A 64,693-nucleotide genomic window follows, 5' to 3' on the forward strand; every position below is an offset into this window, starting at 1 on the left:
AGTCAATGGAATATTAACTTGTATTTTCAAATTTTACATGAAATACAGGTTGAAGTTTTGCTTTAAGTCTTCAAGTATTGAAATATTTTATTTTAATGGCTGCAAATGAGATATATTAGTACTAATTCAACTTATATGTGATTGATACAATATGTAAATGATCCAGTATACAAATAGAGATTTATTATTTTCCCTGTCCAACTAGGCGAGTCCTTTAGTTCTTCTGTTGACAGATAGACACTGACACAGCATTCTTAATCAGCTACTTGGTTTATTCTGTGCAGTTTTACACTGGCTAACCGTTTATTCACACTAACATTGTGTGCTAATTTTAAATTAATCTTAAATTTCACTGACTTGCATCATACTGTTTCCTAATTACTGCATTTTTTGACAACACAAAAAATAATGGTTAAACCATATTATTATTTATTTATTTGCATAAAATGTATAAAATATACAATTCAGCTATGATTAATTGCTACAACTCTAGGACTGATTTTCTGGATACTGGCCTAGGCTTATATATATCAGATCCAGCTACTGGTGTAGCTCTCTGGAACTTGGAGGACAATTACCTATGTAAGTGCCTATATCATCAGTGGATGGTCCCGCTGATGTCACAGGGAGTACTACTGAGGTGCCTGCAGGGCTATTTCTTATAATTGAAAATATATTATAATTTCCAGTGTGAAAGAATTAGTTCAAAAATACATTTTTGCATAGCACTGTTTAGCTGATTGCTTAATAATAATGAAAGATTAAAAATAAATTGATATTTTTCCAAAATGTATGAGTGCCTTAAAGTGACCATATTTAATGTCTACCCATACAGTTTTTGGGCTTTGTTTTGTATTGTAAAGTTATACAGTAGCTTCTATTTGATCCAGTTTATCTTACCTTCCTATAATACACACTATATATATATATACACACACGCCGATTAGACATAACATTATGACCACTGACAGATGAAGTGCATAACACTGATGGCTAGACGACTGGATCAGAGCATTTCCTGTTCCTGGTCTGCAGTCATCAGGACTTAAAGGATCGGCTGCTAACGTCTTCTGGCCAGACACCACATCAATCCTTCTGAGGTCTAGTGAAGTTCATGCCTCGACGGGTCAGGACGGTTTTGGCGACAAAAGGGGACCTACACAATATTTGGCAGGTGGTCATAATGTTATGGCTGATATATAGTTATATGTATATATATATATATCATGTCAGTTACCCGCATATGCCATAATAGTCTTATTATTATTACCCAAATACATATTATGCCAGAGGACTATATAGAGTTGCTCCAACTAGGGACATACACAGTGGCGTAACTACAGGGGTCGCAGCTGTGACAGAGCTCGTCCCTCTATAAGTGTGTATGAGCATGGTTGTGGATATCTAAGTGAGTGTGAGCAGGTATGTGTAAGTGGTGTGAGAGGGAGTGTGTGTTAGAATGAGTGTGTACGTGTGTGTTATTGAGTATGAGGAAGTGTGATAGCATGTTTAAATTGTGCAAGTGTGTTTACATATGTGTGCCATAGCATATGTTGGGGGATCTCCATCTGCCTAGCTTCTTGATGATATGGGCCAGAACTTTATTCTTCAAAGCCGCCAAAGGAAGTGACTTGACGATAATGGCTCCCTGGGAAAGGGCAAAAGAGGACTGTCTATCGGTTTAGTGGCCAGCTTACCAGTCCGCATAAATCCATAGAATGCTAAAAACATAGCGGCTTTGATTACTATACGTGTATCAGGACTAAAAGGATGTATATTTACCAGTTAACCAAAGCCCTGAAAATCCCACCATCAATCGGCAAACTTCGCTGGCTTGGTCTTTTGTAGACCTCTTAGGAAGGATTTGACCGGGGGAGAAGAAATCAGAGCGTGCTCATTCGGAAAATACAATGAAATGTGATGTTGGATTCCTGTTAGGTAAAACTTTATTGTACCATATGAAAGGCCTAGGACAGAATGGCAATATGCCGCGAAAACTAGGAGAGTGCTAATCAAATACACATTGGGTGGGGAGAGGAAGAACGTACAAAATTACCAAACAGGGACCAGGCTCTATTTTATGATTTTGTGGTGTTGCTAGATAACGCCCTAGTTATAATATGTTGGGCGGTTTTCACATATTGTTCTAGGCTAAAATGACCTAGTTGTAAACCGGGGCAGCAGTTGGCATTGCTGCCACTGTTGGGTGGACTTTGAAAAACCTCTGAAAATTAAAGCGAGATAGAGCATCAGCCGCTATATTCGCACATGACAACATACCCCCTGGTCAACAAGATGACCTGCCTTTATTGACAATCCCGGCACTGGCCATGTTATCTGTAAATAAAGTGATCGTATTACCTGTCCATGTGCTTCCCCAAACAGCCACTGCCGCAACAAAAGGATACATATCATCTAGGTAATTAATAATAATGAGGCAGAGGCAGGAATTCAGCAGGAGCCAACACAAAGTCTCAGCTAAGGTGTCAAAGAGTTTCGGACTACTCCTAGAACCAAAAGTTAAATGGGTCGCAAAGTAGTATTTCTCCCTCCATTTGATCCCATGCAGATGCCACAAATCCGGATGAATAGGTAACAATTTAAAAGCATTCGTAATAACTGCCTTCGATAACCATGAGCCTCTGCCTGCATGGACTATGGCCTGAATAGCGTTATCCACGGAGGTATATTTAAGTGAAAACGCATCAGCCGGTATGAGGGATTTGATGCTGGGGCATTTAGGAGAATAAGGGACAAATCAGTCTCTTTTTAATAGAGAACTTGCTTACAGCAATCCCAATCGGGTTAACCCTCCAGACTGGAAAAGGAAGAGATTCAAAGGGGCCAATAATAAACCCTTTCGCCAGCTCTTGAGAAAAGAGAAATCTACCGCATCTGGGTCTGATAAAGCTGACATGAGGTTAGGACATTCAAAAGACTCCTGGGGCATTGCTACAATCTCTGTATGGAAACCATATGATAAACCCTAAATCAGGAACTTCATTAAATCAGGGGAGGGATGAAACTGTAATTTCTCCAAAAGGCATTCCACATCAATAGGAGAGAGTCCTTATTGCTTAGGGAATAAGGCCCCAGGACACACAGTATCAGGGTGGGCCCTATGGCATTTAGTACAAATGTGCAGTAGCCTACACTGACACCAGAGGTGTTGAAGTTGTTACAAATCTGAGACCTGCCTAGAAAAGGTCTACCCAACTTATCATGCTTTTTAAGGGGCGCAGGCCCCAGGAGGGAGGGAGCGGACGTTCCTGCAGAGCTAGTGGAGGGAGGGCTGTCGGTTGAGGGAGAAAAATTGACATGGACTGGCAAATATGGCAAGAAGGAGTTTTGAGTCCTGCAAAACATCTACAAAATAACTCTGTATCTACTTGACTCCAGTCTGTAATATAATTAAACTGAGCCGCAGCTGCCTTAGCGGAAAATGATCTGTGGTAATCATAAAAGGCATGACCCCCATATTTGCAACCCAGTTCCACAATTTTAAATAAATAATGGTCTAATTCCTCCCTTCTATTAAGGAATGCTGAGTAGATAACGTCCCTGTAAAGGCTGAAGGCCAGGACAAACTCGGGGACAGAATTTTTTTTGGCAAGTCTGGGGTCTTTAGATTTGAGGACCACTCAGACTTCATTGCAGGAGAAGGCTTTATTATCCACCAAGTCATGAGAACTGATAAGGAGGGAGACCAAATTAACAACTTTCCCCTCCAGGATATCTTTCCTAAGATTACCCTGAATAAAATGGGCTGGAGAAATCAAAGGAGATCTACTAGTGAATGTACCTGACCCCAGGGCCCCTGAAGCGGTAGGTCCAGAATTAGGTAGGGCCTGCCCGAGCAGACTGGGCTTCCAAATTGGCCAACCTCTCATAAATGGAGGAGGCCGATGCCACTAGTGAGGTGAGCATGTCCGTCATTTGAGCCAAGTCCACAGAACTAGATTTTCAAGGGCTGGACCTAGGAGGAGGAGACAGGGGCTAGAAAACAGTAGGCAAAAAAAGTTGCGTTTTCCTAGCCAAGGCCAAAAATGAAATGCCTCTCCTCGTTAATTCTGCCGTCCATTAAGGAATCGTCCAAGCATGTAGGGAAGGTGAGGCGGCAACGTCTGACCCTGGCACGGGTGAGCGGGGAATGGAGGACCTATCCTCTTGTTCGGGTTGGTATGACATGCAATGAATATATCAAAGGAGCCTAGTCAGATACCACAGGCCCTAGGACCTAAAATTAAAAATCTAAAACTAACTCTATAGCTTAACGAGCTCTGCGATAGTGCGGGAGGAAAAACATAGGGGGAGGCCTAACTAACTAATAGCGAGGCGTGAATAAGTAGCTCGAGTGGTGTAACCTCCAAGCGAGGAGGGGAGCTTGCCTAGGGGTGGGGGGTTGGGTGAGTGGTCAACTAGTTCAAGGAGGCAGACTACCTATGTGGTGACGTAATGAGATCTCAGAATTGCCTCCTATCTAACTCACTAAACCTGAGATTCTAAGATTAAAAACCTTACAGAATTACCTGTTCCTAAGTATAAGAAGAGGGCCCAGGCTTTAATGACAGGAACCGAGCCGTCAACAATCAAAACTTTTGGGGTAAAGCAGAGAGTGAGATTAAACCAGTATACCTCAATTAGCAACAAAAGGAAAACCAGTACCTTAGGTGACTGTTTGAGAGGTGCCTAGGTAAAGGAGACCTATCGTAGAATAGGACTGGGAGACCTAAAGCAACAAATTCACAAGCACATTGAAAGGGTTAAACAGGCTTGGGAAGGTTTATGTTTGATTAACTGTAGTGCCATGCATACACATAGCAGTCTGTACCAACAATAGAAGCCTGCATAGACCCCGCAAATGAGTCAATAAACAAACAAGCAACAAGAAAACAAAGTGTAACAGGAAGGGGGGCACCCCCTCTCGAATAACCCGAACCCAAGGGGATATTCTGTAGTTAGCAAGAGCCATAGGCACAGCCATGGGCCATAGTGTAAATTTTTTAAGTTACAGGACTCATAGAAGACACTGATTTTTTTACTACTAAATAGCTTCCCTAGGTTAAAATGTGTTAGTATGAGTCAAAAACAAAAATAGTAATGGATAGACTGTCAAGAGACAGGGACACAGAAACGGACAGCGAAGAAGGCAGGGAGACGTTCAGAGTGAGTTTGAGAGAGAGTGGATGAGTGTGTGAAAGTACATGAGTGAGAGTGAAAGAACCAACAGAATTCTGAGCTCTTTGCTTTGATTCATTTGTTTCATTGTGGGTCCATCTTCATTTCCAGAGATACAAAATTTTAATTTGTATGAATCCCAATTCACAAGTCTAATATATGGTCCTCAGTTTATTTAAAGTTTAGTAAAGGTTTGTCTTTTTACATCAGTACTTTAGCTTTAGTCATGTCTCAGATTAGTAGTTTGAGGGTAGTGTATATGTATTGGTAATTAACAGAGTTGCTCAACTTCCTTTGACAACCATTACCTGAAACTTTCTTCTCAATGCCCCTAGATCTACCCTGGAAAAAAAGAAATCCGTTGCTGTTAGACTTGAGTCACTGTGTGGTAAGCTGGTGTTGCCCCTGGCTGACAGACCATAGCTATACTGTCTATATACCATAGCTATACTATTACGAGTCTATTGTTTTGTGATGTTTTATCATTATTGAAAATATAACTAATAAAAAACAAACCTAGTTCTAAAAGACACCTCACAGAAACAATATAACTTATCAGCAATATAATATAAAATTGAGTGATATAAACAGTGTATCAATTAACAAAAAATAAATGTATACAACAACCATAAAATGAGTAGCAATAAGAATTATCATAATGTGTAATCCGATTAGTAAACATAAAAATAGCTATATAAAAAAAAATAACATATTATGAAGGGTTAACTCCACAGCCTTGAGGTGTTTAGAAACACTACAGTATTAGCATTTTTTATTCTATTTAAATTTTTAGCACCTTTATAATATTTTAATATCTTATCATTGATCACCACATATTAATATTATGTGGATTTAGAATTTTCTGTTTGCTGATTAACTTACACTTTATTTTTATTGTCACTCTTATTTCAGTGATATATTCGGTGTTATATAAGATGTTTTTTTTGTGAAATTGATACACTGTTTATACCACTTATATTATATTGCTAATAATTAAGTCACCTAAGCTCACCTATTTCTTGTGTGCTATTATGGGGAAGAAAGTGTTTCACTTTTTTCTACCTTTTAATGTGTTATCATTGACAACCTCTGGACAACCACTCATTTCCTTTTGTTTACCCGTAACTAGCAAGGTCACAAAAGAAGACCCACATCCAAAAACCACAGCTGACTTAGCTTGAACCCTCTTTTAAGTGGTAAAAGGACATGTGGTGTTCTGTCTAGTTCATTACCTAACTGTGCTAACCAGTAGTAGATTAGCAGTCTTAGTGGTAGACAAGTTGAGTGGAGTACAAAACGCCTTAGCATTAAGTACCAAAAAGGCTACACATGTTTTTACTTATAGAATATAAACATTTGAGATCTAGAAAAGGCAAGAAACATCGGGCTTATGCAGTGACATGAACCTAAGCTCCCCAAATGGCACACAATTTGCTAGGTACCCTAAGAACCCAGGGACTCGACCACACGTCGACACAAAAACTGCACGATCCTTCCTACATAGCAAGGCTCAGCCAACATGACGGTTCCTCATCAGAGGGAGAAAGCTCTCCTCTCCTACACTATAGTGTACAAGTTCTGAAGATTTGAAGTCCATGTTTCAGACCCTGCCGACAAAATTGGATCTCTCAGGCACTACATGAGGAAGTGGCCTTGCTTTGCACAGACATCACCAAGATTGAACCACACATGACTGCCATGGAGGGAACCATGATCCAGGTATAGTTTGTTTCATAGAAGTCTTAGATAATAGGTCAGAGGAACAACATTCAAGTATGCGGCCTTACGGAGGGTGATGTAATGGCCCATAAAACCACTCTACGTTTATTCAAAAAGATAGGGTAGGCCATTGGATACCTTGGTTGTGCTTCATTGCGTGCACTGACCCCTGTAACCAAGGGGCACACTTACTAAACCACCTACAGATATATTTTGATGTCTGCAAAAATTTCCAATGAAGAAAAAAATTATGCATAAGGCAAGGACGGCGACAGCCTGAGAGTTTGAGGTGCAGACCATAGCCCTTTCTCAAGATCTCTCTTGATTACCCTACAAAACAGAAGAGTCTTTCCTCATATCACAGCTGCACTCACCAAACAGAGATAACTATTCCATCAGTGTGATGGTGGGCCATGGTAGCACCACCAGTGCTCGGGCTCCCTAGGATTTATCTGGAGTATTCATCGTCTCTTAATCACATCATAGGAGTGCTGCCGTAATGCAGAGGGTTCGCTATTCCACAGAGACCATGAAGCGGGTATACTCAAAGATCTTTAAGTAATCGTCTTAACAGAGAGCAATAGAGGCATCTAGGCTCATCATAAAATCCATGCTGCTCCCATCCTTTCCTCCATTTCAACAGAACCTAGGTTCAGAAATATATAAATGAATGTGAATTTTCTTTTCTCCCTCACGTCACTTAACTATCCTGGGACCTGGCGTTCATCTGTCCCCCTAGTCTATGCCTTTCACAAGAACCAACTGGGAATGGCCCCTAACATGTCTTCTTCTGATGATTACTTTAGGTTCACAGTCCTTATTACAGTGTACTGGGATGCAGTCAGTGCTTCTCTTGCACTTCAGCTGGAAGAGGCTAAGTGCTGGCTTCTAAGGAGCCACCACCTGCATCTCGCTACAAAGTAGATCCTTCAAGACCGTGGAGCTCATGCTGATGAGTGGCTTAGATACACATGCCATTAGAGGGCGTCCAAAGTCAAATCTGTTGTTTGCCAGATGGAGGTCCCCTAGTGAAGTCTCTGAAGGGACTACAGTAGAAATGCCTGATCCATGAACTGTATAATTCACCCCCCCCCCTATTTTTTTCTCTTCCTTACTCACACTCTTTTTTTGGGGGTGCTGGTGGGGCTTCCCCACCTTGATTTTCCTTAAAAAATAAAAGGGGCAGTTCCCCACATTGGACACACATGCAAGAGGCTCTCTAGGATCATTCTCCCCAGGCTTGTTGGAAGTAAGCTATACCCAAGATAATCTCTTTTTCCCTCAACCTGGTGCTGAAGTTTTCACTTGGAGGATTTCTGTATTGATGATTTTTCTAAATCACAAGTATTTAACTCTGAATGATAAACAGTTAAACAGGTAAACGTATAAATTTTCAATAGAGTAGTTTATTTTAGCTTTTATACTTTCTCAAAATTGTATAATTATAGGTATTCCTTTGGTTTTTTTGTAAATGTTTCCTAACTTCTTTTCCATAGTTGCAAGCTGTTCAGAATTATCTTTAAGCCTTTGAGTGTTGAGGGGTCAGGACACATTCCTACCACCCTCATGAATATAGTTACATTTAGGTTTTAGTTAATATAGTTAACTTTAAAAACACTTTAACTATGAAAATATTATTTATAGACCTTAAAAATATATAACATACAAAATATTTTTTTTTGCATTATTGCTGCAAAATTCAATCATAGTGTTAAAGAAACAAATTATAGATTAAAAAAAACACATGTCCATCCTTTGCTCTACCATCATCCTGGCAATCATTCTAGTTGAAGGTGATGAGTGTTGTAATAACAAAAAAGCAAAAGAAGATCTCGCACACAAGGGTCCAACACGGGTAGGTATATTTATTTATATGATACAAAAATCATACAATACAAAATAAATGAATTTACAAAATTTACATACAAATCATTACAAATATAATTATACAATATATATTTATACAAATTTACGTGATATATGTAAATCATATTAATAAAATGTTTAATCATTTGCAGCAATTGCGGGTGGAAGCACAGCTGTAAAATCAACAGTTGGTGTACAGCTCACTGTACTTAATTGCTGATGAGTCTTGTACTCCCCAAAAAGGTTTAGTTTAGCAGGGATCAGACTTTTTCCAGCATGGAAAACCATATGGGATGTGCCTAAAGATAGCAATCTGAATGTTTTACTACTTTGCTACATATCTCCTACATAGATGGAACTAAGGAAGTTAAACCAAAAATAACTGCCAATACTTTATTATTTTTTTGTAAATTGAAGAAATAATCGGAAACAGGATTTTCACATGTATTTTTATGTACTCGTATTACTTTTATACCCCTACATTTTGACATTATACAAATATGATGGTCAAACTAAAATCTCAAGCTTTTGTCTCAGCAAGCTCAAATGTAGTTTATTGGCTATATAATCAGCATTGTGATTCATTGACATCTCCAAAGACATCACAGAAAAAATAAAAAGTATCAAGTAATGTACAGTATGGTTAGTTATAACTATCATCACAATACGCCGAAAGATTAAAAAAGCATAATAAAAAATATTTAAACTGATGTTTTGACTCTTAAAAATAATAGTTATATTTCCACCTTTACCAGTCAATGACTGTGCATTTCTGTTGATACATAATTACTTGCCAAAATACATCAGCCTACTGTCCCAGTAGCATACTAGGTAATAGGTATTGTACTGTTCCTCAATTAATATGAACAACCGTTCTTAGAGGGTAACTTGGTGAACATGTTCTTATGCAGCATTCTCTTACGTACAACATAATTTACCTGGTGGAAGGTATGTTGCTTTAGGCATAACTTCTTGCGACAGGTTCCGGATAAGTTAGTCATATTTTACATTACACTATAGGTACAAGCATGTATGTTACGCTCATGGAATTAACCTCTTCTACAGGGATTTTCCAATAAGTAGTTGTTCAGTGATTATTTTCCCATAAATGGTATATTGCGTCTGGAATTATTTTCTTGCCTGGACTTTTCAGAGTATGGTTGCAGTTTTCAAAAAAGTGTTGCATTTTTAGATGGGTGTAGACAAAAATTGTACGTAAGAAACATGAAACTCTAGGAGCTATAACTTACTGGAAGCATAATAAATAGCATACAGTATCATTTCCGATTTATAGTGACTAAATATTTGCCTTTATTCACTAGACTGAGAGTTGGCAAAAATGTGAACATTCTTGATGATGGTTGTTTTTTGTCTAGTTATGCTCAGCTTTAGACAGGGCAGGGCTGGCAAGTCCCACTATGTGGCCCGGTATAGTTCAAAGACAATATATCCACTAGACTATATGGACCTATACAATCAACCCCCCCCCCTAAAAACCACAGAAAGCCCAATCCGAGTGTAAATTCTGTCGAAAAATACTAAAAACTTCAGTAGTTATATGTGGAACATGGCACACAAAGATAATTTTGCCAATATTATCCATCACTGCAAGCCCTATAAGTCAGCCCGTCAGCCCTGTATAAAGTTTCTATGATAAGGAAATTGATCCACAAAATGTTAAATAGGATGTTGATTATTTTAGCAATTTTATTAACCCCTTAATGACAAGACTGTTTCTTCCTCGTAGTACATTTTGGGACAAAGGCTCTTAAAATGTTTTTTTTTCAGGACAAACAGGGCATTCTTTAGACACCGTTATTTTTATCTAATTTACTATAAATAAAAGATAAAATATAGGGTTTTTTTGTTAAAAAAAATATTTTACTCATCTGCAAAAACTAATAAAAAAAACCTGCTAAACAGATTCTACTATTTGTCCTGAGTTTACAAATACCCAATGTTTTTTTGCTTTTTCTATGCGGTAATACGTACCAGTAGCGTTTTGCTATTTCAAAACCATTTTTCTCCAAATTTCATCATTCTGCCCCATGTGCTATTTCGGGTATCTTTGAAGCCGACCAATGCAATTTACCCCATCAAACCATATATTTTTTAAACTAGACAATCCAAGGTATTTCAAATGCTGGTATTTTAACCCTTTCAATGCACTAATTTTACCACCAGTCAAACTTTATGATAGCAAATCTTTTGTGTATTTTTTCACACAAGTTGTACTTCTGGTATAAACTCACTGCTCCTGGTATATGTCACTGCCAAACAACACCCCAATGTGTTCAGCAACATCTCCTGAGCACATCTCCTGATACCCCACATGCATGGGTTTGTTGGGTTATTTGTCATTTAGACATCTGGTCAGTCTGTGCCCACGTCCCATATTTGGGACATCTTTGAAGCCGGCCAATTCAATTTATCCCATCACATCATACATTTTTTAAAACTAGCCACCCTATGGGCATTATTTTAACTCATTCCATGCGGGAATTTTTGTGAAGATATAGCGCGAATTGTAGGACTTGCTCATGGAGAAAAAAATACAATAGAATATATATATATATATATATATATAAATCCAAAAGGGAAGCACTCACCTGAACAAGCATTAATTATAAGGGGGTGCTGCTGACATTGGAGTACTTTGGCATAGTTTGTAGTAAGCTCTACATAAACTGTTGGCGCTATATAATAAAAGATAATAATAATAATAGTGGTGGGCTTAGCATAATATATATATAATAATAATATAATAATATAATAATAATATGAAGAGGTAACCTGGAATGCCCCTGATCAGATTTGCATCTGAGTTGGGGGCATGATCTTTGCATCACCGGTCTGTTGTTTAATCCGCTGAACGCCTTGAATCACCACGATCGGAAGGTCAGAAAAGCTTTTATTTTTGTTTGCCTGGATAGCCTCACTTGTACATGTACAGGCATTGGCACTAACACATTGCATCGTGACCCCGTACATGTACGTGGATTGTTGTTAAGGGGTTAAGAAACACCTGCATTGCTGTCCGCATTTACCCAGACATTTACCACAATCACAAAATTTCCAGTTATGATAATGCCTGATTTTGCTTCGGGGAAAGTATTTAGCTCTGTCTGTTATGTGTGTCATTATTACATGTCAGAACAGTTTTGGAATGCAAGCAAAAATACAAAAGATCTTAGTTGCGTCTTACCAGTATATCCTGGATGCATCCAAATAGCTAGTAATATACATCTAAATACCTGCACTTAACTATTTCAGTACCAGGAACAGGGAACATTCTTCTGTGGCAGGGCATGCCAGTTTTCATAGTTTTGCTTTAGTTGCAAGTGGGTGACAACATGAGTGTCTGTGGGATGTTTTCCAGGGGGTCACCTATCTCCTCTCCCACCTCAATATATCCTTACTTTATCCCCATTGCCTCCCTTTATTGGTTTCCTACAACAATAAGTTATGCTGCTGGTATAATGGCAAAATTTAAATAAGAACAAAATGTTATTTTGCCCCATTAGTTTCACGTTAATGTCAAACCAAATAGTTAAATTAACAGAAACTAAATACATTACTTAAAAGTCCCTTTCCCCTATGCTTGAGTTAAATTCCATAATTGTACTAAATAAACAAAAGATGGGTTAAAAAAAATTAAAACTTAAATAAAAAAAAAAAAATAACTTGCTGCACTTGTAGGGGACGGGCTGTTGAGAGCAACAACTACCGTCATCCTCATTATTATATTGGATGATAATGAGGATACATATATGTAACGGTTTCACCAAGAGAGCTGTAATAACTCCCAGAGATCACCCAGATGTATCCTCCTGTTGTCCCCGAAATCACTTCCAGCACCAGTCAGCATGCGCACCTTGGAACCCTGCTATGTGTACCCAATAAATAGACACAACTACCTTCAGCTGAGTACAGCAAGAATTAACATTTTATTGTTGTTAAACATAGCCTCATATATACACTGAATTGCATTAACATAGATAAACAGATACATGTATACAACCCTCAGGGTCCCAACATCGTCGCTTTTTTGGATCATAACATCTTCGGACCCTGAGCTCTCCATAGGTACCCCGGGATTGACACTGCTGCCTCGGGATCACCCTAAAATAGTGACTCTTTGTCGGGTGGGCATTACTGGCCAGAAGAGTTGTTCGGGATACAACGAAAAACCCACAGGTAACCTTAGGAAAAATACAGGCTGCTCTGGAAAAAGACGGTTGTTTTAAGGAGCACAATACAATACTTGAACAAAAATGAGCTGCATGGTCGCGTTGCCAGAAAAAAAGCCTTTACTAGGCTTGTGCCACAAAAAAAGCCCAGTTACAATATGCCCAACAACACCCTGACACTCCTCACAGCTTCTGGCACACTGTAATTTGGAGTGACGAGACCAACCATAAGCGCTTGCAGAGGGAGAGGGGTCACCAAGGCCTTTCGTGAAAAGAATATAATCCCTACTGTGAAGCATGGTGCTGGCTCGCTGATGTTTTGCGGAGGGGTGAACTCTAAAGGCACAAGGAACTTTGTGAACATTGCAAGATGAATGCAGCATGTTATCAGAAAATACTGGCAGATCATTTGCATTCTTTCACAGAAAGATGTGCATGGGATGCTCTTGGACTTTTCAGCAGCACAATGACCCTAAGCACAATGCCAAGTTGACCCTCCAGTGGTTACAGCAGAAAATGGTGAGGGTTCTGGAGTGGCCATCACAGTCTCCTGACCTTAATATCATCAAGCCACTCTGGGGAGATCTCAAAAGTATGGTTCATGCAAGACAACCAAAGACTTTGCATGACCTGGAGGCATTTTGCTATGATGAATGGCCAGCTATACAACCTGCAAGAATGCGTGGCCTCATAGACAACTATTACAAAAGACTGCACACTGTCATTGATGCTAAAGAGGGCAATACACAGTATTAAGATTTAAGGTTATACAGACTTCTGTTATAACCTACAGTACAGTCTTATATGAATCCCATAAGAAATCAAAGAAATGTGTTTTGCCTGCTCACTCATGTTTTCTTTAAAAATGGTACATATATTACAAATTCTCCAAGGTATGCAAACTTCACAATTTATATCCTCTATTTGAGTTTGGAAAGCTTTTAATAATTTGTCAGCAAATCTGCGTGCAATTCACATTTGCAATAGACTATAAATACTAGTAGGCTTTTAGGACTTGGGTTTCATTCAAAATTCTATAGTTTTAGATACAAAATAATTTTGAACATCCAAAACTTTATTATCCTTAGTTAACTTAGTCACAGTTTTTTTTTAATTTTTCTTTTTATTGTTAATGCGTAACCGTCAGTCTTTTTTTCCCATTGCATTAGAAAAGAATACTTTTATTGATTTTAATTAAAAATGAATTGTTTACATTACTTATATTGGGCCTCTTTTTCGTGTAGAGCTCAAACAGAAGAGGGTTCTGATTTCCGAACCTGTCGATATTAGTGCACGTTATATAAAGAAGAATAATACAATACCAAGTAACAATCCAAAATAATTCAATCTTGTGTAGAAATGGCCTTCCCTTTCTTAATGCATGTGTTTCCCAAGTATTTTGCTGTATGAAGTAACATAGCTGCAAACATAGTTGCAAAACTATTTTTTGTTTCGTAGTTATAGTCATTTCTATAACAATTTTGTCAGTTTCTCCTTTTTATATAGCTCAATCACACAGTTTAATATTTTCCTTGTTTCCACAATGTTGCAACTAGGTTTCTATTATTAGTCATCAACCAGCTAACCACAACAAATAAGACACCAAGTCCTTAAATGGGTCAAATTTACTGGTAGTTTTTTGCTTTTGTTTTGTTTTCACCTGACTTCGTAACAGTATTTTTCCATGAGGGTATATCTATACTAGTTTTCATATTGTAACCATCACTATATTTCCACTTTGAACCTTACCCTTCTGTGCCAATTGCAAATATGGGAACGCGACTGTATATTCAGAAACTGGGATTATATAATTCATATATAAAAGAGGGTCATGTAAGACCGGCGATGTATTAAAGCGCTGCCCTAAACTAGCATCTAGTACGTGTTGGCATATAATGTGATATTTCGGCGATCCACTTTTAAAGAAAGCGCGATTCAGAAGGAAACTATTGAGGACCGTGACCTCGCTTTTAACACGCTAATAGCATTACAGGGAGCCTCAGCAAAGAGTCTTTCTATTCCTGTAAAATATTTCAATTATATATAAAAAATGTATTTATAAATATGTGAATGACATATTTCATAAAATAAAATAACATTTATAAATAAAATATAATATATATAAATTAAAGCCCTGACATAGAGAAATATATATATATATATATTTTTTTTTTTATTATAGAAAATGAAAAAGGTCAAAATCAGCATTCAACCCCTTTGTTTGTAAAGTAGGATTGTGGGAAACCCATTTCATTTCTCTTTTTCCCCATCTCCTTGTAATTATTACCTCCAACGTTTTTCTACTTTCTCAATAGTACAGAAATTAATGTTTCTGTGTCTTTCTTATGGCATTCTAAAAAATGTCTCGACATTGAGTGTTGCATACAACCTTTTTTTAATATTTCTAAAATGTTCTACCCTTTGTTTTAGTGTTCCTGAGGCATGCCCTTTGTACTGGTACCCACATGGACACTCTAACATCGAAATCACATTTGTCGTAGTACATATTGGAAAGTGAAGTTTTTTAAAATGTCTACCAATGTCTTGGTATGTGAGGTAATTTCTGTAATTGGATACTTTCTAGATTTTGTTAATTTACATATTGCATCCCTAAAAAACAGTTTTTTTTGTTTTAGATTTGGTTTCCCTTTAAATACTATCATGGGATTCTTTGGTAAAATAAATTTTAATGAATTATCCTTTGGTATCATCTTTCAGGGTTTATTAATGACCTTTATTTTTTCTTGATTGATTATTATAATCAAAAATGGTTGGAATTTTTTGCGTGGATATACTGGCTTTTTGGAATTCCTTTCAACCAGGGGCATAATGGCTACTCTGCCTGTTTATATAATTATTAGTATTAACTATTTAATAAAATGTTTTTTTGTTAATATTTTCACCTTCTACATATATTTCCAAGTCCAAGTATGTTTTTTCAGTTAAATGTGGAACTAAGGACAATATTTTTATTGTTAAGATTTAAAAAGAAAAACAAAGAGGTTGTTCATCTCCCTTCCAAATAAAAAAGAGGTTATCAATATACCTTCTCTATAGGACCAGGTTCACCCTCCATTTATGTTCTCTCCAAATATATTTATTTTCCCGATCGTCGATAAATAAAATTAGTATAACTGGGGATGAACCTCGTCCCCATAGCTGTTCATTTGAGTGGAATATAGAAGGTATCTAAAAAACAGAAAAAATATGTTTTAAAATAATATTGATCCCTTCTGTCACGGATCTGGCTAGTCCGACCGACTACCTCCGCTGACTTGTGCTCCCTTAGCCTGGGACAAAACACTTTCCCTGGGTTCCCCAGTCACTAGCCGAGACTCAGTGTAGGGTAAAACCAAACGAAGACTGATTTATTTTTGACACACAGGGCTGGATATATCCAGCAAAACACACATTAACATAAAACAAGATATTGGGATACAAACCGCCCCCTTAGTCTGCCTCCCAGAGACAACAGGGCAATAACGGGATTAACAATACAATAGGGTCCCAACCTCCACTATCTATTGCTGGCCAAAATCAGTTCCAGGGATGGCCGGGGTAAATGTCTGTAGTAGTCGAACAGGGGGGGAGGGGGGGCAACATAATAATGCACCATGGGCTGGAGGGATCTGATATTAAATTAAAACAATGGCAGTCACTCCCTGCTTAATAATCCCTCAGCAAGTGATGAGATGATACTGCTGGGGGTAGCCACAGAAGTCCTTACAAACCCAGGGCCCATAGTCAATAGAGAGGATGCTGGCAGTTAGGCCTCTCCAGTGGTCCCAGTGAAGGAGGGTTCCGTCACACCTTCAATTATATATTAAATTAGGGAGAGGAGTCCTTTATCTCGAAGAGTTCTGTTAACAACCTCCGTACCCTGTTGATGATCAATAATCATATACAATGAGGAAACGTCGCTAGAAAATAAAATAGAGTTCCATGTAAATATAGGGAAGCCTGGAGACATATGAACATCGAATAGGAGGACTCTGCGTGATTATGTGGTTACGCGATGATGCCAATGCTTTCTGCTACGAAAAACCCAGATGTACCTTCACCAAGATATATACACCTGGTAGAAGCCCACATCAAATTGGCATGTACTTTTAAGTTATTACTGAAGCACCAATCCTGCAAAGAAGAATTCTCTCCTGTTCAAGCCTTCTGAGTTTTTAGGATCTCCATCACACAGTGAAGTGCCAATTGATTCCTTGACCACATTGATGATTACTAATAATTAAGGGATACTAAAATCTATAAGCATTTGAGTTTTTTCATTATATAGTGAAGACATGTCCAAGATCTGTTGAAATGCATGTTAACAACCAAAGGATATCAAAATTACTACAATATGTATATTTTTTCTTTGTTTTTTATCTTTTTTTATGATCTCTTTAAAATCTCATTTGGAGGGAGATTCCAGACCTAAAAAGGTTAATTAATACACATATATTTTATACATTGTATCACAAAGTGCATGAATCACCTTTTTATTTGTTCTACTTTTTCTTTAGGATGTAATAAGAGGTAAACATTTTGCAGTTGGTGAGAGGGTAGAGAGTTGTATATCTTAGCTGGTTTCCCTCTTAACCGTCTCACCTCTCTACAATCCACTATGAATGCTGCTGCCAGACTCATCTTCCTCCCCCATCGCTTTACTAACATCTCTCCCTTCTGTCAGTCTCTCCACTGACTGCCTGTGCGCTTCAGGATTCATTTTAAAATCCTCACTCATCTTTCAAAGCCCTTCACAGCAGTTCCCCTCCCTACATCTCCTCACTCATCTCTAAATACACTCCTAACCGGTCTCTCTCCACTCATCCAATGATCTCCTCTGATTCCTAGCTCTCATGCAAGCTTACAAGATTTCTCCAGGGCTGCCCCTATCCTCTGGAATGCCCTCCCACGGTCTATCCGTCTCTCCCCCTGCCTTCAGTTCTTCAAAAAACCCCTCAAGACCCACTTCTTTAAGGACGCTTATAATATTGCACATTAACACCCCCATATTCCCTTAGTTCACCTCTCCCTCCCTAGCCCATCTAATGCAATACTTACACTAGTGTGGTTGGTCCATCCCTTATAATGGGACTTTTACCTTTTACCTATTGTATAATACACCCTAAATCCCTCTAGATTGTAAGCTCGTTTGAGCAGGGCCCCTCCTCACCTGTTGTCTCTGTTAGTCAATTTGTTATGTTACATACTACATGTTATGTCCTGTCTACCCATTGTACAGCGCTACGGAATTTGATGGCGCTATATAAAACAATAAATAATAATAATAATAACATATATATGTCACTAGATTTTGCTTTTTATTACCAATGTAGTAAAAAGTTTAACTGATGACATCAAAATTCCTGACGAACTGGAACTGCTTAGAAAATTTAAGCCATTTGATGCTGGGTTCTCTTATTTTTTTTTTTTTTAAAAAGTTAAAAATGTTTTAGCAAAACAGAAGCTGTACATGTTTCTGTATCATTTTAAATCGCATAATAGTCACATGTCACAGGGTTTCCCCACACACTTTGAGGGTGTTTTTCTTATTTAAAGGAATATTATACCGTATTGGCTCAAATATAGGCCGCACCCTTAAAGTTTGGTGCTATTTTACATTTACATAAGAATACATTTTTGTTAAAGAAAAAATACACATTGGTGAAATGGTAAAACAGTGGAAGAGGAGGATCCAGGTCCCCTGCAGCGCTGCGGGGGATCTGGATCCTAACCCTGCTGCTTTCCCGCCCGTAACTGCATGTCCCGGGCGTTGGGCAACACGAACAGCGCATCCCTGCGCTAAACCCCTAATATTAGCCTCATCCCCACTTTAAAGACCTAAAGTGGGGGGGGGGGTGCGACCTATTTTCAGGCCAATACGGTATATTGTATTTATTGCATTATTTTAACTCCAGTTAAATGTAATTTGTTTACTAAATAAATAATACATGATACATCAAATCCCTGAAGGGTGCTTTGGCGACCTATGCCTTGTGGTACTTAAATCAAGTGTGAGCAGGGAAAGGCACCCAAAGCATTACATGACTGGCCATAATGGCAGCATCCAGCAGTCTAGTTTTCTTGACACCCCTACTATAGAAGAATACACATTAAAAGACTCTGTGGGTACTTTAATAAGCATTTTTCTCAAACACTTACCTGACACAGACTTTTCAGCCATGCTGCAAAATATTATTTCTCCCTCCATGATCAGATTTTTATTGCCACTGATTGGCTGCTTAAGCTTAACTAGAAGTGAGTACATCAGTGCAGGTAGAATGCAAAGCGAATTACGTCTCCAGTTGGGCATTTAGCTTGAGGGGTGAGGAAAGGGAAAATGCATTTAGGGGGAACTTATGTAAAATTGATACAATAGATCTCCCACCAAAACTAATACTATTACGTTATAGCTCCCAGTCATTAAATTAAGCTCCATAGTTTATTGTAACATGATCTCATAATTTGTTAGCATCATTTAAACAAGTTTCAATTCCCCTTTTTGTATTTACTATTGGTCTTGTTCAGACTATGTCACAAAACAACAGCTGACGGCCTTAGTCAGATACATTGCAAATAATTAGGATATCCCACACTCCAAAAAAGCTAAAAAAAAGTCTTATAATAAGGAAATTAGTTCCTACATATCATCCTCATACCAATGTGGAACTTATAATGTTATTGTATGACAGGCACACGTGTCATGACACAGAAATCGGATATTCCTTAGAAGTCAGCCTTTTAAACATATAGTATAATGGATCTTAAATCCACTGGGTGTTGCATCACACTACAGACTACATTATTATATTAAGTAAACATTGTTAGCTTTTGGGCTATTTTGCATTATTGAAAAACAGCATTTTCACCTATTTTTACTGTCTGTCACCTATATTTTGTTTTTTAAAACAAGTATAGCGTTTTTCTAACCCCTTCGTGACAATGGCTGATTTTATTTTTTGTGCTCTTTAATGTTTTAACATTTCTGCGGTGCTCGTGTTTAGCTGTAATTTTCTTCTTTCTCATTTACTGAACCCACACAAGTTACATATTGTTTTTTCAGGACAAGAAGGGCTTTAGATTATTTTGATTGTATCATATAATTTACTATTTAAAAAAGTATATAATACAGTAAAAAAATTAGAAAAAAAATATTTTATTAATCTACAAAAGCTAAAGAAAGAACCTGCTAAATAGATTCTACTATTTGTCCTGACTTTAGAAATACCCAATCTTTTTATGTTTTTTTTCCAAGTTATAGGACAATAAATCCAAGTAGTGTTTTGCTTTAAAATCTATTAATTTTACCCCTTGTACTATTTGGGACATCTTTGAAGCCAGCCAATGCAATTAACCACATCAAACCACATATTTTTGAAAACTAGACACCGTAGGGTATTTCAAATATTTTAACTCTTTCCATACACTAATTCTACCACCAACCAACTTATCAAGATTTGCAGTAGTATTTATTGTTTTTTTTCCACACATGTTTTACACTAGGTATGAAAACAATATACAGAAATAAAACAAAATCAACAAGCATTAACAAAATGTAAAAAAAAAACTGGTTGGACCTGAAATAAAATATAGACTTTTGCTAAAAATGATCACACATATCATACGATCATGTAAGCAATTCAACTCATAGCTGAAGTCTTATGCACTTGCAAACTGAAAAGACAAAAATAACACAAATTAATTAAATAAGGAAGCATACATAGGGGGTTTCAATAATAATAGTAAAATCTCAACTTTATGCTCGTTACACTTGTAAAATCCCAATTTGTTATATAGACAGGAGGCTCATCTTATGCTAGTTTAAAGCTTATTGTCATGCCCCTCTCAACCTTGCCTGCTCTCCCCAGCTGTCCTCCGTCACTGCTGGCCTCCCATAAGGCCAAAATGGTGTTGCCCAGGCATCAGCATAATGTTGTACACCTGTGGAAGGGAGGTAAAGCCTTGCTCCACCATCCACTACCCACCAATGATGTTCACACACAGAAACATTGAACCAGGTGCTGTGGAATCACTCCTCTCTGGCAATCAATCCAGTGAGGAGCTTGTTCAGTACAAGGGAGGAGTAGGTACCTGCAGCACTATAAAAACCTCTCGGACTGTGTTCCAGAACTTTGGTTCCTGTATGTCCTTGGACTCCAGATTCCTGTTCTTCTCTGCTCGCCTTGCTACATACCCTCTTTTGGATTCTCTGTTATTTGATGTTTAGCTCTTCTATTGGGCTACCCCACTTGTCTGTTTCCTGACCCTAGCTTGGACTACCTTTTCACTGATCATTGCCGGCCCCTGACCTATTGGACTTCTTCCTGATATTGGTTTGGACCATCCTCTGCTCCTATGCTCCAAACCCAATCCTGACACTTATCATTCTGGCAGAAGTGGTCAGCAGAGAAGGTAGGCAGACATTTAGAGTGCATGAGCGCGAGTGAACGAGAATCAGAGTGTGACAGAGTGAGAGTGAATGAGAAGAAATGTGGGCACTGGGCGATGAATTTAGTTCCCGAATTAAAAATAACCCCCCCCCCAAAAAAAAACTTTGTTGTCTGAAAACAAATGGGCCGAAAAAAAGGAACATGTCCAGAATCTATCACCTAAAGAAATGTTTCATCTTGACAGAGATCTTCAGTTTAGTGCAAAGGCAAAATAAAGATAATGTCCTCTCATTTCTTTAAATAGGGTCTTGAATAGCATTGACTTGTGTCCTCTAGAGTCCCTCAGACCACTTTGTTATGGTAAAAAAAGGGAAATGGAGTTCAAAAATATGACAAGAGACAAGAGACTGTTGAGATTTAAAGGACACTGAGAGAAAAATCCTGTTTTCAAAGAGGACTTTTGTAGTTAGTAAAAATGTTTAAATAAATCCCAAGGCCTCTAATAATGGATTTCCAGAACAAAGTAATTTGAACAGGTTTACAACAGGACAAGTCCGCTAACTGAAAATCCATAAGTAGGAAAAGAGAACATCTTTGTTCAATACATAGAGGGCTATTGGCCTTGCCTAGTAGAAAAAACACGTTTTGGATCTAGCCTTTCAAGGTATCTGAATCGAACATCGTATAATTAACTTTGCTTTCTCAGCTAAATCAAAAGTACAATAAAATGCTTTTTTTAAATTATGCAATAAACAACTGTTTCTTCTGTTTTTAAAGAAGTATTAGATTACAGTAGGATATAAAACTATGTGGAATGTGGAATTGAAGGCTCTTATTTCATGTTCTAAGTGAAAGTGTCTTTATCTGCCAGTATATATTTTGGTATCTAGTTAATAGGGGACTATTTATAGGATCTGGGGTGACTGATTTCTTCATGGTTAAAAAATACCTTCCATTATTATCATCAAAAATAGCAATGGTATCATTTATGAAGCTGGAAGCTTGGTTGCCCTTACCAGAATTTATATCATAATCAAAATTTGATGAAATGCTCACATTATGTCAGTCATCGCATTCCGAAAAGCAATACAAATTGGGTTAAATTAATTTAGACACATTATGCCAAGATAAACGCCTCTTTTTAATTCCTAGTCCCATGACATGCTTGTCATTTGATCTTTTTTTTTTTTTGATCACCCTCAGAAGGACCATCCAACAGTTTCCGTTTTAGAGATTCAATTGAAGTGATACAATAACTTTGGTACTGAAAATATCAATAGGTACATACTTATATACTGTATGTGTATGTTAGTATACGTGTGTAAGAATGTTAGTGTGGGTGTGTAAGTATTGTCACGTCACTTGGTCCCGCAGCCAGCTAGCGGGCTGCTTTGATGGAGGAAATGGGCATTTTCAATGCTTTTGCTATTTTCTTACAGCCACTTCCCATTTTGTGAAGCTCAACAACCTTTTGCTGCACATTACAGCTAATATTCCTTGGTCTTACTCATTGGGATGAATAACTATAAATCCTCTGGCTATCCCCTGCCTGAAAAAGGTTAATACTGTAAGTGCAGCCTGTCATGCAGAGCCTGTGTTGGGCTAATACAGCGTTTTGGCATTGGAAGGGTTAACCTACCCAGATGTGTTTTACAGCCTACAGCTCACTCTCTTAAGCCACACAGACTGACCCACACCTTCTACATACCAGAGCTCTGCCATAAATTCTGGTTCAGCCTCAGTGATCATTAGTGGTAACTCCCCTATCATATGGAATTTAGGGTGATGGTCCTCTATGGGTCATCTCGAGGACACAATGGGATCTTTCAATCTTAACAGATATATGTTAAAATGTAGTTTATATATGTGTGATACTAAGGGCTAGGCCTGGCATGTCCCTCTGTAACAATGGTGGGGTGGAACATCTAACCAGGGGATCAAATTTTTTTTTGAAAAATCAGAGAACTTTTTCTGGAACTTTCTAAGGATTTGTAACATCATTGAAAACTCTCAAACTCAACAAGGACCTTAGGGTTCCTGCACATGAGCTATATGGGTTTTGTATACCTAGGTTTTTCTGTGTTTCGGTTGGTATTTGTGACAGAATGACCTGTCATACAAGGCCCCAAGGTAGTCAGAGATGGCTCCAGCCTGGCTGTCAAACAAAGGTAGCACAGGCAGGAACTCCATTGCTTAATTAATCCCATCAATAGGATTGCTGCCTGGGGATTAAAGGTTGGGTTGAATATATGTATCTGTTAATTTATGTTAATGCAGTTCTGTGGATATATGAGTCTATGTTTTACATCAATAAACTGTTCATTCCTGCTGTACTCAATTCAAGTAGTTGTGTCTACTGATTGGGTACACATAGCAGGGTTCCAAGGTGCTCATGCTGGCTGGTGCTGGAAGTGATTCCGGGGACAACAGGAGGATACCTGTGGGTGATCTCTGGGAGTTACTACAGCTCTCTTGGTGAACCCGTTACAGTATACTCTGTGTCTAAATTGTTATCACCTTTGTTCATAATTTTTTTGTGCATAAGCACTGTGACATTCGTCAGATTAAACTATATATTATTCCAGTTTGCGTCTCTGTGCTCTGAACTGAACTCTACCTTCTGAGAAGGTAGGTTCCTACCCGACCTGATCACCCGAGTCCTGACACATACATAACTTGTGTGGGTTCAGTAAATGGGAAAGAAGAAAATTACAGCTAAACACAAGCACAGCAGACATGTTAAAACAACCATTGTCACAAAGGGCTTAAACATATAGTTTAGGTACTTCCTTAGCTATACTTATCCCACTCTTCTTGAGTGGCACCGAGAGATCTGGAGATCAGGTAAGGGGATGGGGGAGGGTGCAGGAACGATTGAGTGAATGAATGTTTGTTAATATGTAAATGAATAAATAGGTGTGTGTGATAACATGGATGTGTAAGTGGACATGGCACACGGAGGCTGTTTGAGGCTAGGATGCCACAGGCAGGCTGTTTGGGTGCAAAGCCACCAAGTCCTGAGCTTCCAATCTGAGTGCCAGAGCTGACATGATACTAAAGGGGGGAGCAATATGCAAGTGTGTAGGGGCATTAATTCACAAAGAGGTGCTGGCTGGGGGCATCACATAAATCAATAGTAAGGGGGGGCTGGGTGGTGGGATAAATATACAATGTCGGGCTAACTGAGGGCAATATACAAAAGTGCAGGGTCATTAGATTGACCACATCAACCTTATTCCAGAACACGTATAACTTTTTACATATTGTTGACCAGCCCAGAAAAAATGCTGCCCTGCAGTATGGAAGGAGTATGTATAGACTCATGGAAGGAGCCAGCTAGTTAGATGTACATTTTCCCCATACTGCAGGGCAGCATTTTATCTGTGCTGGTGGAATCAATACACAAGGGCGGCAGTTGGGGGCCATTACATAAATCAATACTAAAGGGAGGGGCAGGATGAGGACATAAATACACATAGTGCTGGCTGGGGGCGACACACAAGGGGGCAAAAACACAAAAAGGAGTAAACAACAAAGCAGTGTAGAAAATACTTTTTTACATTAATGTTATAGCCTACCCTGTCTGGATGTGGGTGTTTGGGTGTTAGTGTGGCAGAGCCTGTCCTGGTCTGTGGTATTTGGTGTTGTTGTGGCAGAGCCTGTCTTGGTCTGTGTGTTTGGGTGTCCATGTGGCAGAGCCTGTCCTGGTGTCACGTCCTACCCAGGCTGTGGAGCTGCATATCTCAATCTTGCTTCAGTTTCTCTGTTTTGCTTCAAACCATTCCTGGATTTCCTTATGCTCTGTTCTGATACTCCATTCCTTGTTTCTAGTTCTGCTCTTTGCTTCAGCTCTGTTTCCTTCATAGGTGTTCCCCACCCGTTATGTCTCATTGCTATGTGTTTGGATTTCATGTTTGGTTTGTTTCGTACTTCTGTAATCAGGGATTAGCGTTAGGACCCACCGTCACTGGAGTACTTTGGCGTAGTGGTGGGCTAAGCATACTATAGCCATAAGATGTGACGGAATCTCCAATAGTTATCATATAGTCCTAGGCTAGTTCCTGTATTTATGTGTGTCAGTCTGTGATGTAACCTGTGGGGTGTCCTGACCTGTCCTGTCTTGTATCACCGGTAGAGGGGTGTCCTGTCTAGTACCCCCGGTAGAGGGGTGTCCTGTTCATGTCTGATCTTGAGTATTCCTTGTCTTGTTCCATGTAGTGCCCTGTATCATGTCTATCTTGTCTGTTGTTTCTTGCCCGCTCTGTTTCAGCTATTACTCTGCTTAGCTTACACGCTCCCAGCCTGCAGCATCCCACACATGAGTCTTGTGCTATGTCTCATGCCTGTTCCAGCAAGATTTAACTTTGCTTTGTTCTGGACTACATCCGTTGGGTGTCAGTGTGGCAGACCCTTTCCTGGTGTGTGTGTTTGGGTGTTGGCGTGGCAGAGCCTGTCCTGGTGTGTGTGTTTGGATGTCGGTGTGGCAGAGCCAGTCCTGGTGTGTGTTTGGGTGTCCTGGCACTTTATTCCTTACTGTAGGAATAAATTAAACTACCGTATTTACCTGATTTTATGGCAGACAGGAGGCTCCTATTATGCTTATATCTTTCTTTACTTTCAACAGCAGCAAAGGTAATATACAAGATAGTTAGAGAAAAAAAATGAACAGGTAGGTGTAACCAAACATGCTATATGTATAGGTAGTCCATTAGCCAATCAGGTCTGGTAGACAGGTATAGTGGCAGTTGAACCTTATAGCTCCTCCTCTTTCTTTGCTGCTGTTCGGACAGTTAAGTACAATTACTTTACTCTCTTTCATTGTTGTATATTTATGAGATATTATACTGATTATTCCTACATTTATTCACTACGTTTAAATATCATTTATTATTGTATTATATTCTCCAATTTTTATATATTAAGTTTTATTTTCTTATAATTTATTTCTACCCTCGGGAGCCTCGGGCATCGGCGGGATGCACCTCTCATTTCTATATTAGCTTCTGGGAGTTAATTTCTCTTTGTCTCCCTTACTTGTTTGCAGTCGCAGTGCGGTAGAAGCGTCCATTTGGATATTTCTGCTGCTCGCAAACACCATATTGCTCGCACCATCCCCCCTTTTCGTTTTCCCGCCCTTAATTTACACTCAGCTGGTGATCAGCTGCTTTGCGTCCCCGCCCATCTTCCTCACAGTACCTCAGCAAGACAAACAGGCTCACTTGTAGCAATTTGCTTCAAATACTAGCAATTTGTTTCTATCTACCTAGCTTCCTCTACAACCTACCTATACTTTACAATTATTATTATTATATACTGTTTCTTTTTGGCTCCTTATCAGCATTATGGCCAATAAGGAAATCAGCAAAAAGACCTCTAGTGACACTGTTCATTCTGCACATACTATTGACAGTGACAAACTATCTGAGTCACTTAATAAATCTGTTTCCTCTGCTGTTATTACGGCCATGTCCTCCATGCAGGAAACACTATCAAAATCTATGGCAGATGCCATATCTGTGTCCCTTTTTAGGGAAAGGTCATTTCACACTCCTGCTACCCCAGAATGTTTCTGGTCTGCAGAGGAGTCATCCAAAGACCTGGCTAAAGAGGAAACACTGCTCTGACAATCATATCCATCACACAAAGCGCACTAAATGCCAAAACAAGGATAGAGATCAAGATACAAATTATGAATCGCTGTCACACCACAGCAATACAAAAAGTGTGTCTAAATCACACAAAAAACCCTCCATCCGTGAGGAAGAAAAACGGAATAAAAAAGGATCACGCACCAAACCAGACTCATACAGAACCTCTTCTGATGAAAGTTCGGATTCCAACTCAGAGTCGGTCCTTATTAATGAAAATGGACCCTCAACTAACTAACATAGCTCATAAAGAACCAGGGCCATCAGCCGATGGTTACCTCTTCGGAGAAGCCTTTCTTAAAGAAATCAATAAATACGTAAAGGTTTTCTCTGAGTTAGACAAGGCCCGATCTAACCTTAAGAAGGTGTTCAACCCTAAGGTTTTTGGAAGGGCTGGGAAAGGCAGGGGCCGCTTTCCCAGCGGATCATCCAACTCGAGAAGGCCCTTCTCAAGAAGGATTCCGCCCACACTCTGAATCCTACCATACCTCCCCTTTCTTCCCCTCAAGGGGAAGATCATGGAAGCCAAGAGGACAACGCGGATCAGGCAGATCCAGACCATATTCACGTAAGCCATCTTCCTCTCCATTCTTCCCAAATCACCTTAGGGGGCAGGTTAACACTTTTTTTCCCATATTTGGACCTATATAACCTCAGACCCATGGGTCCTAGACACTGTCACCGGCTACAAAATAGACTTTTTCAAAACACCAATACAGATGTCTCTACCCTTTTCTCTAAAATTCTCCCTAGCGGACGAAAATCTCATTCGGGTTTTCTGAGCAACCTTTTTCTTGTGAAAAAGAAAGATGGCGGCTATCGTCCCGTCATCAATCTCAAACAACTGAACAATTTTGTTCGGTACCACCATTTCAAAATGGAGGGAATTCATTTCTTACGAGATCTATTAATCCAAAACGATTGGATGATAAAAATAGACCTGAAGGATGCCTATTTGACTGTTCCAATTCATCCTTCACATCAACATTTTCTTCAATTCATATGGGAAGGTCAAAAATGGCAATTCAATTGCCTTCCCTTCGGCCTTTCTTCAGCACCATGGTGCTTTACAAAAATCTTGAAACCTGTCATAGCCCTCCTTAGAAGTCGAGGAGTGAGACTTATCATCTATCTAGACGATATCCTTCTCATGTCTCAAGACCTTCATACCATTCACCTCCATATGAATTGGACAATCTCATTACTGACAAACTTGGGTTTCCTCATAAACGAGAAGAAATCCATTTTGACCCCTTCAAGGGAAGTAGAATTCTTAGGGTTCATCATCAGTTCTCAGGAAGCAAATCTGAGTCTACCCTCAAAGAAATTAAAAACCATTCGGAAATAAATCAGATCTATTCTCAACAAGGAGATAATCTCCCTAAAATCTGTGCCAAGGATTGAGGGTCTACTCTCTGCATCAATCCAAGCCATATTTCCAGCTCCCCTCCATTATCGCGCCCTTCAACGTCTCAAGGCGAGACATCTGAGAGAGGGCTTGGGATACTCAGACGAGATCTCATTAGATATGGAGGCCAAAGAAGAACTTCTTTGGTGGCTGAATCATGTTCAATCATGGAATGGGAAAACTATTTTCAGTTCCTTCGCGGATATAACAATAGAGTCAGACGCCAGCCGTATAGGCTGGGGAGCTCGCTGTGGTACAAATTCCACAGGAGGGAAATGGTCACATTCAGAATCCCACATGCATATCAATTATCTAGAACTTCTAGCGGGATCCTTTGCCCTCAAGAGTTTCATCAAAAACAAAACAAATTGTTGTGTCCTACTCAAGATGGACAACATTACCACAGTCCAATACATCAACAAACTAGGGGGTACGAGATCAAAACCTCTAGCCGATCTAGCAAAACAATTCTGGCACTTCTGCCTAGAGAGGAATATCTCCCTCAAAGCAGAATATCTTCCAGGTCTATCCAACACGATAGCAGACTGGAACTCCCGCTTCCTAGTAGACTACAGCGATTGGCGACTCGATCCCCAAATCTTTTATCAACTCAATTGCCTTTGGGGACCATGTCAAACAGACCTGTTTGCATCTCGCCTCAATAGACATCTCCCGGATTTCTTCAGTTGGCGTCCAGATCCGGAAGCTCTGGGGACGGATGCCTTCCTTCAGGATTGGCCATCGGGAACCAACTATGCATTTCCCCCATTCATTCTAATATCCAGAGTTCTTGTTCAAGTATCCATGCAAAAATCTCACCTAATCCTGATCACCCCATGGTGGCCAGCTCAACCATGGTTTCCCCAGATACTGAACATGGCCGTAGACTTCCCACGGATCTTCCTGACCTTCCAATCGATATTATTACACCCATCAGGGAACCCACACCCTCTTGTTCTAGACAAACAGTTGACATTGATAGCATGGCTGATCTCAGGCCATTCGAACCGAATCCAGAATTTTCAGCTTCTACTCAAAGACTACTGTCAGAAGCATGGGCCCCAGGTACCAGATCTAATTACAGATCAGCCTGGAAACTTTGGGTTCATTGGTGCATGCAACGGGATCTGGATCCCATTCAAACATCTATCTCTCAAATCCTAAATTTCCTTTCTTTAGAATTTGACTCCGGTAAAACTTACCGGACCCTGAATCTATACCGTTCTGCCATTTCTGCCTACCATTCCCATATTAACTCTTTTCCTGTAGGCAAACACCCTTTGGTTTGTAAACTTTTAAAAGGCATCAGATTTCAGAGGCCTCCACGTCCAAAATACACAGACACTTGGAATGTTAATCTTAGTCTAGATGTATTTAATTCATGGAATGATAATGATTCACTCTCTCTTAAATTGTTATCTTCTAAATTAACTGTTTTACTATGTTTAATTTCTTTTAAAAGAGTGTCGGATGTTAAAGCTGTAGATATATCTAACAGAACTTTTTCCCCTGACGGTGTTTACTTTATTATAAATAGACGTACCAAAACTAACCTTAAAAAGGTATTTTATCCCTGTTTTCCTGACCATCCTAAATTATGTGTCGTTCGATGTTTACAAACATATGAACTTCGCTTTCATACTCTTAGAAGTTCGTCTTCCCAACAGTTACCAATCTCCTATTGTAAACCCTACGCACCAGTTACTTTTGCCACCCTAGCAAGGTGGGTCAGACTTATTATGTCCATGGCTGGTATTGACATCTCTAAATTCGGAGCACACTCCACTAGAGGTGCTATGTCTACCAAAACCTTACAAGCAGGAGGCTCCTTAAATGACATCCTTAAAGCAGCCGATTGGTCATCGGCTTCTACATTTAAATCGTTTTATTACCGACCTCAACCTCATGTCTCTAGTGTTGTTTTATAGTTATACTTATGCTTTAAACCAGCATAATAGGAGCCTCCTGTCTGCCATAAAATTCCAGATTTTCCTAGTCTGGACGCTAGAAAATATAGATTTTATTAAAGACAGGAGGCGACTATTATCCCACCCTTAAACCCTCCCTGTTTGTTTTTTCTCCTCAGCTTGAGACGGACAAATACTACTTCATCGTTACAAGTTCCCCAGTTTTCTCTTCAGGAATTGTTTCTTCTCGTTGTTTATTCTACTAAGACATGTCCTCTCGCATCAAGAAAGAGGAGGAGCTATAAGGTTCAACTGCCACTATACCTGTCTACCAGACCTGATAATGGACTACCTATACATATAGCATGTTTGGTTACACCTACCTGTTCATTTTTTTCTCTAACTATCTTGTATATTACCTTTGCTGCTGTTGAAAGTAAAGAAAGATATAAGCATAATAGTCGCCGCCTGAAAAATAGAGGTCTGACTATGAGACTAAGATCCAGATCCCCCGCAGCGCTGCAGGGGACCGGGGTCCTCCTGTCTGGTAACCTTAGCTGCTGTCAGCACTTCCACCGGGGCTTCTATCACCAAGCATCGGCGTTAGCACGGGCAGCAGCGGAGGTTGTCTACGCGCACCATGGGGAATTCTCTTCTCTGGTAGCTGACAAACGTCTGCTCTATGGACGCAGACAACCCCGCTACTGCTGGCACTTCTATGACGGAGTATCAGTGCCACATGACATTCCAGTGCTCAGTCATAGACGCCCCAGCGGAACTAATGCGGGCCTTCACTAGACACCAGGGAGTCAGACGCATAAGGCTTTTCTGGAGACAGAGTGCCACAGAAATGCTTTTTAACCCCCTATATGCCACTCTGCCTCCACAAATGCCTTATACCCCCCTATATGCCACTGTCCCATGATATGCCCTTTAACCCCCTATATGCTAGAGTGGCGTATTGGGGTATAAGGCATATCATGGGGCAGAGTGGTATATAGGAGGGTATAAGGCATATCAGGGAGGCACAGTTGTATATAGGGGGTATAAGGCATTTCTGGGGGCAGATGTGCATAGCTGGGGGGCAGGTTGGCAAATAAAATGAAATAAAACCAAAAAAATATATTTTTCTCAATCATAGCTTTTATTAAATATAAAAAAATAGTTTACATGAATGACTTACTAGCAAAAAATTTTTCCTATAGGGTCATCTTATATTCAGGTTTTATTTTTTCCTAAAATAATATTCAGATTTTGTGGGATAGTCTTATAATCGAGCACATACGCAATTTAATTTTTACTTACCCAGAGATAAAACGCCCTCCTGAATTTGTAGTCGCTTCAGAGGACAAAACTTTCTAGGCCCAGAAATCAGCGTAAAAGTAAAGGTTTTCTGTTATTTACTCTATTTCACTCTGCATATTTTATTAAAAAGGATTAGCACTTAATTGTGGCTTCAGGCGTCCCGTGTATGATTACTTTATTTTTGTGTAACGATGTACTCCCAATCCCATCACATAAGATTGTATATCATATTATCTGCCTAGCACTGATGTCATGTTTCTCCAGTACACATAAATGCTGAGGAGAAATTCTGTCTGTTATTTATTTCCATAAAAAGGCCACCAAACTCTTCAGCAGCAGGGCCCATGATGCTCTTAATCCGGCCATGCCCAAAAGATTTTACGAAGTGCTTTTTTATCTAATGGACAAAATGTGAGAAATAACATGTATATTATACAATCACTTCATAAACACATACCAAATACACTGCATATATGCATTTGGCAATTTAAAAAAAAAATGTCCCCGGATTTCATTTTACAAATCTGGTCACCTTAGGTAACAGCAAGCAAACGTTAAATTATGTTACTACTCAACATTACAAAAGCACGTCTGTGCAAACTTATTAAAATGAATTTCAAAAATGAAAGCACCTTTAATCCGATTATTAGAAATACATCGATGTCTCATTATCCTCTGAGACCGTACAGGTTACCTTGCACTCCACTTAAAGCATCATCCGCTGCGCCACGATTTAGACATTCACGCAGTGTGCGCGCGGGAATCTGAAGGAGGCGTGGTCACGCGATGACGTCGCATGTCCTGCCGGACTCGTGTTCTTCAGCCCGTAGAGTCGGAGAAGTCCCGAAAAAGAGGTACCGTACAGGTTGGGTATCCTCTCCAGAGCTTGTAAGGTTTCCGTTGTGCGCCGGGCGCTTCCGTGCAGCGAACCGCCGCTATTGTATGCCCAGCGGCTGTGCCGCGGTCTTATTGTTCTGCTCTGTGTGTTAGTCGGGCCGCTCCAGCTGATCCTGGAAGTATTCTGCTAAGTAAATAAACGTCAGCCTTGCTGAAGGCTTCCCAATGTCTGCATAAACCCAGCGCCTGTGATATGTTCCAAAATGTCTGTTTTGTAAATAGTTAAAACAACCTATATTTTATTTATTATTCTCAGTCATTGGAGGGTTGCAAGTTATATTCAAAACGAATATTATTTAATCATATTATATTATTAATAAACTATAGATAATGATCCCCTTTTAGTTAGAATAGCTGTATATAGCTACCTTGTATTTTCTGTTTCTCGCTATTTTATTTACGGTATATATATATATATATATATATATATATATATATATATATAATCTCCCAAAAGTACATTTATTGCACATAAAATAAATTTAATGTAAAATATCCTCTAAATCAGATGCTCTGTGTTAACAGATGTGTCTAGTTTGCTGACAAACGTGTTATTCTTATACAGGTCCATTCATTGAACGGTGATTTTGGTATGATTGTGAGAGAAACGGAACTCAGCAAAAATGTCTAAAATTGAAAAGATGAGCATCCTTGGTGTGCGTAGCTTTGGGGTAGAAGATAAGGATAAGCAAGTTATTACTTTCTTCACGCCACTAACCATTTTAGTGGGACCAAACGGGGCTGGAAAAACAGTAAGTCTGAAAGCTAAATTGCGATGTCCTAGATGACGTTGTTATATTTTATTTTATAGCACCAGCAATTTAGGCAGCTGTTATCACAGTACGTACATTTGAAGGGTATGTTATAATAATGTAATATTATATGAAGAACATATTTTTTTTTATATATATATATATATATATGCCCCCGCAAAACCACTGGACTTATTACATTGTCTGCTACTGTCCCTGACCGCAGCTTGCAGGACTGTCTGAAGACCCAGGCAAACCTGCAGTAGCCAATAAAATACTAACGTGCAAGCGATTGTTCGAGGAGCCAGTCGCATGCACATCGTCAACTGCCATGGCTGTCAATATTGCCTTTGGCAGTGACTTCTGCCTCACTGTGATTTTGAGGATAAGAAGCTGGAGTAAGTGTGGGGGGAAAAAAACATCTTTATAAAATAAATTTGGCTTTTAGGCTGCTTGATCAGGCTTTTATAGAGGGATCAACACTAAATTTATTCATTCAATTTTCATACCGCTACATCCAAAAACCATGACATACCATGCTATATGAGGAGTTTTCAATATTAAGACTGTCCCCTAAATATTTTTAATTTTTGTTGACATTTTTTTTAACTGATTGGTTATCAATATACGTAAGGTTCTAAAAAAAAAAAAAAATTTTTAAAAATTGTGTGATTAAACTAAAAGAAAATGGACAACTAGTTTTGAAAATAAGCAATATTTCTAAAAACCACTGTGCCATTACATTTAAATTACATGCATCAGATAATCATGTGAACACTTTGGTTTTGGGTGACAAACCAAAATTGTAGTGATCTTAAATTATTGCAGGAAAACGTTAATACCCTTTGTTTTAGGAAAACCAAATCTTTGTTTTCTATTGTTGCAGAGTTTTTTGTTTTAACCCTAAATCACGTTTTACAAGTGGGAAGAAAATCCCTTTGAAAATTTCTAGTGCATGAGATGTTTGCAGTGTGACTTTCAGATGAGTGAGAATGTGAAGCAAGAATGGTATTGTGGAGAGGAAATAGGTTGTTTGCTTTCATTTTCTTTTACAAAATGTAAATAAAAAGTAAGCAAATGGAAATTATCGACTAGGTTTTATCAGTCCAGAGAGCTCCACTGCACTGGAAAGCAGATTTGCTATTCTGTTAAATAACCAACACCAATATTTACCATTTATTAAAACAAGACACTCTTTCTGTTTCTCAAAATAAGGACCTAAGTTTATAAATTACTTTTTATACAATTATCCTTGTGCGTTAATTACAAAATTACAACACATTAACAATGCAACAAAGCCACAAGTAAGTACAAAATAAAAACATTAATCAATAAATCAATTGCTTAAAAGACATCTCTCATTTGCTCCATTGTCACTCCATGCTTAACCCCTTAACAACAAAGGCATTTTTATACTTGACATATTTTTTAAATATCTTCTATATCCTTGTCAGACCGCACTTTCCCTCTTTTTCAGTGTGCCCACACAAATAGCATATAGGGTTTTTTTTCTTCAGGGCAAGTAGGGCTTTAATTTATATAAACATTATCTATATAATCCATCGTTTTGTATGAAATAAGTGGAAAACACATTATTGTACCTGTCTGAAATTGTACAGAGCTAGTGCAAATAAGAAATATCCAAATATAATTATATACCTGAGTTTTAATACAACTTCCATGCCTAGGATTTTCATTTGTTTCGGCAAAAATTTAAATATTTTGGTAGTCTGAGGCTCCATCTAAAATATCGCTCATAGGTCTCAAAACCGTGTTAAAATATTTTCCTACCAATCTCATCTAAAGTTGGTGGTAAAAAAAAAAAAAAAAAAAAAATGTTTTTCAAACACACTACAATGTTGTTTTGGATTTCTTACGCAGAATACGTGAAGTGGCTGGAAAATAAACTAACCTGTGTTCAGCAATACTTTTTCAAAATTTTTTATTTTATGTTTGTTTTTACATTAATCTCTAAAAAAAAAAAAAAAAAAAAAAAAAAAAGAGATCCTATATAATTTCCATGGATCCCTTTTTAAACCCGGGGAAACCCTTGTGATGTCATGATGAGATCACTAGAAGGTTTTCCCTCTGCCACCAAAACACACACAATTTACTTCACTAATAATTAGTTTTGACTCCTATTTTAAATGCTTTCCTGTAATTATAGAATGTCTGTTTAGTTCACTCTATTACAGGTGGGTTTAAATGCTGTTGTGGTATTTCTTCCATTATTTCTTCAATGGCTGCCCACTTTTATTTTGCACTGAATGTAGTTAGAAATAAAATATATGTAAACCAGCCAATCTGCCCAAGATTTTCTTCTTTCTTTTCTTTTCTTTTCTTTTTTTTTTTTCTTTACACCCTTTCCGCCTCCTTCCTACACATACACAACACCAGCACCCCTCTCCTTTTTAGAAAGGAGGAAATAGAGCTGCCTTTTACCCCTTAACTGCCCTTAATACCATCCGGCAGCCCATTTTATTCCACACACATAACACTGCGCGGCAGCCCATTTTATTCCATACACACAACGCTATGCAGCAGCCCCTCCAGCACAAAACAACATTCATCAGGTTTATAATGCACTTTGCTTTAGGCCCTGCCCAGCGTGACTGACAATTTCTGCAGTGACAATGTTTTATATATGTACAGCACTGTTGAATAGAATGGTACTATATAAATAAAAATTATTATATAGAGAATCCATTTTGTGCTAAATGCTCAGTGTTAACTGCTGTTTTGAATATCTTGCAGACTATTATTGAGTGCCTAAAGTATATCACTACGGCAGATTTTCCACCAGGATCAAAAGGAAATACATTTGTACATGATCCCAAGGTACTTTTTGGTTATATTCCTTTTCTTAATACTAGTGTGTGCACCCATATTTGAACGTTTAATTTCCACATGAGCCGGATGCGGAAATTACACTTTGTCAAAACATACATTTCTTACCATTGTAATGGGAGTAGCCATCTTAAATGTACTGTTCCACATAACTTTGTGAAATATGCCATATATACATGTAAATGTTTGTAATATATAGTTACAGTTTCCAATAATGTTTCACATTTTGAGTTTTTTTGTCTACAGGTTAACTTTAGAGTGCTGCCAAGTTATAAAACCAGAGAGAATTCATTAGTTTTAAAGATGAATTGCCATTGAAGCAGTGAAGGGTTCTTTCTGTGCAGTTTTTATGTGTGTAAAACGTTTTAAAAATAAAATAACAGTTCTGCAGATGTTTACTTGTTTATGAATATTATGTTTATAATGTATTTTTAACAACTTGTTGACAAATGTGCATTATTTGTTCCTATCAAGTTACTTCTCATCTAAACATTTTGTATTAAAGACCACAGTACATCTGACAAATTCTTTTGCGGCAGGTTGCTCACGAAACGGATGTTAGAGCCCAGATTCGACTGCAGCTCAGAGACGTTAATGGAGAACTTGTGGCAGTTCAGCGTTCCATGGTGTGCACTCAAAAAGGAAAAAAAACGGAATTTAAAACGTTGGAGGGTGTTATTACCAGAATAAAGTAAGTGTTTTTGTAAAATCAACGTTACTGTGGAGGCTTCGTGGTTATGTTTAAGTTTACCCACAACTAAATATTCCGATACATATTCAAATCTCAATGCTGTGTATGTCGCTATGCACAAAATTACATAAAATGGCAATTTAAAGGGACTGTCTACTGCCCCAGACAGCCATGTATGAATGCATATTAATGTATATTGTAAGTATTTAATATGTACTAGGTCCTTAAATGTGAAAAAAAATAATACAACCCCAAAACACGGACACTGTAGACTAACACACTCACGGTGATTCCTGCCATTCAAATCAGTGAGTGCACCAACAGTGTATCATGTGTACTGTTTATCAGGAGATGCTTTTGGCCAAAACCTATTGATGATGCTGCTGTAGCTGCAAGAATGTATGAGTATAAAAATGATATTAAAGTTATACGACAGCTCTGTCATCCCAGGACTGGCCCAGTCTTTATGCATTTTGATTTGATTTTTTTAAATGTTAAATTTTAAAGTGCAAATAAGGACTGTAGTTTACCTTGTTGTATTAAGAACATAAAAAACATAAGTATCAGTCCCAAAATGAGTCACTTGCATGGGACAGGGTTTTGCTATTTTCCACGATGTCCGTATTATGATACTCTACAATTTTTAGTAGTTTAACATTCGTTGCATAATATAAGACGTAGGTAAGTTAAAAAAATGCACAGTAACACATTGAATCGCAAGTAGTTGGCAGTCGAGCATTCAAAACAATTCCAAGATATTGGTTTTTAAAGGATCATTACATTAAGTGATAGTTGTGTTTACCTCCATTTCTTCACAAAGGAATAGGTTCAACCATAACACACAGTAAATGGGGGGGGGGAGCTTTGGCTCCAAAACAGCTGTTCTCGATGAAACATTTTATAGTATTAATGCTAAGTAAATTTAGTCTGTTTTTACTGTGAATAACATTACTTTGAAAAGTATTTTTATGATTTTCTTCTGTCGGTACCTGTGATAGGCATGGGGAGAAGGTCAGCCTGAGTACCAAATGTGCAGAAGTGGACAAGGAAATGATCAGTGCGTTAGGAGTCTCCACCGCCGTTCTCAACAATGTGATTTTCTGCCACCAGGAGGAGTCAAACTGGCCTTTAAGCGAAGGGAGACAGCTGAAAACAAAATTTGATGAAATATTTTCAGCTACAAGGTGAACAGTGTTCTCCATCTGCTGATACATGACATTTCTTTTTACCTATGTTTACCTAATGTTTTCATATGCAAGACACCATATTCATGGACTTGAATATGCATTAATTAGTTTGAAGTGTAATTTTAAAGCTGAATATTATGCTCTGCACAGTTTTAGTAGCGTTCACTATTAATGCGTACGATACCACAAGATTCTAACTTAATGTCTGTACTAGTTTATTAACTTCATAATATCTTCAATATTAACCTACAAGGTACATTAAAGCTTTGGACACTTTAAGACAAGTGCGTCATAAACAAGCTCAACAAGTGAGGGAATATCAGACTGCACTAAAATATCTGAAACAAAACAAAGAGAAGTCGCTGGAAATTAAAGACAATCTCCGGAGTAAAGAAGCCCAGATGGCAGCGTCCAGGGAAAATGTGAAGTCCATTGAAAATCAGCTGGAGCCCCTCAAGGTATGGATGCATGTCTCTCTCCTTCACTCTTTGTGCTTTTAAAACTAAAAATGCCCAATGTTTAATGATTTCAAACAGACTAATCTGGATTTTGGAAAAACAAACTTGTGTTTTGAGTGAATGAACTAGAATTATCCAGTAACTTTGTCATACATTCCACTTGGACCCTGTATTTGACTGATTGACCATCTAGGTTAGCTGTCATGCTGCCATCCTTTCAGTATGATTATGTGGGTGTAGGTATATGGTACAATTATAGTAAAAATTACAGCGATTTTAGAGGTCAGTGCTACTTTTTATTTGGCAAAATATTAAAACTGGTTGCATATTTCCATGTAATAAGTATTTTTTCCTATACTTTCTAATTGTGCCCTTGGCATTTTTAGAAATACCTTTTATTTTTCATGTTACACACTCTGAGTAAGCTGAGTATGACGTTTTATGAGACCCATGAGACTTGCTGTTCATTTAAACATTGAGGGTCATCCTTATATTTCTCCCAAAGAGGAGCGTTTTCATCCCAGCACTGTAACTGGGCAAATTAAACTCTTATTGAATCACTCGTTGGCGTTAGTGGCCTTGTAAATACTTAATGTGAGGAAGCTATGACTTTCAAAGCTTTACATGTTTTGTTTTTTATTTTGTTGTTTTTTCGTTAAGAGTCGACTGAGTGACATTCAGAGGAATCTTTCAAAAGTAATGAAGCTTGACAATGAAATTAAAGCTCTTGAGAGCCGGAAGAAGACCATGGAAAAAGATAACCAAGATCTAGAAGAGAAAATAGAAAAGGTTTAACTCAACCTACAATGTTCTACAACATAGAAAATCATAACCTATACGACATATCTTTATATTGTAATGTTTGTGTGCAGTAGCCTGAATTGCTATGAGAAACAGATTAACTCTGTTTTTATTTATAACATTACATGCCAAAAGAGCATTTTTTTTTTTTTGAAGACATCTCTCACCAAATCATACTGCTCTTACTCCCACTATTACAAGTCTTATATGGGAAAGGTGTGCAGATGTATATTTTTACTTTAACTAGCTTCATCGATAGATTTGTCTGCTTTAGAACCGTTTGTATCACTAATCATGAAGTAAACTTTAATACAGGTCTTCCAAGGCACAGATGACGAACTGAATGAGATGTATCAAAATCACCAGAGAACTGTGAGAGAAAAAGAGAGGCGTTTGCAGGATCACCAACGCGAAATAGAAAAAGCAAACAAAGAGTTACAGAGACTGAACAGGGAGAAAGGCGAACTGCTGATTCAGCAAGGTGCGCAGTTAGTTACGTCAACTAAACATGTTTTAATCTCTACTAACAGCATGTCTGTGTTGTGTTGTGTGTATATATAGGATATCATTTCATAATGCATTCTATGAGAAATTGAAAGATATTTGTGCATGTCTGCCGTTATATTTATGTGTAGAAACTAGTTTTTGTTTATGATGTGCTTTAATTGGACGGTGAATAATTGGAATACAAAGGTTTGCATTCTTCCGTTGCTGTAGTTTTAGTTTTTATTATAAGCCTGTGTGTTATATAGGGGTTTGAAACAAGATATTCTATATGACATTAGTGATATTATCAATTATATTTGCTTTGCAGAATTAGCAATATTTTTGTAAGGCCTAATATAATTAAGATCAGGAGGTTGGTTTTTGTTTTGTTTTTGCTATGTGTACCAGCTGTTTTATACATTAATTTTGAAGTATATTGTGATATTCTCCCTGTTCACTTTCTTTGTATAGGACGTCTACAGGTGGAGGCAGATCAGCACCAGCAGCACATCAAGACACGAGACGCACTTATCAAGACTTTGGCAGCGCAGCTGGAGCTGGATGGTTTTGAGCGTACCCCATTTAATCAAAGACAGACTAGTAGCTTTCAGAAGCTGGTGAAAGAAAGACTAGAAAAAGATGAGGCCCACACAAACCAGATCATGGTAAATTTGAATTCTCTTTCCAGAAGACATCTGATGAGAATAAGAAGTTGGCTTTAATTTTGACAATTCTCTTGACTACACAATACTACTTAGCTAATTACCTTTCTGTGGTTTGTTTGTGTTCTGGTCTTTTTCCTTCCAAAGTTTTTCGACTTGTGTGTGACCACCTCAATGCCAGATCTTTTGCCTTGGCATTATTGTATATTGTGCATGTTTTGGTCTATTTTAATACCCCTAATCATTGCAGAGAGAATTCACAGAGAGAGAAGCAATGAAGCAAAAGCAAATCGATGAAATAAGAGACAAGAAGACTGGACTAGAACGCACTATTGAGTTAAAATCTGACACTCTAAACAAGAAACAAACAGATCTTAGGAGCATAAAATCAGAGCTTCAGAGCCTGGAGGGATCTTCTGATAGGCTGCAGGAGCTAGATGAGGAGCTTTTGAAGACGGTGAGATATTTTCTCATTCAGAAAGTGTTAGCACTGCATCAATACCAGGGGTGGGTGCCACATGTGCATGTCACCCAGGCATCAGATAATCAAGGCACTAAGCAGATCATATAATGCATGTTACGTGATCCAGGGTGGCAGAAGTGTGGAAGCTTCCATGGAGACTACAAGCTGTAGTGAAGGGAAGTGGAAAGAGGAGTGGGTGCTGGCAAGCTGCACTGATTAGAGTGTGAGTGTATGGTGTTTTTGTGAGTGTGTGATAGTTTGTCTCTATGTATTATATGACGATAGTTTGTGGCATTAGAGTGTGGATGTGCTAGTGTGTGTGTTTGCATGTGTTACTGTATATGGTTAGCATGCATGTGTGTATGTTAGTGTATGGTGTTTGTGGGTGGATGTTAGCATAAGTGTGTCGGCATACTTTGTTAAATTGTGCGTGTGTGTCATTGTATGGCGTTTCAGGTTGAGCCTAAAATTAGTGGTGCAAGGGTGAGGAAAGAGATAATTTGTAAGTATATGGTGTTTGAGCGAGTTTGCTTGTTAGTGTATGTATGTGTTGTAGTTACAAGGGGGTGGGGTAGAAATACTGCACCCAGGTCCATTAACAAAAGCCTCACCCCTGGTCAGTACTGTTTAATGTTATTATTATTGCTATTTTTATTCCAGTTATGTAATATTGGGGTCATTTGCAGTTATTTAATTGTATTTATTATTTAATTTAAATAAACTGCAGTTGATACGAACAAAACAAATGGAAGACAGGAAATTAACACAAAGGGTTACAATTGTACAATTTAAATACAAAAGCATAGATATGTTACATATTAATACAAAAGCATACTTAACTCTTGTATGGGAAAATTGTAATATTGGTGGAAGTCACCTGACCTATAGAATTCTGTTAAAAATGTGAATGGGCTATATCCATCTTGTTCTTTGGCAATGTAGACTAATACTGAATGCGTATGTGGACCACAGCATCAGTTTAGAAAGCGATGGGTTATATATAACCTAATGTTCCAAATATAATGCCTTTGGTGTCTGGCATAGGAACGTGAGCTGGAGAACACGGAGAAGTGCTGCAATATAGATGCCTTGAAAGGTGAAGTAACTGAACTCCAGAACCAGAAGTCTGACTTGGACAGAAGATTAAGGAAATTGGATCAAGAGATGGAACAGCTTAATACGCACACAATGACAAGAACTCAGATGGACATGTTGAAAAAGGATAAAGTAAGTAAATACTTTATTTTTTTTCTCCAACAGAATAAAATAGTTTGAGAGCATGACACAAAATAAAATATTAACAATTCCCTTTTCTGTTCTTACTGAGGATACTCATAAAGTGCATGTTTGAGATTCTTCTAATGTTACCTACCAGAAAAGCTTTGTTTATAATAGCACACACTTTATTCCAGTTGTGCTTAAGGTATTATACGCTACATATCAATAGTAAAAGGGACAGTAAAACTGCAGTCATATAATAAACTTTTGCTAATTGTCTCTGTACTAGTTAGGAGAAAATGATTGAAGACTTTAAAAAGGACTCTTCACAAAAGGCTTCATATTCACTAACAAGTATGAGGACTAACAGTTGGTGGGAAAGATTTCTATGATAGATTGTTTGAGCTGTTAATATTTTTCTGTGGTTCATATTAAGTGAGGAGTAATTTTCAGATGATGAGGATTAAGACATCTTGGTGTAAATTGTTGCTTGGCTTCTTGATTTCTACCTCCTCGTTTGTATATTTTTATTTCTATGGAACCCATAAAATTAACAATGAACCGACAAAAGGGACTCATTACCGTGACAACAATGAGTAGTAAATATTATTTACATGTTGTCTTAACTTTCCAGTTGGTACAGGAAATAGAAGGTGTAGCTGAATGCCCAGAAGTATGAGTAATTGAGTGTCTGAAAAGGTGGGCTGAAAATCCCCACATGAATGAGTGAAAAAACACTTTATTGTAAAACATTTACATCTGGCAACAAATAAAATTTCCTTTATCTGTATGAGAACACTGACAACCAATCCCATCTTCTATCTGGGTTTTACTCCTGAAACCGATACAAATTGGAAAACATCACTGTAACACTGCTCAGATTTAACAAAGGCAGGGACTATGTTTTGGTGATTTGGTGCTATGAATATTGCCACACAACTTCCCTTTCAAGGGAATTAAATCAAACAAGGTTGCAATAATTGAAAGTGTGTGTGTGTGTAATATATATATATATATATATAATGTGTTTATACAGTATCTCACAAAAATGAGTACACCACTCACATTTTTGTAAATTTTAGATCTTTTCATGTGACAACACTGAAGAAATGACTCTGCTACAATGTAAAGTAGTGAGTGTACAGCCAGTATAACAGTGTACATTTGCTGTTCCCTTAAAAATAACTCGACACACAGCCATTAATGTCTAAACCTTGGCAATCTGAATGGACCTACCCAGATTACATCTCTTTGTGTATTTTGAAACGCACAAACGAACACACACAAAATCTTTCTTATTGCATCAGTAGAAAGTAGCAAATGTTTCCAGTAATTCGGAATGAGAAGCAAGTCAGAACACTGCAGCCAATGTGTGGTTTATTCATAGCTAGATGACAAACATATTGTATTACCTATTCAACTTGTTTTAAAATATGTTAACATACAGATAATTTATGAATTCCACCAGTGCAATAAGTTTTTCTTTTCTGTCCTTAGCTAAAATGACTTTGTCCTTTTCTTAGGCTGACAAAGATGAACAAATAAGAAAAATAAAATCCAGGCACAACGATGATTTGACTTCTTTGCTGGGACATTTCCCAAATAAAAAACAACTTGAAGACTGGATTTATGCGAAGATAAAAGATATTAATCAGACTCGAGACAAGATAGGCAAGTTAAAGTATGTATGTTCATATGGTAATTATAAATCAAACACCAAACTCATGTAATTCATCCAATCCTGTCTTTATGGACCTTGCTTTGTGCATCATTATATAGACAAAAGTAATGGGACACACCTCTTAATTATTGAAATCAGGGTTTGCTAGGCGTAGTAAAAGTAAACCTTAATGTTTCAGGATACCAAAGCATGTCGCACAATTCTATGCTTCCAAATTTGTGGGTGGATGAGTTTAACTGTCCCGCACAGAGCCCTGACCTCAACCTCATCAAACACTTTTAGGATGAACTGGAATGGAGATTGTGAGCCAGTCTTGGTAACAAACTCTTAAATGCCATACAGTAAAGGACACACACTAACATCATATGCTCATAAACAGTAACATCTTATAGTCACACACACTAACACCGTACACTAATATACACAAACTCTAACACTATATGCTGGCATACAGTAACACACCACCATACATTCATACACACTAACACCACATTATCCAACAACACACACCAACACACACTGTCTTTGGTATAATACATACACACATAAACACTAACACTATACACACACATCTGACTCTGGGACTACACATGCACACTGATTCTTCAGTACACACACATACACTACTTCCCTCCCTTCCCCCTCTTAATTTGTTAGGCCTGTCTGCACTGCATGCTTGCTGCTGCCTCTCTACCGCTGTAGAGTCATGTTGGCACCTTTGTGTCATGTGCCTGCCTCAGCACCCTCCTTTAGCCAAACAGGGGGCCCAGCTAGGCCCAGTACACTAATACCGGGTGTACCTCCCGGGCACCAAGAAGGGATTTCTAGTTGCCATGTCGACCTGGCTACTGGGGTTTGTCCAGCCTTGGCCATGTAGTTTTTGTAGTAGCCTTACTGTGAACTCTCGCCACAATATCTGCATGTTTGTGGAGACTGGATTGTCTCCATTACACAATACTTCATTGGTCAGTGATCTATTAAGGAACATTTTCACCTCCCATTTCTGATACTAATACCTTGTTGTACAACCCAACAACCGTTTTGGGGTTTTCAGCTGCTTTGTACATGACCTGTCTACCTTTAACCCATTGCAAGCATCCTCATGCTGGTTTCCTCTGTTTGTGCTATATCCTGAATGTGTATGTTCCAGGTTTATTACTTTACAGTTAACATTAAACTGCATTATTTATTCATGCTTTATCCATGTATTATCCGGGGGCTATGCCCATTTTATGTATCAAACGTTATTCCTGAAGAGTAATAAATCCTTCCCCCTCGAGAAAATGACTGGTGCAAAACAGAAACTCAGCTTATTTTCCCTTTGTTTTCACACTTAGCACTTCCTTAATTACGGTGACTTGAAGCTGAATTTAGAAATTTGAAGATTGCATATTGCTGTGAGCTAATGATTACTTTGCATATCATTGTGGCTTTTGAGAAACGTTCTGCTTGGGTGTTTTGAAGTTTCGGTTTAAATATCTATTACCTCACGGAATGCAAACACCCACACCGCATAATCATCCGTGTGTTGTTGGATCACACAAGATAAAACACATTTAACACCTAACATGTACTAAAACGAATAAAATAAATGGAACCATTGGTTAACCCTTACATGTATCTTTTGCTGGCACTCTCAAGGTTACATAATACAAAGTTTTGGAATTTCTGTGCAAGATCCACATTGTTGCCTTTATATCTCGGTGAATGTATTCCATTCTGTTATTGGCAGGATTATCATTTACTAAAGTGGTTTATCAAACATAGTTACATAGTTCATAAGGTGGAAAAAAGAACTAAGTCCATCAAGTTCAACCCTCCTACCTGACCTTCCTATTCTTGATCCAAAAGAAGGCTAAAAAACCTTAATTAAGCTAATTTGAATTCTGCCATCAGGAAAATAAATTCCTTCTTGACTCCAAGAGGCAATCGGATTTCTCCTTGGATCAAGACGCTGTAAAATATTAATCTTACTCTATTTATAGCCCTAACAATATCTTCCACCAATTCAGTTTTTATTTTGCTTTTGTTGGCAGCAAGGAATTAGTCTCGGCAGAACAAAACAAAAACCATATGAGCAGTGAGCTTCGGAAAAAGGAAGAACAGGCGTCTGCGTATGAAGAAAAGGTTTTTGATGTATGCGGTAGCCAGGACTTTGACAGTGATCTCACACGCCTCCAGGAAGATATTGAAAAGACCTCTAAACAGCGAGGTGAGGGTGGAGTGAATAACGTGCGTTGGGAAAGTTCACCCAACACTTTTATCTTTGGGGAAACTCATACTTCACCTCATAGTAACCGTATAAGACCACAGTTGACCAAGACTTTTCCCCAGGTTGAGTCTGAAAGCTCTCCTTTGAGTTTGTAGGATGTTTAAGCATTATTTAAGATTTGCATTATTTTAACTTTCAAAATAAGTTTTCTTGGTGCTCATCAGCAACACCAATACTGTAGATTGCAAAAGGTTGCAACTGCATGCATTTAAAATCTGCTCCACAAACCATTATAGTTTAGTTATATACGAAATTATGTTTAAAGGAGCAGTTACATCATTTTTTCATATATATTTTTTCGTTGATTTACATTGATAACCCACCTTCCTCCTTCTGCTGCTTGGTCTCAACCTTTTCATGCCGTAGGCACGCTCTCCAGTTGAGGAGTCTTGTATGTGTTTGTGCCATAACATGCACCTCCTCAAAACCAAAAGTCAGCATCCTTAGAGCAAACAAAAATGCCATTTCTAAGTGAAAATACTGCTAGCTTCTTCACTGAAGACCAGAGAATTTTTCAGGCTATCATTCCCACTTTAATATAAAAAAAAGTCAATTTGATGTCAATTGATATGTCTATATTTATGACTGAAGCGTTTAGTTTTACTTGCTAATTTTGCACCTATGTATATTTATTGTGCTCTTTGGTGCAGCTTTATTATACACAGGCATTGATCGCACACATAGGTTGGTTACACACACCCACACGCATTTATATTTGGTCTAGGGAAACACTTTGGATACCTAAACCATTGCTCATTGATCTTTTAGAGACAACAGCAAGCCGACCAAAATGGCTTCTCAAAATTCAATGCACTCCAGAGATAGGCGTTCTCTTTTTGTGATCAAGCAATATGTTGTGGGTGTAATAAAGAAAATGTATCTTTTCTCAACAGCAATGCTTGCAGGAGCTACGGCTGTTTACACGCAGTTCATCACCCAATTGACTGAGGATAACCAGCCATGTTGCCCAGTTTGCCAGAGGATCTTCCCGTCCGAAGCAGAACTGCAGGATGTGATTAATGATATGCAGTCCAAGCTCCGTCTTGTTCCAGACAAACTAAAGTCCACTGAAACTGAATTAAAGAAAAGAGAGAGGAGGAGAGATGAAATGATGGAGTTGAAACCAAGGAGGCAAGCTTTAGCAGTATCTCGTTTTACATTACAACTTTACATAATCTGCAAGAATGCAGAGGTTCCGTTCACACATTCTTGTCTTCGAGACAAAGGCTGATTTTACTTTTTGTACCCTTTGTGACAATGTCCTTTTTAACATTTCTGCGCTGCTTGTGTTTAGCTGTAATTTTCTTCTTTCCCGTTTACTGAACCCACACACATTAGATATTGTTTTTTTCAGGACAAGAAGGGCTTTCTTTAGATGACATTGTTTTGATTGTATCATATTATTTACTATTAAAAAAATTATAAAATATGGTGAAAAATTTAGAAAAAAATGACTGTTTCTAACTTTTAGTTGAAAAATCTTTTACTCATCTATAAAAGGTAATGAAAAAACCTGCTAAATATATTCTACTATTTGTCCTGAGTTTAGAAATACCCAATGTTTGTATGTTTTTTTGCTTTTTTCTACACATTATGGGGCAATAAGTACAGGTAGCGTTTTGCTATTTCAAAGCCATTTTTTCCAAATCTGGTAATTCTTCCCCCCTTGTGCCATTTCGGGTATCTTTGAACCCGGCCAATGCAATTTACCCCATCAAGTCATATATTTTTGAAAACTAGACAGCCCAGGGTATTCCAAATGCTAGTATTTTAACTCTTTCCATGCACCATATCTACCACCAGTCTTTGTCAAACTTTATGGTAGTCATTTTTTTGCATTTGTTTTGTCATACACATTTTACTTCAGGTATGAATTAAAATGTTCTCGTTTATGTCACTATCACAAAACACCCCAATATGTGTTCAGCAACATCTCCTGAGCGCAGCGATACCCGACATGAATGATTTTGCCTGGCTGTTTGGGGGCAAAAGGGCCACATTTGGGGCATGCGCATTTTTCAATGTTGAACTTTGGCATTTGGGGATCCACTGCCCATGCCCTATTTGGTACATCTTTGAGCCGGGCCATTTCAGTGTGCCCAATAAACCCATATATTTTTGAAAACTAGACACCCCAGGGTATTTCAAATGCTAGTATTTTAACTCTTTCCATGCACCATATCTACCACCAGTCTTTGTCAAACTTTGTGGTAGTCATTTTTTTGCATTTGGTTTTCCACACACATTTTAATTCAGGTATGAATTAAAATGTTCTCGTATATGTCACTATCACAAAACACCCCAATATGTGTTCAGCAACATCTCCTGAGTACAGCGATACCTCACATGAATGATTTTGCCTGGCTGTTTTGGGGCAAAAGGGCCACATTTGGGGCATGCGCTTTTTTCAATGTTGAACTTTGGCATTTGGGATCCACTGCCCATGCCCTATTTGGTACATCTTTGAGCCGGGCCATTTCAGTGTGCCCAACAAAACCATATATTTTTCAAAACTAGACACCCCAGGGTATTTTAAATGCTGGTATTTTAACTCTTTGCATGCACACATTTTACCACCAGCATTTTTTCAAAGTTTGCAGTAATATTTTTGTGTGTATTTTTCCCACACACACCTACTTTTATGTATGAATTTACAGCTCCTGGTATATGCCGCTGTCACACGACACCCCATAATGTGTTCAGCAACATCTCCTGAGTGCAGTGATACCCCACATGCATGGGTGTGTCATTTTTTGGGGGAACTAAAAGGCCACATTTGGTACGTGTGCATTTTTCTAATTGGAAATGAGATGTGTGGCCATCCTTCCCCCCGTGTTAATTGGGACGTTGTTGAACCTGGCCCATTCAATTTACCCCATCAAATCATACATTTTTTAAAAGTAGACACCCCACGGGCATTTAATATGCCAGTATTTTAACTCTTTCCATGCGAGAATTGTTTAAAGCTAATATGCTAATTTTAGGACTTGCTCACAAAAATATATTTTTTATATATATATATTTTTTTTTTTATTATTTTTTTTAAAAAAAATTTTAACATTTTTTTTCAACTTGGAGGTTCCCCTGATAGTGACATCAGTGGGAAATGATTTTTACATTTTACTGTTTTTTTTACTATTTTTTTCTAATTATTATTAATTTTATTTTATTTTTTAATTTATTTTTACTAATCACACTGTGATTAGAAAGCTGGGCTCCATTGACTTGCATGGTGAATGCAGTACCTGTATTCAGCCTGCAAGTGGAGCCAAAGTTCTCTAGATGGTCTGGACCATCTAGCGAACTTTTAAAATTTGTGGTTCCTGTTACAGGACGGCGGCCATCTTCCTTGATGGCGAAGATTGCCGGCAGCTGCGGCTGTGACCGCTCTCCGGAGCGGTCACAGCCCATCAAAAGGTTAGTGTTTGGTGTCGCTGGATGCCTCCTGATCGAGGCATTCCAGCGACACCATTTAAGTTTAGGAGGCGATCGTCGATCGCCTCCTAAACGCTTTTAAAACGGGCGTCCGCCGCCATACAAAGTATGGCGGATGTTGACGCCCCGTGGAGGGGCCAGAGATGGTCCCTTCGTGCCGATCGCGGCGTTGCTGAATGCCTCGAGGTCGAGGCATTCAGCAACGCTTTTTGGGTGCAGAAAGTGATAGTAGATCGCTTTCTGCACCCGTTTAAAGACGTGCCGGTCCTGGCACGTCAATTGTCGTAAAGCACATGCTTTTCCGTGCCGTGCCAGGACCGGCAATTGTCATTAAGGGGTTAAAGTGGAATATCAACATGGCAATATCTCTCCGTCTGCTTGTTCCTGTGGAGGCTTACTCGGGTTGTGCTGGTGCAATAATGTATCTTGCAGAGACAGTAAAGGCTGCTACTTAATATAGATTGCTGTGGTTAATATCACCATTTCAGTTTTTATCGCTTAACACAAAATTCCTCAAATGTTTTATGTTGCCACCTGGTCAGGGTGTGTTTAATCCGTAGCTGTCTACCACAAACAAATAAATGTAAATTAATGATTTTCACATGCAGTACAGCACGAAGGGAATTTACAGAAAATCGGTACAGCCGTCTTGTTCCGTGGGAATAAATGCTGGTAATCAATTCTAGAAAACTTCATTATCAAATATAACCACATTCAAACTATGCAAAGTTATTGTTTTTCACTAGGGGTCAGCACTATCCTTTGTATGAAAGCCAATCTTAGGTTCAGAATGTTAAAATTTGATTTTAATTAATACTGGATTATCTTGCCCTAGTCATTACTCACTCCATTAGGAGGGTTATTTCCATCTTGATACATTTACCTCAAAAATCAGTTGTTTGTGTGTTTACGAAAATGTACGTGTTATATAATATTATAAACATGCTCCTCTTTTCAACAGTTTGCCTAAAAGCTTTCACATAGGAGTCTCTGCTCCGGTTTTAGTCTGTTCTGATTCATTGATGTAGTCTGATATGTTTGAAGGTGATAAACCCCATTTGAAAAAAAATGGTTGCCTCTTTGTGGCAAAACCATTGTGTTTGGTTACCAATGCACGCCTCTTAATTAAAAAAAATAATAATAATAATAATTAAAAAGGAAGACAGTATCCATAATTCCAGGTTCTATTAATACAAAGAAAAAAATGAATTTTTGTGACTTTTTTTTTATAGCATTTTTTTATTGTTTTTAATAATAGAATATAACATAGATTTTCATTAAGCTAATATTGTAATGTCATTTATCCCTAGGCAAATGTTGATTGAACTTCAAGAGAAGGAGATCCCAGAGCTAAGAAACAAACTGGTGGCAATAAACAGGGAGATACAGAGATTAAAGGGTGATGTGGAGGAGCAGGAAACCCTTCTGGCGATGCTCATGTCTGAAGAGGAAACTGCCAAAGCCTGTTTGCAGGATATTTCCCTTATGGAAAGGTACCAGGTATGTCCAGCTGCGCGTTTCTTCAGCTTTCACCAGCACATATTCACAGTTCTATTGCCAGAAAACCCACATCTCTATACAAGCGCTAACTCAGAATAAGACGTTAGAGACTAATACGCATGGCTAGCAATGTTCCATCTAATTTTTCTTAGTTGCCGTGCGCAGAAAATTTCTCTTGTGCAAAAAGTTTCACAGAGCAAAAATTTTGTGCGCATAATATCCGCGCCGCATAAAGTTTCAAAAAAATTATTTTTTTCTTTTTTTGGGAAAAACTGTTGTGCGCACAATTTTTGGACATGTGCGCTCTCTAAAAAAGCTATGTGCGCGCGCACAAGCGCACAGCTTAGAGGGAACACTGATGGCTAGTGTTTGAAGCCAAAGAAAAAGTTAACCATTTTCTGTATTGTGTAAAGAGTACAGAAAGTGCAGCTGCACTGGAACCACGCTTATCCCTGACCAGACTCCTAGTCTGACCCCTCGATTTAGCAAGCCAGATGTAATTTCGCTAGTGTAGAGGTAGACAATCTTGGGATGTATGCATTCTGTATGACTATATACCCTTCCAAGAGTAATTTTTCATGCCATTCTGGCGCATCCCAGCTGAAAAATTAAAAGCAATATTAAGGATAAACATGAAACGTATAACAATATAGACAATTAAAGTATGCGTAAGTAAACTTGTTTCATGATTACAGTTATTGGCAATGTAAAAGCATGTACAGTATGAGTATCATGTAAATTTGTCAGCATTCTTAAAATATTTTAAACTAAATATTTTAGCCTTTGTGTACCGAAAGCAGTTTTGCATATGGTACGTTTTAGCACACAGTGGGTTTATATGTGTGTGCATGTATAGCCACAATAGATCATAGCAAGAAATAAACGAAAAGGCAACTTTGAGTGTTATGAATGTTTGTCTCTACATCAGATCTGATTGTATCACAGTTTGGAAAATAAAGCATTAATAATTTGTTGAGACCTGGAAGCCCGTGGTTAACCTTGCTCTACGAAAGTATTCTCAGAAAGAGGATGATTGGTATAGGAGGTCATGCTATGAATTTACAATGGGAAATGCCTGGGCTACAACAGGAAATGTGACGTTACAGAAAATGTGGTGAATACTCAGAAAAGTATTCCTGTAGAGGTGTTGGACTAAAAAAGATTAGGGGATGTCGACCTAAAAAGGAAAGAAAAAAGTGGAAAGTGCCATCTATGTAAATGAATTGATTTATGATAATCCTTGCAACATGAAATTTATATTTTTGCCCCATTTTATCAGGGATCTTATATTGCCTGAGGTAAAATATCAATGTCAAGTACAAGATGGCAGTTTTCTAAATGAATTTAGTTATAAAAGATGTAAAGGGGACAACTCCCTTTGACACAGGTGTATAAAATCAAGCACCTAGCCATACAGTCTGCATTTACAATCATTTGTGGAAAAAATGGGTCGTTCTAAAGAGCTCATTGAATTAAAGCGTGGCACTGGTTTGCCACCCTAATAGGAAGGGTGATACGGCTGTACTTTCCTCCTGTCTGATTTTCTTGATTGTTGCATATTTTTCACATAGATTTCGATCATTTTGTGGGTTGTAGTATTGTATGGAAGGAAACATGAATTCTGCTTTGTATCAGAGAGAGTTACAGCCGCTCTGCAAGGGGAAACACGCCAAAATTCCACTAATCAATAACTATGTGAATCTTTTGATTATGGTTATTGCTGTTAAATTGTTCTCATCAAGTAATTATCTTTTCACAGAGGGTGACATTCCATTATATCCTTAAAAACAAATTATAGAATGTGTGTTGGTACTCTAAATGAGTGAGAGGGAAATCATTGTTGAACAAACACATAGCAAAAATGCTAAGAATACGTTGGTCCTTAAATGTAAAAACACATAAAACAGCCTTGATGCTTGGAGAGTTAATGATGTTTTTTAATGTGTTGCAGACAACTAAATATGCCAACATTTACAAAGTTATGGCCTTTACGTGATGTGATCTACTAAAACGCAATTGCAGTAGGATTTTGTTCACTTGTTAATGTTAAACCATGATCTGTTGTGATTTCAGATGGAATTGCGAGATGTAGAAAGGAAGATAGCACAATATGTCACTAAACTGCAAGGGGTCGATCTAAGCCGCACTGTTCAGCAGGTTAACCAGGAGAAGCAAGAGAAGCAGCACAGTCTTGATAACGGTGAGAAACCTATATATGTATTAAATGCCAGTAAATTGATTTAATATGTTGGGTTTAGTGAGTTTGCTTCCTCTGAGTTGCTTATGTAACCCTTTTGATTGTGGTTGGCAAAGTGGACCCAGGATGCCATCCACCTATTTCATATGTGATGGCACTGTAGGATCCTGATACTTTTCTGTATTGTAGAGGGATTGTTACTAGGCTTGTGAGCCATCTTCTCACGTCCCAACAGAAGCCACTCATGTTTAACGGTACACACAAGGCTTCCGTTAAAAAGCAAAAGATAATGTTGCTGATTGGTCACACCTAACAGTCCTCAAGTGTCTGAGGTGTTGCATAATTAAACAAAAACACCTTAAACATCTTAGACACACCTGAGTACCGTATTTGCTCGATTATAAGACGAGGTTTTTTTCAGAGCAAATGCTCTGAAAAATACCCCTCGTCTTCTAATCGGGGTCGTCTTCTAATCAGACCTCAAATAGAGGTCTGATTATGAGACTAAGATCCAGATCCCCCGCACCGCTGCAGGGGACCTGGATCCTCCTGTCTCCCCCCCCCCCCACACACACACACACACACACACACTTACCGGTGCTTCCTGCTGTATTGCCGGGGCAGCGATCCGCGTAGACAACGTCCGCTGCAGCCGGAAGGAGGTGTGGCTAGCAGCGGGGGTTGTCTGCGTCCGTCGCGCATACCTTCCCCGACTGTCAGAGGAATCCAGCTATAGTGATAACATTCATAGCACATGCTGTTCTTTATGCTCACTCTTTTATTTATTTAATTTTAGTTTCTGGTAAAATTGAGCTAATACGGAAAAAGATACAAGACCAGCAAGAGCAAGTCCAACACCTTAAGAGTACAGTCAATGAGCTGAGAGCAGAAAAGCTTCACATTTCAAGTAACCTCCAGCGCCGACAGCAACTTGAGGATCAGAATATAGAGCTCTCTTCTGAACTTCAGTGCCTCTCTAGGGAGATTAAGGTCCGGACAATGGCATTACAGTCAATGTCTAATGTGCACATATTTACCCATACTTGTAATGTAATAGGTATAATTAAGATTCTATATTTAAGTAATTGCCAATGTAGCATACCATGTGTCGTTTTTTTTAAAAAAAATATTTATTGTAAATAATCATTTTAAGGTATATCTAATCTTACTTTAGTTAATGTTTGATATTTGCTGCGCTGTTGGTCATAAATGCAGGCACCAAAGAGGATGTGGTTATATTTCATCAGCATAGTATGGATACTTGATATGTCTGCTTTCACTTAGTTGACATGGTAAGATTTGTATCACGGTTTCCTAGAGCGCGCCACATTAACAAATACCATGAAATCGCTAATCACAGTTGTTACACCATTATTGGCACTTTTCTCAAGTATTCTAGTAAAATACCTCTGTGTGGGAAATAATTCACAAGTGACACATTGATATTCTGTGTAGCTGATGAAAAATCTGTTGCTCCTCTGCCCATTTAATAAATTCCCAAGTGATTTCTGGTGGGGTGCGTGAACACAATCCATGTTTATAAAAGCCTCCAGATTGTCATCTTGCGAGCAGGGCTCTCTCCACCTAATGTATCGGTTTGTCTCAGTCTGTCAATTCTCGTCTTGTCATACCCCTTGAATATATGTATTGTAAGAAGTGCTGCGTAAATAGTTGGCACTATATAAATAAAAAGATAATCATAATAATAGTTCTCCAAATCTGCCTATTCTAGAATCCAACAAGTTCACTAAATTCTTAGTGAATTATGAGGAAACCAGCTATGTCAGATGATTAAAACATTAATAACCTGGTTAATGTTTATTAGACTCTTATCCATGTGTCTAAACTTAATGTAGCTTGAACAAACCCATACATGCTTTTTAGATATGTATTTACCTGCCTGAAAGCTTTTGTGTAGTATGTATATTGTGGCATAGCCCCTGAAATGTTTGTCTTCTCCTGTGTCTTAGGAAGCCAAAGAGCAGGTTTACCCACTGGAAAACACTTTAGAAAAGCTTCAGCACGAAAAGCATGAGCTTTTGGAAAGAAAAGACTCAAGCTTCAGAGCAGCACAAGAAAAGGTTTGATTAGTTTGGGAAATGGGTATAGGATGCTATAAAGGAAAAAAACTTTTGCTTTATTCTAGTGGCTTCCACAACACACAATCTATATGAATGTAAACGAATGCCATTGTTTCTCACCATATGAGTAATATTGTCTTCTATTTCCCAATGTGACCACTTGGTCAACTGATCTTGTCTAACAGAGGCATCATAAAGGTGCACATCCAATTAAGTACTAAAATGGCATTACATGAACTTTTCATGCTGTGGCATAGATGAAACGCCTACTGTTTTCCTGCAACTGTAGTGGTGAATATTTGCATACTTATAATAAGTGTTATTAACCATTTACAAATTACTTTTACAGCTAAATGATATCAAAGAAAAAGTAAAGAAAATAAACCTGTATGTGAGAGATATAGAAAAATATATTCAAGATGGAAGAGAAGAATTCAAGGAGGTATTACCTTCTCTCCTAGCAACCTTATAAAGCCTTTCATTTGATCTACAGAAGGGTCATCTCATGGTTATTTTCTATTTTATTTATTTTTTTAGCAAAAAGAAGCAGAACTTCAAGAATTAAGTTGTCGAGTAAATGAGTGTGAAAAGCAGAAGGAAAAAACAAACAAAGATATGATCTCAATTAGACAAGATATTGACACTCAGAAAGTAAGAACATTTTCTTTATTTTATAGTTTTATAAATATACAGGATTTTTAGGTGTGTTTCTTTATGTAGCTAAAATCTGTCTATTGACTCACATTTTTCTTTACCACACGTACTTCATGTTTTAAAATGATGCAGTTTTGCAGGATCTAGCATGATGGACAGTGTTTGTTTTTTTTGTTGACATCTGTGTCAACAAAGGTGTTTGAGCAACTGTGATAGGCTATTCATGATCCTACATGACATTGTTGATTTGCCATAATAAAGGTAATTTAAAAAATGTGACAGAAAAGTCGTTAACACGGTATTTGGATTAGACTTTTAATTTCCTCCTTGTAGAGTAGACCTATGCTTTTTGACGACACTCTGAGCTGCAGTTTGGCACACAATCTTTTGTTTGTTTGTTTTTTAACAGATTCAGGAGCGGTGTCTTCAGGACAACTTAACTTTAAGGAAACGAATGGAAGAACTTAAACGGGTTGAGCAGGAAAGAGAACAACTTCTGAGGGAAATGGGGCAGATGGATGTTATGCAGATGAAAAGGTAAGCTTTTATTGGTCTGTACCATAAAAATAACTTCATCTAGGGTAATATATCAGAACACTCCAGGATCAAATACATGTACATGAAACAATGAGGCTATTGTATAAAGAAAGGTGATTCTGGTTTACAAAGTGTTCTTATCACCAAAGCAAAGTGAGGAATCACTTTCCTGGTTGCACAGTTATAATGGTTGTTTTGGTGAAAAGACCACTTTTTATACAAAACTCCCAATATGTTTGCATAATCCTTACATCTTGTTTTCTTTTGTGACTTTCAGTAAGCATGAAGAGTTGGAAGACAAAATAGAAAGTCTGAAGACAAACCACAGTCTGGCACTTGGAAGACAGAAGGGATTTGAAGATGAAATAATGCGTTTTAAGAAAGAGTTGCGGGAGCCTCAATACAAGGATGCTGAGGAAAAATACAGGGAGATGATGATCGTTATGAGAACAACTGAACTTGCAAACAAAGACTTAGACATCTATTACAAGACATTGGACCAGTAAGTATTGGAATATGCTGCTTCTTAAAGTGTATTTACAGGACATTCCTGTACTCAGAGAGCTTACTAAAGGTTGAATGTCTTTGAAAATGGACCAGTTAAACTGTAAAAATGTACCATATTTGCTCCAATATAAGACAAGGTTTTTTTTCAGAGCAAATGCTCTGAAAAATACCCCTCGTCTTGTATTCGAGGTTGCCTTATAATCAGACCTCCAATAGAGGTCTGACTATAAGACTAAGATCCAGATCCTCCGCAGGGCTGCAGGGGACCTGGATCCTCCTATCTGGTAACCTCTGCTGCTGCCGGCACTTCCTCTGGGGCTTCTATGACCGAGCGCCGGCATGACATGACCTTCTGGTGCTCATTCGTGGAAGCAGTGGTTTTCTACGCGCGTTGCGCAGATGTCCACTGGCTGCCCCTACTAGACACCAGGGAGTCAGAAGCACGGGGACAAGTCTCAGGATGTAATCACTGCTACGCAGTCACATGCGCACATACGGCAGTGCTTACTGTATATGTTCTTAATGTATATTCTGTTAGTGTGGTAGTGATTAGTTAGTGTGGAATTTAAGTAGGATAAGGTTTAGTGTTAGGGGATTAAAAAAAAAAAGTCCTGGAGATGGCTAGTGGTAAGTATACCAATCATGCAAATTGCTAAACATGATATATATTTGGCTACATGCATCTTCTACAAGGGAAATTGGGAATTCTTATCATAAGCTAAATAAAGCATTTTAGTTGGTACAAAATTTCCCATGCATTCTGCCTCTCCTTCAGTTTGTCACAAATAATTATCACTACCTATTGCTAAGTACTGCAGAATATGATACAGTATATTGTGTTTTTAAACAAAAGATAATTTGTCTCGTAGTGTCTCTGGTGTTTTTATTCATTTATTTATGATTCCACTTTAATATTTTTTTTAATAGAGCAATAATGAAATTTCATAGCATGAAAATGGAAGAAATCAACAAGATAATTCGTGATCTTTGGCGCAGTACTTACAGAGGCCAAGGTATTTTTTTTTTATCCTTTTTTTCAAGCAGATACGTCAGTTTTCAAAAATATTGCAGTCTGCCATTAAGAAAGCAGCTTTTTAAAGGTAGCCGAGGAAAAAGAAAAATTCAGGACAGGAAATTGATTAAATGCTTTTAGTACAGCAACACTGAGATACAGGTCTTAGCTTACCTGAATAATAGTTACTTTATTCACATTTATTAAAATGTTGGATGTACTAGAAATATATTAGAAATAATAAATTGATGGTTTTGTGTTGCCAAAACTAAACCATAAATATCTCAAAAAATTTTTTTTTTAATACTTTGAATAGAAAAACTGTTTGCACAAGGTTTTGTTATATTTGTAGTTCTTTCTTCTACCCTAATCATGTTGGTGTCACAGTTGGGGATCTGAACTTTTCAACATTTCCTTGGCAGTAAGAGAATTTAAACATTCATGGGAAAGGCAAAGAGGGTCATCCTGAATAAAGGACAAGGGCCACAACAAAAAGCTTTCAGACTAGATGGGCAAATGGTTCCTATGTGCTGTCAAATTCTGTTCCTATGTTTCTAATTAAAATGACTAACATTCTACACTGTTTTTCTCTCAGATATAGAGTACATTGAAATTCGATCGGATGCAGATGAGACTGTGTCTGCTGCAGATAAAAGGAGGACTTATAACTATAGAGTAGTGATGATAAAGGGAGACACCGCTCTGGATATGCGTGGACGTTGTAGTGCTGGGCAGAAGGTACGTAATCGCTTACCTGCCTGTTTAAAGCTAATTGTAACATTCTGACCAGTTCACTGATTAAATTTACCACCATTTTTTTCAGGTTCTTGCTTCCCTCATCATCCGTTTGGCATTGGCAGAGACATTTTGTTTGAACTGCGGCATACTAGCCCTGGATGAGCCTACTACTAATTTGGATCGAGAAAATATTGAGTCCCTCGCACATGCCTTAGTAGAGTAAGTAATGAGAAAGTTTCTGCATCAGTGCAAATGCACATTTTGAAATTGCTTGAAATGGAAAATCATAAACATCTTAGATGGCATAACCATCTTAGTGGACATTAGCAGACACAAGTATTAGAGGTGTAATAGCAAATAGAAAGATCCCTGGTGTAGTGTGTATGTATGTGTATATATATATATGTATGTATGTATATGTGTGTGTGTGTGTGTGTGTGTGTGTATATATATATATATATATATATATATATCAACTTTTATTTATATACTGATATATAACATAATAAGCTAATAAACCTAAAAAGTATAAAGAAGTAAAGGAATGATATAGGCTGTTATCCAAAGCGACACTTGCTTCCTGATATGTTTATATATAGAAAGACTATTGCTAACAACAGTAAGAAACAATCTTCTTTAGGATCCTTACCTCTTATTCCCTACTACTAAATAAACATGCCTCTGTCTCGAGAGGGTGGGCACTTGCCCCAATACAGTACTCAACACCCCCAACCTCCAGCTGGAGTAAAGGTGTTTGGACTGATTTAGAGAGATGTTCTTTTTATGCCTCTGGTAGAAATACTACTCTGTACTAGCTTATTGGGTTACAAAAATTTAGTAGTAATTAAAGATTTTGTGGTGTCTCAAAATACTATAAAACTTTTGGGTAAATTTGTGTAGTCAGCGGAGTACCCTAGTGTTGTGTGCTTTGCCAGCTAATGTTACATGAAGCAGGGCGCTAGATGTTTTCCATGGTTGTCCTTGTTCGCTGTATACACAGGCTGCCATTTCTTTGGTCTTCACAGTGCTCCACCGTTGTCTTTCCCAGACAGACCAGACACTACTTAAATGAGGCCTGAAACTGCTGTTCAGCAACACATTGCTTCTGTATGGGGCCTATACGGCCTTTTTTTTGGCAATACGTGGCTTCCATACTTACGCAATGAGGTCGCACGCTATTCTGTGTGCAACAAGATCACTACGGTTTTCAAACAGGCTTCCAGGGGGTGGGTGAATGAAGATCCCGAAGAGTAGCAGGGGATCATAGGTAGGTAAGTATTCCAGGTAAGTTAAATCAAATGTTTAAAATTATTTTAAATAGAATGTTTAGTGTGTATTACTTGCATACTTACTAATTAATCTTAAAGTTTAGGCAAGGTGGCCAAATATTCTCGAGAATTCACCAACTTGTGACACTAAATCGTTCATTCTTGGTCAAGCAAAATTTATAATCCTAATATTTAAATGAAATATTTGTTTTATGTCTTTCTGTAGGATTATAAAAAGTCGTTCTAGGCAGCGTAATTTCCAGCTGCTTGTGATCACACATGATGAAGATTTTGTGGAGCTCTTGGGGCGTTCAGAGTATGTGGAGAATTTTTATCGGATTAAAAAGAATGCGGAGCAGTGTTCTGAGATCATGAAATGCAGTGTCAGTTCTTTGGGATCCTATGTTCATTAACCTGGTGTTTAACAGATACTTAATTGTATACCCTGCATATGACTGGTTATATTACTTTAAAAAAAAAAACCCTCTACTATTAACAAAAGCATCTGAACAAAATGTTGCATATGTTTGCTTTCTACATTAAATTTTGAAATTCAAATACCACCTTGATTTTTTACTATTTAACATTCTTTATTTTGATGCAGCAAGACTTTTTTAACGTTGCCAATGGCATGTGAGAACCACCCAAGGGCAAATACAGATCTGATGTACTGAGACATGGGCTGGTGGGTAAAGTGAATCTGAAACATTTGTGGTTTGATGGGTTTTTTTTATAGCAGTTGTGTGAATCTGAGAACAGTGAATTAATTTTGCACACCAGCCTATAGGTGGTATTACTCTCTCCAAACTTTTTTTTTGTTGCAAATGGTAAACTTGTTTTTAGGACGTGTACACCCATCAATACAAGGCAGCAGTAACCACTTTAAACACATTAAAAAAAATACAGTACAGATAATGTTGGGTGAGTTATGCACCAGATAACCATGGTCATTGATCTGGCTTCTGAGAGCTAACAATGTACATAAACTATTATTATGCAGCAACATAATAGTTAAAACGGTTAACTCTGGTTTGTGTGCTTATTTTAAGCTTGTCATTTGTTTTCTGTATTTATTAGGTCCAGTGTGAACAAAAAATTACTTTTACCAAGAACCAGTTCTTACATAACTTTTTTAAAAAAATATTTTTATTTTATTTTATAAAATAAGGAATTTAAAGGCTACTAAGACAGTAGGATCAAACAAGGAACAGGGAGTTTTAAGAAGCTTAAAGGAAAAAAAAGGTTTATTAAATTAAAGGAATAAGAAAACCAAAATAGCTAGCAAGGTCTGCAGAAAAAAAAACAGATGTCACGCATGGCCTATATTTGTGAAAACCTGATCTTAAACTTTGGAGGTTTTAGCTATAAATATTTTAGTTTAGTGTAGACAGTTACTCATGTGCCTTTTTTGGGAGACTTATATTTCGAGGGCAAAAAAAGATGACCGCCCTTGCTGTACACTGTATGGGAGAGACACAATGCAAGGAAAACAGCTGTTAAGGGGCTTAACCCCTTGACAACAATTGACGTGCCAGACACATCACGTAAAAACAGACAGTTAAAGACTTTTAACGGGTGTAAAAAGCGTTCTACAATCCCTTTATACACCCAAATGGCGTTGCTGTATTGAATTGGCTGGATTCAACAATGTCCCGAATAACACAGGGGGCAGGATGACCACATGTGCATTTTTTAAATTGGAAATTTGACATTTCCCAAATGTGACCTTTTAGCCCCCAAACAACCCAACAAACCCTTTTATGGAGATATCATTGTATTCGGGGGGGATGCTGCTGAACAAATATTAGGGTGTTTGACAGTGATAGATACCAGGAGCTGTAAATTCATACCTAATATAGAATGTGTGGGGGGGGGTTGCACAAAAAATAAGTAAAATGTGTATGTGAGGGGAAAAAAAAGCAAAAAATAACTACAACAAAGTTTGAAAAAGACTGGTGGTAGAATTAGTGCATGGAAAGAGTTAAAATACTAGCATTTGGTTTTGAAATAGCAAAACGCTACAAATAGTAAAATCTATTTAGCAGGTTATTTCATTAGCATTTAAAGATGAATAAAAGATTGTTCACGTAAAAGAATTTTTCTCAATTTTTACTAGTGTGGGTTCAGTAAATGGGAAAGAAGAAAATTACAGCTAAACATGAGCACCATGTCAGAAAATTGTGCGCACAACCAGTAGCATATCTAGCGGGGGAGGTCCGCTACTGGCCGTATCACACCCCTCCAGAGACGGACAGTAATGTCTGCAGCAGGAGGACCAGGCTCGGTTGGGGAGAACAAGGATCTCCCTCCAAATGGCTTAAAGCCAATCAAGGGAGCGGGAGGTCTGTTAATGCAGACTTCTGATCCTGTTCCCTTGCGATGTGCTCGGTGACTGATGTGGTGCGTCTGGATTTGATGTCATATCCCGGCGCACAACACTGAAGCCCGGCCACTGCCTTCACTGCACCGGAAGAATGAAGAGGAGGCGGAAAAGTGAAACAGAAAAGGTAGGAAAAGTGTGTGAGAGTGATGGGTGCTATGCTGTAGTTAATGCTGAATGTTTGTGAATTAGTGTGTGTGATAGCACGGATGTGTAAGTGGGGGGGGAGATAGCATGGCATAGGGAGGCTGTAATCACATTACTATCATGCCCAGGTTCCAGCATGTACGGCCTGCCTGGGCATGATAGGAGTGTGATTGCTGTTAGCAAGTTATATATAATGTTGATTTTTTTTTTTTCTTGTCCAGTTTTGGACAAAGAAATCACATCATGCCCAGGTTCTAGCATGTACTGTACTGTATATATGTCCAATTTTGGTGTGTTACTTACTTTTAATAAAAGTGCGGTTAACACACCAAAACCGGACAAAAAAAAGTTTTATATATACACTGCTCAAAATAATAAAGGGAACACTTTAACAACACAATGTAACTCGAAGTCAATCACACTTCTGTGAAATCACACTGTCCACTCAGGAAGCAACACCGATGAACAATCAATTTCACATGCTGTTGTGCAAATGGAACAGACAACAGGTGGAAATTATAGGCATTAGCAAGGCACCCCCAATAAAGTAGTGGTTCTGCAGGTGGTGACCACAGACCACTTCTCAGTTCCTATGCTTCCTGGCTGATGTTTTGGTCACTTTTGAATGCTGGCGGTGCTTTCACTCAAGTGGTAGCATGAGACGGAGTCTACAACCCACACAAGTGGCTCAGGTAGTGCAGCTCATCCAGGATGGCACATCAATGCAAGCTGTGGCAAGAAGGTTTGCTGTGTCTGTCAGCGTAGTGTCCAGAGCATGGAGGCGCTACCAGGAGACATGCTAGTACATCAGGAGACGTAGAGGAGGCCGTAGGAGGGCAACAACCTAGCAGCAGGACCGCTACCTCCGCCTTTGTGCAAGGAGGAGCACTGCCACAGCCCTGCAAAATTACCTCCAGCAGGCCACAAATGTGCATGTGTCCACTCAAACGGTCAGAAACAGACTCCATGAGGGTGGTATGAGGGCCCGACGTACACAGGTGGGGGTTGTGCCCAACACCGTGCAGGACGTTTGGCATTTGCCAGAGAACACCAGGATTGGCATATTCGCCACTGGCACCCTGTGCTCTTCACAGATGAAAGCAGGTTCACACTGAGCACATGTGACAGACGTGACATAGTCTGGAGACGCGTGGAGAACGTTCTGCTGCCTGCAACATCCTCCAGCATGACCGGTTTGGCGGTGGGTCAGTAATGGTGTGGGGTGGCATTTCTTTGGGGGGGGGCGCACAGCCCTCCATGTGCTTGCCAGAGGTAGCCTGACTGCCATTAGGTACTGAGATGAGATCTTCAGACCCCTTGTGAGACCATATGCTGGTGCGGTTGGCCCTGGGTTCCTCCTAATGCAAGACAATGCTAGACCTCATGTGGCTGGAGTGTGTCAGCAGTTCCTGCAAGAGGAAGGCATGGATGCTATGGACTGGCCCGCCCGTTCCCCAGACCTGAATCCGATTGAGCATATCTGGGACATCATGTCTCGCTCCATCCACAAACGCCACGTTGCACCACACACTGTCCAGGAGTTGGCGGATGCTTTAGTCCAGGTCTGGGAGGACATCCCTCAGGAGACCATCCGCAACCTCATCAGGAGCATACCCAGGCATTGTAGGGAGGTCATACGGGCACGTGGAGGCCACACACACTACTGAGCCTCATTGTGACTTGTTTTAAGGACATTACCTCAAAGTTGGATCAGCCTGTAGTGTGGTTTTCCAGGTCTGGATATGGAGTGTGACTCCATATCCAGACCTCCATGGGTTGATAAATTTGATTTCCATTGAGAATTTTTGTGTGATTTTGTTGTCAGCACACTCAGCTATGTAAAGACGAAAGTATGTCATACGATTAGTTCATTCATTCAGATCTAGGATGTGTAATCTTAGTATTCCCTTTATTATTTTGAGCAGTGTATATACCGTATTTGCTCGATTATAAGACGAGGTTTTTTTCAGAGCAAATGCTCTGAAAAATACCCCTCGTCTTATAATCGGGGTTGTCTTCTAATCAGACCTCAAATAGAGGTCTGATTAGGAGACTAAGATCCAGATCCCCCGCACCGCTGCAGGGGACCTGGATCCTCCTGTCGTCGCCCCCCCCCACACACACACACACTTACCGGTGCTTCCGGAGGTGAAGTTGGCAGCGGGGGTTTGTATGCGTCCGTCGCAAATACCTTCCCCGACTGTCAGAGATCAG

General features: G+C 38.5%; 1 protein-coding gene across 1 annotated transcript; it reads left to right on the top strand.

Moving 5' to 3' along the window:
- Positions 1–32,363: 32,363 nt before the first annotated feature.
- On the top strand, positions 32,364–60,510 carry RAD50 (RAD50 double strand break repair protein). The gene is made up of 26 exons (XM_053463320.1): positions 32,364–32,473; positions 33,071–33,257; positions 36,012–36,095; positions 36,644–36,795; positions 37,794–37,972; positions 38,229–38,440; positions 39,101–39,229; positions 39,557–39,722; positions 40,199–40,392; positions 40,640–40,846; positions 41,897–42,079; positions 43,594–43,751; positions 45,788–45,963; positions 46,917–47,154; positions 50,769–50,958; positions 53,032–53,158; positions 53,952–54,145; positions 55,126–55,236; positions 55,586–55,678; positions 55,774–55,887; positions 56,300–56,427; positions 56,705–56,929; positions 57,862–57,947; positions 58,542–58,684; positions 58,770–58,903; positions 60,179–60,510. The coding sequence occupies exons 2-26, from the start codon at positions 33,129–33,131 to the stop codon at positions 60,363–60,365; spliced, it is 3,939 nt and encodes a 1,312-aa protein (XP_053319295.1). The 5' UTR covers positions 32,364–32,473; positions 33,071–33,128; the 3' UTR covers positions 60,366–60,510.
- Positions 60,511–64,693: the final 4,183 nt, after the last annotated feature.

The sequence above is a fragment of the Spea bombifrons genome, chromosome 4, assembly GCF_027358695.1.
Source record: "Spea bombifrons isolate aSpeBom1 chromosome 4, aSpeBom1.2.pri, whole genome shotgun sequence".
Taxonomy (NCBI): Eukaryota; Metazoa; Chordata; class Amphibia; order Anura; family Pelobatidae; genus Spea; species Spea bombifrons.

Bases quoted from the DNA above. Each gene is read 5' to 3' on its own strand.
- RAD50 (XM_053463320.1), top strand. From the start codon at position 33,129: ATGTCTAAAATTGAAAAGATGAGCATCCTTGGTGTGCGTAGCTTTGGG. The intron at 39,723-40,198 runs GTGCGCAGTTAG...TTCTTTGTATAG, and splicing joins CGAACTGCTGATTCAGCAAG to GACGTCTACAGGTGGAGGCA. The intron at 47,155-50,768 runs GCAAGCTTTAGC...ATTTATCCCTAG, and splicing joins ATGGAGTTGAAACCAAGGAG to GCAAATGTTGATTGAACTTC.